Genomic DNA, 72,089 nt, shown 5'->3' with positions numbered 1-72,089 from the left:
ATTTTGCCCCCCCCCCCCCCCCTCTCGGCGGCCCTGATAACAGCAAGAAACAAAAGAAAAAAACAGTGGTTTCTGCTGGAAAGCATGCCAGCGCCACTCAAAATGATGAGGTTTGAAGCGACAGAGAGCTGTGAGGTGATACATATACCACTGGTCCAATTTATGCACAACCTAGTCAAGATCAACCATCTGGGGTTGCTTCCATGCAGTGGCAATACCACTCTAGCTGCTATCATACTCAATCACAATAAAAAGTCTTTCCCCATGTCCATTTGAGGGAGTTGTCTGTTCAGCAAAGCAACTAGGCTGCAGGTCTCTCTATAGCATTTGAGAGAACAAAACAAGAATCTTATGCCAAAATGGTTATAAGACAGGACAGTTCCATCAGATATGACAATAAGTCCCACAACCCTTCCAACATACATCGGTAGAACCAATTTAAATTTTAGAAAGTTGTATGGGGGTAAAATGCCATCTAAAGAATACCTTTTAAGCATTTTCTACAATAAGAGTATAATGAGCCTGCTAATGGGTGGGAAAATGTGGGATACAAATGTTACAAATAAATAAATAAATAAATAATCCCGAGGTTCAGTATGCTGCAAGATGTCCTCCCACTCCATCTCGCTCAACACTCTCCCAAGATCCTCCTCTCACTTAATCATGTAATTTAGCTTCCTGGGCCCTCAACAGTTCAAACACTGATAGATTTGCGAGATAGCCCCCTTATAAACCACAGGCCCCAACAGTTTTTGAAATGGACTCTTGCTCAAGCCTGACCAAGGTAATGCTTAACCTGTAAGTATGGAAATAAATCTCTAGGTAGAAAAATCATATCTTTGTTGTAACGTCCCAAACACCCTCACCTCCCTCTGCTCCAAATAAATAAATAAATAAATAAACTGTCCTATGCACACTAACCCTCTAGCTTCCCATCTATGAAACAAAGCCAGATCTCTCCCAGGGGAATGTTCAATGGTATACTGCAGAAGCATACACCAGGAATAATAGCAATCCTCTTACAAAGTGTCCCACACTTCCTGTAAAGTTTCATAGTGAGAGCTTGAAAAGCCGCCCCCCCCCCCCATCTCTTCCCTATGTGACCCCCTCTAGGCTGCCAAGACAAATGCAGCAAAGGAATACCCTCATTGCCCTCTTGTTCCAGCTCCACCTAATGCTTAATTTGATGAGTTTGCCAGGCCAAAATGGCCCAAAACTTGACTGCATAGTAATATTTCTTAATATTAGACACTGCTAGGCCACCGTCCCTTTTCCCTAACCAAAAAAACCTACCTCGCTACCCATGGAGTCCTGCCTGCCCAAATACAGCAGGTGAAAAGTTGCTGAAGAAAACTAAGCACCTGAATAGGTATCGCTATCAGCAAAGCTGAAAATATAGTAGGCAGGGCAAAATCTTCATTTTAATTGCATCAGCGCAGCCCAGTCAAGAAAGAGTCAATTTGGACCAAACAGCCACCTCCTTAACTATCTGATTCAGCAGGGGACTGTAATTTAAATCATAGGGGCTAGTGCCCTGTCCACACAGAACAATGCCCAAATATCACAGAGATTGACACACCCATTAAAAAGGAAACTGGGACCACAATACAGTCACCCAATCAAAAGAAAGACCTACATCAAGAATTTTGGGCTTCCCCAAGTCCACCTTAAAATAAGAGACCTTCACCATATGCTCCAAGCTTTTCCATTATCCTCGGAAGGGAGATGCTGGGGATGGTCAATGTTTACCTTTTGCCCAGATGCCCTGTATAGCTGCATTCTACTCAGGTGCTAAAAGTTATTTTTTGGTTGAGGGGGCATTTCTGGTAGAGGAGAATGGGCATTTCTGCGCTAAGCATGTACTGATTGGTGCAGGATTACAGTTTAAAACCTTACCACCCACAAAATGGGTGCCAATAAGTGCTCTTGTGGTAACATTTTTTAATAGTTGCACTCGGATATACTCCTCTAGTGGTTATAGGCCTCAGTGTATCCCTTGATTTTCTTACCGTTGAAGAAAAGCCAAACCTTACACTTATTTTTCTGTCCAAGGCCTTGTTCAGCACTCAGGACCTCACTGACTCAACAACCAGCTTTCCTACCAAAACCACTTCTACTGATAACCTCAATGATTTTGTCATCTGCTCCCCTGGCCATTCCCTGTGAGGACAGCCAGTTCCAGAATACGTTCTTACGTTAATAAACAAAGACAAGTGGTAACCATGTTCAGACATACAGAATGGCCTAACCAAGTGGTAACCATGTCAGATATACACCTGTTTTTCTGACATTCTTTGGTTCTATTCATTATTCTGCCTCCATCAGTCAGAACTAACTTTAATGAAATAAGTCAAAGACATTCAATTTCAAATTTCCTCTGTGCTAATAATGTTGGATCACATGCTCAAACTCAGATTGTTTATACCTCAGGCAGAGACCTTGAAGTAGCAATGTGATTCATCTTGTATGGCAAACTACAGACAGAAATCAGTAAATCTAATTAATACTTATTGCAGTTCAAAAATTTGAAAAGAACTATTAATTTCAATGTGGCCACGTGTTTGTCATGGGAACTGCCCAGGTCACAGAGTAGAACAGCAATGAAATGCACTTTATTAAACCCCTAGGTATATTGATCATTCTTTTAGTGTTTGGTTGAGTTATAGTAGCTACTAAGTACAGCAAAAGGGTGTCATCAATACCGGACACTGAGGGGCCCTTTTACTAAGCTGTGGCAAAAAGAGGCCTGCGGTAGTGTGGGTGCATGTATTAAGCATGTGCCAGGCCAGTTTTTACCACATCTGGAAAAAAGGGCTTTTTTAATGGGACAGGAAAATGGCATACAGTAAAACTGAATTCAGTATGTGCCTAAAATAGTCCAGACCCCCTTAACGCCACCCATTTATCTAGAAGTAAGGGCTCACACGCTACACGAGTGGTGACTGGTCAGCACGCACCAACTGCCAGAAACGCAGTGCCTGGGAGGAAATAAATAAATAAATAAATAAATCATCCAGGTGATACGGGCGTGTGGAAAATCTGAAATTACCGCCAGGGGGCGTGGTAGCCTGGCAGTAGTCTCATTTTGGTGCACGCTGCATGTGCATAGAGCTTAACACACCTTTGTAAAAGGGCCTCTGAAGAAGGCAGAAACAGGGACTGCCAGGTACAAAACTGTCTGAATCTCTTGGTTACTTCTCTCTAAATGACAGATTCGGACAGTTCTAAAACTAAATGGTCCCGTTCACAAAAGTGTGTCAATGCAAAAATGTGTGTGGTTCCGACTGAGGTTGAAAGGGGGCAGACTCAGGACTAATGTCAGGAAGTATTTTTTCACAGAGAGGGTGGTGGATATGTGCAATGTCCTCCCGTGGGAGGTGGTGGAGATGAAAATGGTAATGGAATTCAAACATGGGTGGGATAAACACAAAGGAATCCTGTTTAGAAGGAATGGTTCCACGGAATCTTAGCGGAGATTGGGTGGCGATGCCGGTAATTGGGAAACAAAATGGGAGCTGGTCAGACTTCTATGGTCTACGCCCTGATCGTGACTGAATAGATAAGGATGGGCTGGAGTGTAAATTTTAAGGGGCTTTGACGTTAGCTTCAAAACTTAGTACAAGAACAGTGCTGGGCAGACTTCTACTGTCTGTGCCCTGAGAAAGGCAAAGACAAGTCAAACTTGGGTATACATATAAAGTATCACATACCATGTAAATGAGTTTATCTTGTGGTGCAGACTGGATGGACCATACAGGTCTTTATCTGCCGTCATTTACTATGTTACTATGATTCAATGTACATTAAAACCTTTTAGCATGCATTATCAGCCATGACTGATTATCAACACTAAGACAAAGAATATCAAGCCACTAGGTGGCAAAAAAAATAATAATAATGAGCTGCTTTGCATTAAAAGCAACTCATTAATAGTAAAAATGCTTAAAGTGGATCATAACAAACCTCACAATCCATAGATTTACCTAAGGTTTCCCAACTTAATTGCAGGCCTAAAGTGATGTCCCATTCTCTGTAGATTCCAACCCCCCCCCCCCCCCTCCTCAGATTACTCCCTATATAATTCAAATATCCTTCAGCACAAACCCCTCCCCACCCCAAGTGATACTTCCCTTGCTACATCCTCCTCCTCTATTCCCTAGACACAAAGGGGGTAATTTCCATAGAGCAACAGACACTATCCTAAATGAAATTATGTGGGGTAATCCACACGGATCTGTTGTTATGACTCTAAATTAAAGCTTAGGGCTAGTTTGCATGGACTGCCAGTAATAATCCTAACCACCATACTGAAATGATAGATGTATTGACTCAGTTCCTCGGAAGCTCATGCCCCAATAATTTGATTAGTCTATAAGGTGCTTTTGTCATTTTTGTTATATCAGAGTAACACAGCTACCCCCTTTACAGTTTTTAACCACCATACTGGACAGACTGTGTCATTTTGATCTTTATTTATCCTTTGTTCTAATGTTGCTATAAAATCTGATGCCACAACCTAAAAATTGCACCTCACCTGCTAGCCTTCTACATATTAGGCCAGATTCTATATAAGGTGTGATGTATAGCATGCATTAAATTGTGCATGTGGCCAATTTACATGTGCTAGTCAATTCAGTAATGATCTAATTAGTGATGATAATTAGCTGATAACAACCAATTATTAACACTAATTGGCAATAATTGGAATTTATGCGCTCTTCTTTTTAGGTGTTTTCTTGAGGCCCCAATATCTTGGAGTATAACCTTGGCTCACAGTCACACCTGGAGTCTCTATTATTTTATGAAGCCTAATAAATCACAGATAATTTACTCACAGACAGATGTTCAGACGTGCTGCTCCAGGGCATAGAGACTCCTTAATCTGAGAGCTGTTGGAGGTGGAGATCTGAGGAGAGGTAGATTTATTGCAGGGGAGAAAGATAGTTGAACAGGTAGGAATGGTCCAAAGCTGGGTGACTGGAATATGCGATATCTCATTAGGGAGGAGATATTCTAAAAAGGCATGTATAAATTCCAACGCACATAGCTCAAAAGGGGATTCAGCCATGGGAGGACTATAAGCACGTTGGGGCCATCAATCAGATTTACACACGTTGCTATAGAATTCAAGGGAACACACATACATTTAGGCACAAGTATTTACACCAGGTTTTCTTTTTTTAAAATGTCTGTGTTCCCCCAGCCTATGCCCTATTCTATAAACTGTATCTTACTGTAGACGCGGTTTATATAATAGCGCTATATGCATTATTTCGACACACCAACATTTCAGATGCCATTTACTGAATCCGGCCCATTGAGTTTCTGATCTACCTCAGGCAACAGTGATCCCCACTCTCTTCTTCCCTACTGTTCCCATAAGTCAAAATGATACATGTTGGGGGAGGGTAGTTATTACGGTAATTTACTGCCCTAAAGTTTATTATTTGTCCCTTAACGCATGTTAAAGGACACTAACTCAAATTATATTACCATAATGCATGTTAATGTGAGGTACCATTGGTTACATAGTAATGAGATGCTAAGCATGAAAATGCATGCAAAACAGCTCATTACTAAGTAAATGGAATCACATGGTTTGTGAGGCACACCATAAACTGCATTATTCCCAGAAAAATACCACCAGAAAAAAAAAGATGCCAGTATATTTCCATCTGTTACGTCTGTGCCTTCCTTGCCCTCTGGTGGCTATGGACCATCACCCGTTCCAGATTTCTGCTGAGTCCGGTCCGGATCTTCTAGGCTGCCAGGGTTGCTTGTGTTGTTTGAGCCTGCACAGCACCCGTAGCTGCCTGGCGATTGCAGCAGCTGAGTTCCAGGTGCTGCTGGGCTTATTAGCCTTTTGGAATCTCTCTGCAGTTGCCTTTGCATCGTCTTAGGCACTGGTACATGGGTGCTTGTGCACTTCTGCCTGAGAGACTTTGTCTGGACCTGATTCTGTGTTTGCTGGTTTCCTGCCTTTTGAACCTTTGCCTGGACCTGGACTTTGTTTTGCTTGCCGCCTGCCTTTTGAACCTTTGCCTGGACCTGTCTTCTGCTTGCTGGGTGACCGCCAGAGACCTAGCCTGGATTTGCCGGTACGTCTGTTCTGCCTTGCTTCTGGTGTGGGGTGGGTTTGCCTGCCACTGCTGCTCCTTGGCAGTGGCCCAAGGGCTCACAAACCCAGTTCCTGTTTAGTGAACGTGACACCATCATTGGAGCACCAGATCACAAAGCTGCAGCCTGATGCACCCAGGTATTTCTTAAAGTTCTTAAAGAGACAGATGATATTCCCCTGCACTAATATACTCCCCCCCCCCCCCCCCCACACACACACACCATGAATTACATCCCCCACAAACCTCACAAATATATTCTCTAACCTGAAGACTTCCAAATGACATCCTGCTGCCTGGAGGTCCTCCCCTCCAATTACCCAAAGTACCCTTCAAACCTTCCTTAAGCTCCCCGGGCCTACCTTTCTTAATACCTGGTGTCTAGTGGGTTCAGGGCAGGAGTGATCCCCAATCACTCCTGCTCCTTCTGGCACTGGGTTCAAAATGGCAACATTGACCCTTAATAGTATCACAGTGATGCTGCTAGGGGTCAATCTGCCATATAAGGGTATTTTCCCTTATACTGATCTACTGAAGATTCATCACTCCCATGATAAATTAAGGTGAGATAAAAGCCTGACTTTTTCCATACCTTAATAATTACTCTCCCCCCTCCCCGAGACTTAGAGCAACCTTCTTTCCCTCATGCTAAGTGCCCTATATATCTATCATAAGATATGTTTATAAGTTCTTAAAGGAAGCAGTAGTAAAAACCCAACATTAAATTATTCACTTCAATGGCTTTCTAAATTGAAATCACCAAGTTTGCAAATACAAAGTTGTAACTACACAGGAATCTATTTGAAATAATTTCAGGTCTGAGCAGTGCCATGTGGCTCTGTTGATTTCTATGGATAAAATCTACTCATGTGGATAATATTATGTAGATAGGACCAGTGGCTCTTAGATATTTACACAAGGCCTTGTCTCCTCCTGACCACCTCCTCCCCCCAACCCTTCAATCAAAGGCTTATTGATTAAAATCTTCATGGAAAACTAGGAACAAATTTTCAAAGGGATTGAGCTGCCTCAGTTGTCAGATGAGTTAGAGGCAGTTAAACAAATCCCTTTGAAAGTATACTTAACATCAACAATCACATCATGCATATCTATAATTACAATAACAAAATAAATACATAAACACTACTTTCCTGTGGCAAAAATTGGGTTGCCGCTTTATTTCAAATATACTTTAAAACACTTAATTCCAAAATACAGTATCTCAATATAATAAGATTAAACTGTAACCCCAAAACACATATTTTGAAATCCCTCAAAGCTACGTCATGCAGGGTTCCACGTTAGGAGTCACAGACCAAGAAAGGGATCTAGGTGTCGCCGTTGATGATACGTTGAAACCTTCTGCTCAGTGTGCTGCTGCAGCTAAGTAAGCAAATAGAATGTTAGGTATTATTAATAAAGGAATGAAAAACAAAAATGAGGATGTTATAATGCCTTTGTATCGCTCCATGGTGCGACCGCACCTCGAATATTGTGTTCAATTCTGGTCGCCGCATCTCATAAAACATGTGGAGGGGCATAATCGAATGGGGATGACCATCTCTAAGGGCGCCCATCTAAAGATGTCCCGGGAAAGGGGCGGGGAAACCACTATTATCGAAACAAGACGGGCGTCCTGTAGGAGTATTTGCTGTGATCTCACCCACCCTGTGTGCATATGAGAGCACCTTTACAGCCAAAATGGACGCTGCAACCTTTCACCTATATGTCTGACTACCAACTGTGCAGAAGTCAGCCTTTCAGCTTGTAATAGATTTACTGAAGCCTGCACCACCTTCAAGGTCACTCTGTATCGGGGGAGAATGCATGTTCTCGAGGGAGAGAGAGAGAGAGAGCGTACGAGATAAGACGGACAAAGGAAGCTTCATACAGATGCTGGGAGTACATGGTGGGATTATTTCTGATTGGCTCCCAGGAAACTGATTGGTCTGGGAAGCGGGAACAGAAACAAGTTAGTTGCTGAAGAACCGAACAGAAGAACAGAGGAGAAGAACACTTGCATTTCTGCAAGCACCTGATTTACCTGAGAGACTTACTGATAATACCTGGCAAAGCTTTTCCCCAGGTTACAGCTGTCTACAGGATCTATACTGCGTCTGTATCATCTGTGGCTGATCAAGACAAGTGCATCACCTGAGCTTGTGGGACCTCGCTGAGACATTCGGCTGAGGAATCGGAAGGAATCTGATCTGGTGACCGGGACGGTGAGATCATAGTTTACTTCCTTCAGGCTGGGTTAGATAATTAGTCTGTGCTCGGACCCATCAGATGTGTGACGTCAGGATTTATGATCTAGTTGCTGTTAGCCTAGTATAAGATTTGTGTGGTAATCATTAGGATCTTGGTATTGTGTTTATCTGTTATTACAGATTTTAGCCAATAGGATAATCATAGTTATTCTCTATATTTTGGTATCATTGTGCATGCAATCAGGAATTGCTGATGCTATAGGCTGATAAGAGTTTTCTATATTTTTGTATATAACGCTGTATAAATAAACTAATATATTCCATTGGTCTGTCCGTTATTTTCCATGCAGCTAAGGTTGGGCAGAGGCCACGCCCCCTAGACATAAGCGAGTACATAGGTAGGAATTGGCCTCTTACAAAATATATATATAACCACCTACAAATTGGGGCTCTCGTCCGGGACGGTTGGTGCAAGAATAGCAGAAGTTAAAACTTTTTCTGGGTCTTTTCAGAAGGCTGGTTTAAGCTTCTGTCTCTCTTTGCACGAACTGCAGTTCCACCCTAGCTGACGGCAGACCTTTGTTATACAGCTGTGTTTTATTGCTGTAATTGGTTGACAGATTTATTACTCTGAGCTCCAAAAGAGAAAAAACGGTTTCTCTAACTTTCTGTAAGGAAGGAAAACAGGGTGTGTTTAGTCTTTAACATGGCGACCGGCATGGTTGGCACATTGCCTGAAATGCTCCTAAGTGAACAGGAGAAGGGCGTGCTGAAAATACTACTGCCACTCTCTCATAGTAAGACGAAACCAGCACCTCCTACAGTAGAGTCTGTACGTGCTTTATTTGGTAGCAGTTCACCGAATAGCTCAGAAGCATATGCTACGGTTTTAAATACAATTATAAAAGAGAAACAGCATTTGTCACAATGGATGCTTTGTGAACTGGGCGTGTCTCTTTTGGCAGTTAAAGACTCTTTGATGAATGAGATAAGAGAGGTATCTGCACCTCTAACAGATCGCATAGCGGAGTTGCAGTTAGATTTGTCCCTGACTAGGGAAACTGTCCAGGAGCGAGACAGTGAGTTAGCTGCATTACGAGTTGATTTAGAGACTGCCAAATCTGCTTTAGCAGGGACCAATGTAAGCCCCGCCCCACCTCACTCCTCTGAAGAGATTTGTACGGAGTGCCAGACACTGTATGATAAGTGTAAAACTTTGCAGTGTGACCTAACTGATTGTGAAGCACTTAATTACACATTAAAGCAAGAAATTGCCCAGTACCTCGTGTCTTTTGATTCGTTGCAAGAGAAATTTTCTCGTTTGACTGATGCATTACACAACCAGACTAGGGAAACAGATAAGTTGCAGACATTAAATTGGGAGCTAAAACAGGTCTCAGAAGGTGTTCAGAGTGAGTTGCGCAGGGAGCTAGTGACCACCCAAGAAGAATCTGTGTCTGTGTTTCAAGATTGGCACGCCGCCAAGCTAGAGTTGGCGGAGTTAAAAGAGAAGCAGGAGACAGTCTCACTGCAATTACAATGTACAGTGAAGGACAGAGATTCATTGTCTAAAGCATTAGATGAGTGCACTGTAAAGATTTCCACAATGCAGCAAGAGCTTACGCAAATGGCGCAGGAAGAAGTACCGTATACCTTAGAGTTCCCCGACAGTTTTGCTGCGGGTCACCCAAGCCCAGCTCCCGAAATGAACCATTACGTGAGCCGGGAGGGACCCGAGTTAAACACACCCATTGGGGGCATGGCTTCGGCTCTTTCCCGCCCCTCTGTACAATCCAGCCCCATAGTGGCTGGTGACCGAAGCAGCAGACCCGAGACAGTGACACACCCATTGGGGGCACGGGTCCAGGGACGGCCTGCTGAAATCATCAGCTCACTTGGTCAGGTGCCTAGCTCAGGGTTTCAGCCTTCGGCAGATCCACCCAGTTTTAGCAATACACCTGCCCCGAGGTTCTCTACACCTGGTAGTGATCAGCGGCATGGCAAGCCGGAACCCAAGAAAGGAATGTCTATGGAGAGGCAAGCATATATTATAAAGATGCTACGCACCGTAATAGCGCCTTTTAAAGAATCTGCCTCGGTATCCATAGAAACCCATCTTAAGGCAGTGCATGAACTCCTGCAGACCATGCACGTCTCTTCTGAGGATGACATCAGAGCCCTCCTCAAATGGACCTTTAGCACCGAGTGCCATGAAGTTCTAGATTTGATCATGTCCGATAACCCCGATTTACGGTCAGTGGAGCAAGCCTTAGCGAAGCGCTACGGTCTCTTTGCCAACTCTCTTGAAGCTAAGCGTGCAGCGTATACTATTAGTTGTAATCCGGAGGAGAGTCCGCGGGAGTGGGCCCATCACTTGAAGCGTACATTTTACCAGGGGGGGGTGCCGCCTGATTCTAAAGATCTTGAATTTGGTGATTTCAGGGAACTTTTTATACAGGGTCTGCCTGATCCAATAAAGATTCCCTTGGCAGGAAAAAACGCAGAACCCTATTCCAGCCTTCTAAAGCAGGCTGAAGGAATTTTTGAAATCTGCCGCGCCAAGCCAATTGCAGAGACTCCGAAACCGGCATCCAAGAGTCGCAACAGGGTGATACCACCCGCTGTTTGTGCGGTCACTTCCACGCTTTCTCTGGAAAACAAAGCGCCGAGACCAACTACGCCGCCGGGCTCTCAGGCCCTGCCGCGGGATGCAGCGCCTCCTATTGCGCAGGAGGGACAGCAACAACCTAGAAAGAAGCGGTTTAATCAGAAGAAGTGGAATGCAGAGAAGATCCGTGCTATGCAAGCTCAGCTGGACCAATTGATGGCCAGATGTTCAATCGCGGAGTCTAGCAATGTACCTAAGACACCTCCATCTCATAAAAAGGTCAAATTCCAGAAGCAGAAGGACCAGTCTTCTAGACCGCCGACCCCTCCAGGGCTTAGTGTTAAATCTGTTGAGGTGGAACAGCCATCCTCTTCGGAGGAAGAACAAGCATGACTAGACGTGACCACAAAACCTGTTACCGCAAGCGTCCCCACTGTCCACGTGGATGCGTTGTCGCCCATCAGTGAGGAGTCCCCCGTGAACCATGCTGCGTCGCAGTCCTCGAACCCGGAAGGGCCTCTTTCAAAAGACTCATCCCAGGAAGTCAGGTATTTTCTAGGTAAGCTTATATCTAAAGGTTACAGATATACTGTGGAGTTGTTAATTCAACAAGTACTTTCCTGTGAAGGTCTCCTGGATACAGCCTCAGAGGTGACTTTGGTCACCCAGGGCCTGTTTCAGAAACTAGAGGCATCTCTAGGGGGGGGTCGGGATGTGCTGCATGTCACACCGAGCGACTTGTCACTGGTGGCCTATGGCAATCAAAGTATTGGAACTGTGGGACAGGTTTGGCTATCTTTACAGCTTGGACAGATGACCGTCAGGCACCCAGCCATCATCACTACCAGCGAGGGTGAAGAATTTCTGATTGGAGGAAGTGACGTCACGAAACGGCATGGCTGCATGCTAGCTGAGCTCCGTATAATCCGCGGAGATTTATAAGCTAAATAGCCTGTTTCAAGCGGCGAAATAACTGCAAAACACGAGCGGAGGAGAGCGCAACACAGTGGGATTAAATTTCCGATGCAGACGGAGACGGAGAGACTGAATTTCTCCCGCTTTGCATTTACACCGTTGGCGCGTGGCGAAAACAAAATGGCGGCCGCAACATCGAATCGCCCGGAACGGGCGATCGCGGTAGCGGAACTGGTAGAATTAACACCCGCAGGGGAAGCACACACCAATAAAGATCAGGAGGAGCCCGAGGAAGAAATGGGTCCGGAGTGGCAGAAGTGGCTTCAGGAGATTCGGGCAGACCTGAAGGCAATGCGAGGTGAGCTGGTGACTATGGGGGCAGATCTCAAAGGTGAAATAAGAGAGCTAGGTTCTCGATTGGAGGAGGCAGAAAATCGGCTTGATGCCCAGTCAGATGCACTCGAGACCTTAGATCAGCGAACCACGGAAAGCCAGCTGGCCCACCAGCAGGTCCTCGACAAGTTAGAGGATCTGGAGAACCGTAGTCGCAGATGTAATTTGCGGTTTCGTGGCCTGCCGGAGTCCCCTGCCTACATTGACTGTGAGGATACTATACAAAGACTGACGAGTGATCTGCTAACAGCTGGAGGTACAGCAATAGAACCAACCGCGATCCTCATTGAGAGAGCTCACCGGGCATTCAGCTCCCCACGAGCCAATCTGCCTAAGGACATAATAGTGTGCTTTAGAGACTTTAAGATGAAGGAGCAGGTGGCAAAAGCGGCACGACAGACCCCAAATTTTAAGTGGGATACATACACAGTTGAAGTGTATCAAGATCTGGCAGCCACTACATTGAAGCGCAGAGCGGAACTCAAACCAGTCACTAGAAGACTTCAAGAACTGGGGATCCGGTATAGATGGAGACATCCATTTGCGCTAGTATTTTATAAAGAGGGTAAAATGCAGCACATAAGAACACTTGCAGAGGCGAAAGAAGTGCTGCCAGAGGAAGTCGAGATGGAGACATCAACCCCGACGACAGCAGCAAAGAGAGGCCCAACCCGGGTGATACCGCCTAAATGGCAACGAGTAGGCAATGGTCAGCGACGCCTAAAACGCCAACAGTCGGCAGCAAAAGTGACCTGATTGAGAAGCACTTCACTGGGAAGCCTCGGTTAAGGAGCAATTGTTGAATTGGCAAAAAGACAGAAGTTGATTGAACGTGCGCTCAGTGGCAATGCTGCAAAAAAAGAAAAAATTGGACCTTAGGAAGTGATTGGGTGATGTATTTTGTTTTGTTAATACTATGCAAACACCTGTTATGTTGTTCTGTTGTCACTTAAATTTATAGAAAGGTAAAAATTGCAAAGAGATAAGGCTTTACTCAAAGATGTAGGAGCCTCCGCGGAAACACGGACTGAACAGCTTACACTTCCTTCTAGAATGCCCTTAGTGATATACAGGGGCAGCTTTCTAAAGAGGGGAGGGGGGAGGGGGGAGGGAGGGAAACCCTGGGATAGGGACAAGAAAGAGGCCTATCAGGATGTTAAGGGGAGGGCTCATCAGAGGAAACCACTAGGAAATAGGCAAAGAAGCATAATGACTCAGAGATTAGCAGGCAATAGAGCAATTTATTATGACATCTTATGGCAGATATCAACCTACTACTGATTAATGCCAGAGGGTTGAATATCCCGAGAAAGCGACAACTCCTGTTTAGGGAAATGCTCCGTTTGCGAGCAGATGTGGTCCTGGTGCAGGAGACCCACTTGCTGTCCAGACATGAATATTTGTGCTACCATAAGAAATATCCCCATATATATTTTGCGTCCAATAGCGACAACACAAAGAGTAAAGGGGTAATGATGGCATTTGTAGGTGATAAACCTTGGAACATACTTAAAGTGACCAGAGACAAGGGGGGAAGATACCTCCTGGTAGTGTTGTCGCTGTTAGGACAGATCTTTACTATAGTAAACGTGTATGGGCCGAATGCACAGCAGGAGGGTTTTTTTTCAGAGTTGGACCAACTGCTCCAGAAACATGTAGAGGGCTCCCTATTGGTGGGGGGGGATTTTAACCTTACCATGCAGGCTCATCTAGACAACTCCTCGAGTAGCATACAATATGGCCGAAGAGATAGAGCAAAATTGTACGAATTTGTGAATCACTGGCACCTAATAGACCTGTGGCGGCGGGTACACCCAAGAAAGCGTAGCTATACTTACTATTCTGCAGTACATAAGTCATCCTCCAGGATTGACTACTGGCTAGGAGAAGCAGCGATAGCAGGATTGGCAGGGACACAGCAGATTTTACCTAGAACCTGGTCAGACCACTCTCCGGTTCTGATGCAGCTGACATTACCCAATACGCGAGGGAGACAGAAAAGCTGGCGTCTGGATGATGCTCTTCTGCAGGATCCGGCTAATCTAGTTAGCATTGAAACCAATATTAAAGAATATATCCAATTCAATGATAATGGGACAGTTTCACCGATAATAGTCTGGGAGGGATTTAAGGCAGTTATGCGGGGTCACCTCATAGCGCTGAAAGCACACACTAGGAAACAGCGGATGTTAAAAGAGGCGACTCTCCGGAAACAACTAGAACAGGAAGAAGCCAGGCTTCATAGTGGTGGATCGGAACATAAGCAGGCGAGCTTAGATAGAGCTAGCCGGCTGCGGGATCAAATCTGTGATTTGGAGCTGGCGGATATCTCCGAGAGTCTTCAGAAGGCTCAACAGACTCACTATGAATTTGGTAATAAGGCTAGCCGTCTGCTGGCCTATAGGCTAAAACAGCAAGCGAACCGCAACATAATTGCGAGCCTAAGGGATGAGGGAGGGGACACCCACACAGACTCTGATTATATAGAACTAGCATTCAAAGACTTTTATGAGAAGTTATACACCAGAGGTGAGGAGACAGATCACATAGAGATAACAGATTACTTAGAGGGGTTGGAGCTTCCAAGACTGACATCTAGTGCCACTCAGATGTTAGCGCACCCTATTGAAATGGAAGAGGTTATTCACGCTATTAAGGAGCTCCCGGCAGGTAAGGCTCCGGGACCCGATGGCTTCACTGGCAAATTCTATAAAACATTTGGGAAGCTGTTGGCCCCGCTGCTATTGCAAGTGTTTAATTCCCTAGAGGATAGTCCGGGGCTCCCCCCAACCTGGAATTTGGCTAATATTACGGTCATCCACAAGCCAGGGAAGGACCCACAGCTCTGTGGATCTTATAGGCCTATCTCACTGTTAGGGATAGACTATAAGATCTTCACAAAGATTTTGGCAACACGACTGCAAAAACATTTACCCTTTCTAGTTCATGAGGATCAGGCAGGTTTCGTGCATGGGAGACAGACATTCGATAATATACGTAGAGCACTACATTTGGTATACCATGCACAGGACACGCGGTCTCCATTATGCATTCTGTCACTAGATGCCGAAAAGGCGTTTGACAGAGTGAGCTGGTCCTTCTTGTTTGGAGTGCTAGATAAAATGGGATTCACTGGGCGTTTCCTCCGCTGGCTTCGTCTAATATATAAAACCCCTCAGGCCTCCATTAGAGTAAATGGCAGACTGACAGAGCCCTTCAATTTATATAGAGGAACAAGGCAGGGATGTGCAATGTCCCCCCTGCTTTTTGCCATTGTAATGGAGCCGCTGGCGGTTAGGCTTAGGGCACATCCAGAAGTAAAGGGGCCACGATTGGGAAGAATTGAAACGCGGACGCTTCTCTTTGCAGATGACGTCTTGCTGATGCTAAAAGATCCTGAGACCTCCTTTCCGAAAGTATTAGAGATGCTAAATGCATACGGGAAAGTCTCGGGGTTTAAGATTAATCTGGACAAATCTGAAGTGCTTGACATAAATATTCCCATTGAACAAAAATCCCGTCTGCAGCAGGCAACTCCGTTTCGATGGGCATCGCGATACATTCGATACCTAGGGGTTAATATTCCCAGAGACATCAAGGAGCTATACCAGGTTAATTTCCCCGAGATAGCGAAGCGTTTGCTGCAAGACTTGCAAAGATGGGGGGGTCTACAGTTGTCCTGGGTTGGGAGGATAAGTGCAGTAAAAATGGTAGTACTCCCAAGGATACTGTATCTCTTTATGGCATTACCAATCTCCATCCCAGATAGCTTCCTACGAGGCCTCCAGAGGGACATCTTCTCCTTCATCTGGAAAAAAAGACCACCACGAGTTAGAAGAGAAGTTATGTACCAACCAAGGCAGCAGGGAGGGATGGGGGTCCCCTCTATCACCCTATATTACCAGGCGGCACATCTTAGAACAATAGCGGCTTGGTTCACAGACACAGAAAAATTGAGTGTCAGGATGGAGCAGGGCTGGGTGGGCCCCTTCCCGCTTAGGGCTATTCCATGGCTAGCTAAACAGGAGTTGGATGAACTTATCAAGGGATGCCCGCCGCTGATGCAGTGGCCCTTGCACACCTGGAGTGGGGTGCGAGAACAGTTTTTTCCAGGACGTAAGTTTTTTTCGGCACATGTACCTTAGATTTGCTCCACACTTTACACCAGGAAGACATGACACGGCCTACTGTGGCTGGGAAGATATGGGTCTGTGCACGTTGGGCCAAATGTGGGAAGAGAATACGACAATAGCGTTTGAAGAGCTCTGCAGGGAACATGGTTTATCCTCCTTACAGGCTTTCCAATACTACCAAGTACAGGACTTTATAAAGCGAAGGGCAAGAGATGAGCTTAACTTATCAGAAACTAAGATAGAAATGTGTATGATGAGAGGGGGAGGTAAGGGGAGCATATCAAGACTCTATGAAGCATTGCTTCTATACTCCAACCCCGTAGAACATTATTTAGCTATATGGAATGAAGCCTTGAAGGAAACATATACTTTTCAACAATGGAAATTAGCATTTAAATCTTTGCTTAAGGTCTCGATTTCTAGTTCTATGATTGAGAATGGACACAAGATATTATACTGCTGGTACTATACCCCGCATCGCATTGCAAAGATGTTTAGAGGATGCTCAGCTACATGCTGGCGACAGTGCGATGGAATAGGGGACATGTTCCACATCTGGTGGGCCTGTACACACGCTCAGACATACTGGACAATGCTTCTGAAATTTCTGACTGAGGTCACTGGGATAACCTACCCAATGAAGATGGATTATTGTTTGCTACATTTTAAACCCGAAGGAGTTCCAAATCCAATACACCAGTTTGCTGGACAACTGTTTGTGGCAGGCAAGCTGGTATTAGCAGCGGCTTGGAAACAACCATCACTGCCGGGCCTTCATAGAGTCCTGCAGAAATTAGACTACATTTGCCTTATGTCCAAACTCACAGCGCTACGGAATGGACATTTAATACAACATCAAAAGACTTGGAAGCTTTATGAACAGTGGTTGTCCTCCCGGGACACTAAGAGCCAGTAAATGTTAGGCACGCATGAGTAGGTCGAGAGGGGGGGGGGGAGGGGGAGGAGAGGAAGGGAAAGGGTGAGAGGGGTTCTGAGAAATTGAATGAGTGGAATTAGAAATGGGGAACAGCCCAGAAAAGGTGTTAAGCAATATGGTTGTATTAAAGTTGTTCTCTGTTTTGATATGTTTATATCTGAAAATAATAAAATAAATGGTAAAAAAAAAAAAAAGAATTTCTGATTGGAAATGACCTTTTGAAGAGATTTCGGCCTGTTTTGGATTATGACGAGGAAACGATCTGGTCTAAAGTCACTCGACCCCTTAAATATGTGCGAGGGAGATACTGGCGTACAGTCGGTGATGCCAACTCTGTGGAGCTACAGGACACTCCCCTGTGGACTGATCTCCGGTGTTCCGCGGATCCGCCCATGCGGGGGCCTCCGTTGACAGAGGCACCAAAAGGGGGTCAGAAGCATGAAGAGCTGGTGCAACAAGCGGACCATCTAGAGATTGTTTCACAGGACTCAGCATCACTTGAAATCTCATCTCCTATCTCTGGTCCTGATTTTGCTCATCCTTGCAAGGTGACTGTCATCACCCAGAAAGGTGATGAATTCACCATACCAGTTCAAGTGGCTAACACCCAATTGCTTCAAGCTACTTTACTGTTCACTAGTGATCTCTCCTACATCAGTGACTCTTTGTACAGCCAAATTCGTAAGTCTGTACAACTTCCCTTCAGCAGATGTTCCTCTACTTCGGTACAGGTACCGGGACAAGGCTCCAAGCCGCTTGACGGAATATGTGGCCTTCCCTTGACTGTGGGAAAGAAGACATTCACCCACCACTTCTCTATTGTCCGGGGCTTGAGGGAACCCTTATGTTTGGGGTCAGATTGCCTTGCACGACTGGGAGTTTATGTGGACCTGGTGAATCTTGTCCTGTGGAGTAGAATGCAGAACAACCCAGTGGAACTTGAACCTACGGCTGTTTGTTTGAAGTCTGGACAGACCATTCCCCAGGTCTGTGAGGTAGTCTGTGACAAGGATGTAACCATTCCAGGAAGAGTTCGGGATTTTTCCCTCAAGCTTCGCCTCGCTCAAGGACAACGTCTGCTGGATGATGTAGTGTTCTTTAACCCACATGCCCACTTTCGAGACCTTGGATTGGCAATTGGTGTTCTGCCATGTTTGGAGGTCACCGGTACCACCTTATACCTGTTGGTCACAAATCCACAGTCTGCTGAAGTGGAGCTATCTGCTGGAGATTCTGTTGGCTTTCTGGTTGGCCAGTCCTTCCATGATGTCGAGGTAAGTTTGCCTATCCTTGGCAGGCTGCCTTCTTCTTGGGACACCTGCCAGGGGGGGAGACGACTGACAGTTGGTTTACCTCTCCCAGGGGCCTCATATCTCTCGAGTTTGTTTGGCCCTATGATGCGACGTGTGCCCAGGTACAGGTGGAAGATGACTTCTTGTTTCTGTCCAGGGAAATGTCTGTACCTCAGAAGCCTCGAAGGGTGAATGCTGTGGAAACCTCAACCTTGCAGGAGGACATTGAAGAACAGGTGGAAATTTCATCCAACCAACCTTTCTCAGAGTTTGATGCTATGGTGAAAGAGCAAGTGGAACAGGCTGATGCTTGTACTACTCACACAGAGAAGAGGAAGTTGACTCAGTTGTTGTACAATTACAAGGACCTTTTTGCTGTAGATTCGTATGACTGTGGACTTACGAACCTACATGTCACCAGAGTGCCTACGGAACCTGGTAGCAAGCCTGTCTTTGTGCGTCAGTATAAGATTCCATTGGCTTCCTATGAGTCTGTACAAGAGATTCTCAACACTTTGGAGACCAGGGGTATCATCAGACAATGCAACAGCACGTACAACTCCCCTCTGTGGCCCATCTTGAAAAAGAATAACAGCTGGAGAATCGCTCTGGATTACCGTCAGTTGAATAAGCGAGTACCCTTGTCCCGGTGGCCTATGGCTCCACTGGATCAGAACCTTGCAACCATCAGGGGGGCTAAGTATTTCACCAGCCTGGATTTGGCATCAGGGTTTTGGACAGTACCAGTCCATCCCCACGATCAGCATAAACTGGCTTTTACGTTTGGGAAGAAGCAGTATACGTGGAACAGGACACCCTTTGGGTTTCTCAATTCACCTGCTGAATTCAACATTTTCCTACACAAAGCCCTACCAGATGCTGAAGCTCGAGGAACAGTGGTCTATGTGGATGACATTCTGATCAAGAGTCCTACCTTTCAGGAACACCTGGAGGAGATGGAGCATGTCTTCACACAGTTGGCAGATGCTGGAGCTAAACTGACTCTTGCCAAAGGACAATGGTGCAGGAAATCACTGAATTACTTAGGGTACAAAATTTCTGCTGAGGGTCTGCGACCCCAGAAGAAGCGAGTGCAGTCTTTACAACAGTTGAAACAGCCCACCAATATCACTGAACTTCGTTCCTTTCTAGGAATTTGCAACTACTCCAGACAGTTCATAGATGAGTATGCGGAGATCACCCGACCGTTGGTCAAGTTGTTGAAGAAAGATACACCTTGGGTCTGGGGGCCAGAACAGAAATCTGCTATGCAGGAGCTGAAAGACAAGCTTAGCTGCTTCCCATGCCTCGCATACCCCGAGGGAGGTCGTGAGTTCTACGTGGACTTGGGATATTCCCAACACTCTATGAGTGCTGTCCTATATCAGAAGTATGACACGGATAAGAGGGTAGTGGCGTATGCCAGTAAAGGACTAACGGATGTGGAGAGGAAGTATTCCGACTGTGAGAAAGCGCTCCTGTCTACCGTTTGGGCTTTGCAACACTTCAGAAGTTACATCCAAGGTGAGAAGCTAATTGTGGAGACTTGCCACCAGCCCATCAGTTTCTTGGGTAGTGACCGAATTAAGACCGGTCGAGTGTCAAACAGCAAAATAGTCTCCTGGACATTGGCTCTTCAAGGCTGGCCTCTGGAGGTAAGGTATGCTCAGAAACATCGTAACGCAGTAGCCCAAGGTATGGCTGACCTACATGATTGTGCAGAACAGGATTCCATTGCAGGTATTCCCGAAGCAGATGTTCCCCCGCTAGAGAAAGAACCTCATCGACACCATCTGTATGATGAACAGACTTGTGCTACCATGCCTAAGGTCTATGTAGATGGTTGTGCTTACCGTCGTGATACAGTCAAGGAATTGGTTGCAGGAGTCGGAGTGGTATGGGATCCAACCAATCTTGAAGAGACCCTGAAACACAGCTTGGGCTCGCGAACTAATCAGTACGCTGAGATTGTGGCAGCTCTGGTGGCGGTACAGTCTGCAATTCAGAAAGGAGTCCGACAGTTGGTCATATGTACGGATTCGGACTATGTGAGACAGAATTTTGTGTCCCATTTGCCCATCTGGAAGCAGAAAAATATGTTAAATTCCAAAGGAAAACCAGTACATCATGGAAACTTGATCCAGATTTTAGATCAACTGGTAAGGGACCATGACATGACCATCTATTGGAAGAAGGTCAAGGGTCATGCAAAAGTTGACAGTCCCGACAAGCTGGGAAACGACTTGGCCGATCACCTGGCCAAGGAGGGTGCGCTTACAGGAGAATTATGGCGACCCCCAGATGTGGAGACTGCGGCTGTCCATGCGGTCACCCGACGACAGGCGAAGAAGTCCAACGACACGCCGGTGGTCCAGTGGTGCAGGGAAGTCCCATCCTTTGATCTTGTCATGGCACAGAAATCCGACCCGGTGATCGGTAGATTTTATGAGTACATATGGAATCCGCAAGACTGTTCCCTGACGGACGAACACAAGCAAAATGAGGAAATGAGGATACTCTACGCCTCCCGAGAGAAGTTCAAACTTCACAAGGACCTGCTTATTCGGACGAGTAAGCATGGCATTGAGCAATGGGTGGTGCCTAAAGAATATCGAGGCATTATGTTGCAGCATGCCCATGACGAACCATGTGCTGGACATCGAGGGGAGAATATCACCTATGAGACCCTAAAGCAAGTAGCTTATTGGCCTCACATGCGACAGGATGTACAGTTGTACACGCGAGGGTGTTTGACCTGTTGTCGTTTCCAGCCATCTTCACCATCTCACCGAGCACCACTTAGGAAGAAGGGTATCGCCATGCCCTGGTCGGATATCCAGATTGATTGGGTTGGTCCTGTAGTTCGATCCACTCGTGGTAACAAGTACTTGCTCACAGTCACCTGCTTGTTCACCAAGTGGTTGGAGTGTCTGCCTGCACCCAACTGCACGGCAGAAACCACGGCTACCTTACTACTGAATCATGTGTTCAGCCGGTGGGGTTTGCCTATGCGAGTGGATTCAGACCAAGGTTCTCAGTTCACGGCAGAGGTGATTCAACAGATGTGGAAGATGCTTGGAGTAAAGAGTAAGTTGCACATAGCTTACCGACCTCAATCTTCGGGACAGGTGGAAAGAGCTAATCGCACCATCGTGACCATTCTGAAGAAGTATGTGTCATCCTCAGGTAAGAATTGGGACCTTGTCTTACCATTGGTCCTTATGGCGATTCGTTCCACACCCCACCGTTCCACCGGAGTGTCTCCTTTTGAGATGATGACAGGTAGGGAAATGACATTACCAATTCATTTGTTGTACAGGACTAATGATGTGAACTTGTCCAGTGCTACCTCCACTCATGAATATGTCACCCATTTGCGTAAGCATTTGCAAAGTGCCTTTGCCTTTGCTCAGAAAAATTTGGAAAGTAGCGCTAGAGGTAGAAAAGCCTATTATGATCAAGGGACTACCTCTAAAGAATACCAAATTGGCGACAAGGTATTCTACTTCAATTTTACCAGAAACAAGGTTAAAGAAAGGAAGTTTCTGCCTAGTTGGCGTGGTCCATTCCCAATAGTGGAAAAAGCTTCACCTGTGGCTTACCAAATTTGCCTCAAGAAAAATACTAACGGTGAAGACACCCTTAAATGGGTCCACATCAATCAGTTGAGACCACGTCATCCCAGTCATTTGATTCCAGACGTATGTGTTGATGACACGAACTGTACTAACACCCCAACAGCATAGTCTGTTTTCTTTGTACCGTGCAGATGCAGAAAAGAACCCTGATGATCGTGTTCTTGATCTCCGTGCTGCTGGGATCGTGGTCCAAGATGATCGAACCTGGTCCCATGTCGGGAGTTGTTCTGCAAGATACCTCTGGCTTCCTGATTACCCAGTCCCAGATTGTTCCACAGAAAGTAGTTGTGTCCCTTGACCCAATGCATGTGCTACTGAAACATTTCAATATGAGTAACTTATCTCTGTCTGCTGTTACCCATTCCTGGTTTTTCAATTATATGCAAAATGCCCGTGCACAAGTGAAGAACATTTTGCATCAACTGGACAAAGTCATGGTACAACCTATGCAACCTTATAATTCCAGGTCCAGATCTAAGCGTTTTCTTGGTCTGGCCGGTGGTTTGATTTTTTCGGCCATTGGTTCACTTTTTGGTATTTCCATGTCTGTTGCCAACGTAGTTTCTGTCCAAAAGCTGCAGGCCAATATACAAGCCATCCAAGCAGACTTGAAAGCCATCGAGACCAAATTGGTAGTCCAACAGAGCCAACTTGTGGCCCAGGGTAAAACTATTGCTGATACGGTCACTCTTGTGAATTTACATACACATAAAATTAGTGCTAACACAGCTGATTTGTTGACAATTAAAGGTACCATGAATGAAGACCGTGTGTTTATACAACCTGTTAAGGACCTTATCCAGGATTTATTTAGGGAAGTAGATACTAGTGTTAGTAAGCTAATGCAGGGACAGATACCAACGTACCTGATACCATCTGATGTTGTTAAAGATGCCTTTGCCAAAGTTACCCGTTTGTCTATTGAACCTTTTCAAATTCAAATCGCATTTCATTTAGGTACTGCCTTTCCCCTTTATTTGGATATGGAGCGTATGGAAATTGCCTTCATCCTTAATTTGCCATTTATTATGCCTGAGAATGTATACCAGCTTAAACAAGTTGTAAATGTAGGTACGTGGCATGAGAATTTGTACCTTAATGTTGATACACCTAAGTATGTTGCTTACCAACAGGATGCTCCGCAACATTATTTGGTCCCTAACTTAGACCTTTGCCACAAAACTAAAGATGTTAATTGGCTATGCCCTGGTAAACCTTTCCTGAAAGACACAACAGAAGCTCTTTGTGGCTTGTCCACAGAGAATGTCCAAGAGAAGTGTAAGGTTACCGTGTCAAAATATGACGATTTTTCTGATACCACTGTAGCTGTACTGGATACGGTATGGTTAGTTAGCACACCTAGTACGGAACTTACTGTCACCTTCCAGAAGCATGATGTAATCAACCGTTACACTCTTCCTTGCAATGTTTGTGTGATCGCTGTACCCAAGTATGCTGTTGCCCATGTAGGAGGAGTTTCCCTGTTTTATCTTGACACAGACCCGGTTGTTTCTGAGTTGGAAGTGCTTGATGTATTTCGTGGACATCCTATTGACTTTGCTATGGACCTTATACCATTTTTACAGTCCAAAGACTCTCACACTGTTGAATTATCTGTTGACCATGAGACTCTCGAGGTTGCAGATTACAAACGTCGTTCATCTGATGTCACCCAGTTCCACATGTCCACTCACGTTGTCATCCCACTTTTGACCATCTCGTGGGTCATCATGCTCCTGTGTGCTGTAGTGTTTTGGAGAGACCTTCGTCATTTACGCTATCGCGTAAACACTTTGTCACCTACGGCGATGAGATTGCAAGACTTTATGTAGTTACATCTGACCAGAGTTTTGCCAACAATTTATTCCGTTTTCACTTTTCTGTACTAATATGCTTTGCTTTGCATGATGTGATTTTCATGATCTATGTGATTATGGTTCATGATTTGTTTGATTAATTTTCATGTGTTAAGACTTTTAACTAACTGCACATGCGGGTTCTATTATTCAGTATTTTGCTGTATTAGCATTTGTGATTTCCTTGTGAACATTATTTTGCTTAATTGAACTGTTTGAAGAGTTTTAGTTTGCATTAGTTGAGATTTACTTTGAAACTTTTTGTAGTTTTGACCATGAAGTTTGTACCTGAATCCTGACTGAACTGTCTGGCTTATTTTTGTAGTTAGGTTGGAGAAGGCCTTTACTCCTTTGCAGTAATTTCCATCTCCAAGGGGGGGAATCTGTAGGAGTATTTGCTGTGATCTCACCCACCCTGTGTGCATATGAGAGCACCTTTACAGCCAAAATGGACGCTGCAACCTTTCACCTATATGTCTGACTACCAACTGTGCAGAAGTCAGCCTTTCAGCTTGTAATAGATTTACTGAAGCCTGCACCACCTTCAAGGTCACTCTGTATCGGGGGAGAATGCATGTTCTCGAGGGAGAGAGAGAGAGAGAGCGTACGAGATAAGACGGACAAAGGAAGCTTCATACAGATGCTGGGAGTACATGGTGGGATTATTTCTGATTGGCTCCCAGGAAACTGATTGGTCTGGGAAGCGGGAACAGAAACAAGTTAGTTGCTGAAGAACCGAACAGAAGAACAGAGGAGAAGAACACTTGCATTTCTGCAAGCACCTGATTTACCTGAGAGACTTACTGATAATACCTGGCAAAGCTTTTCCCCAGGTTACAGCTGTCTACAGGATCTATACTGCGTCTGTATCATCTGTGGCTGATCAAGACAAGTGCATCACCTGAGCTTGTGGGACCTCGCTGAGACATTCGGCTGAGGAATCGGAAGGAATCTGATCTGGTGACCGGGACGGTGAGATCATAGTTTACTTCCTTCAGGCTGGGTTAGATAATTAGTCTGTGCTCGGACCCATCAGATGTGTGACGTCAGGATTTATGATCTAGTTGCTGTTAGCCTAGTATAAGATTTGTGTGGTAATCATTAGGATATTGGTATTGTGTTTATCTGTTATTACAGATTTTAGCCAATAGGATAATCATAGTTATTCTCTATATTTTGGTATCATTGTGCATGCAATCAGGAATTGCTGATGCTATAGGCTGATAAGAGTTTTCTATATTTTTGTATATAACGCTGTATAAATAAACTAATATATTCCATTGGTCTGTCCGTTATTTTCCATGCAGCTAAGGTTGGGCAGAGGCCACGCCCCCTAGACATAAGCGAGTACATAGGTAGGAATTGGCCTCTTACAAAATATATATATAACCACCTACAGTCCCCACGACAGACTGCAGTTGAGGACTCCCAAAATCGGCTTTCGATTATGCTGAGTTGGGTGACCCTGAGAGAAGGACGCCCATCTCCCGATTTGTGTCAGAAGATGGGTGCCCTTCTTTTTCGAAAATGCCCCTGATAGTGGAATTAGAAAAGGTGCAGAGAAGGGTGACGAAAATGATAAAGGGGATGGGACGACTTCCCTATGAGGAAAGGTTAAAGTGGCTAGGGCTCTTCAGTTTGGAGAAAAGGTAGCTGAGGGGAGATATGATAGAGGTCTATAAAATAATGAGTGGAATTGAATGGGTAGATGTGAAGCGTCTGTTTACACTTTCCAAAAATAATAGGACTGGGAGGCATGTGATGAAGCTACAATGTAGTAAATTTAAAATGAATTGGAGAAAATATTTCTTCACTGAACGTGTAATTAAACTCTTGAATTCTTTGCCAGAGAATGTGGTAAAGGTGGTTAGCTTAGCAGAATTTAAAAAAGGTTTGGATGGCTTCCTAAAGGAAAAGTCCATAGACCATTATTAAATGGACTTGGGGAAAAACCACTATTTCTGGGATAAGCAGTATAAAATGTTTTGTACCTTTTTGGGATCTTGTCAGGTACTTGTGACCTAGATTGGCCACTGTTGGAAACAGGACGCTGGGCTTGATGGACCTTTGGTCTTTCCCAGTATGGCAATACTTATGTACTTATGTACTAGTCGATGCCAAACTAGCCTCATCAACCCACTTACAATATATTATATTCCCACCCTCCCACTAGATTTCCACGGTGATGAAAACCACCAATATATTTGTGGTGGTGACACACATAACTACAACATTTTATTTACAACTTTGAATACCCTTCATGAAATTTACTTCAAAATAATTTTTCTAAAATTCTGCTACAAGTGGTGACTGCCAATAGCATTTCACTGCTCCCCCACCACCTCCAAAAAAAAAAAAGAAAGCTGCGGACCACCTGCCACCCAAAGTTGCCTCCAATAAATCTTGAATAGTACTTAAAAAGATATCATATCCCACCTCAGACAAGTGTACACCATCTGGCCAATACACACCTGGACCATCAATAGTTAACAAATCATGAGAAAGGACCATATCTCTCAATGCAACTATTGTAGGTGTCTCTGGTTCTTCATAAAATAGTCAAGTGCCTTCCTGCTGTCTTCTGTTAATTGTTCTTATATACCACTTCTTCCCTAACAAAGGTCCCAAAGTGGTTAATATAACCATTAAAAATTACTTATCAAAAGACTGATTAAAAATTCAAGAAAAAAAACTGTAGGCTAAAAGGAACAAAAATGAAAACCTAAGCACCCCTCACAAGCTTTTCAAAATAGAAAGTCCTCAAACTTCTACGAAACACAAAATAAGATGCCATCTGGAAGAACGTTCCAAATCGATGCAACCATGTTAGAAAAATGGATTGCTTTAAAAGAGGGAATCAGCATGGAATTCCGAGTCTGCCTTTGAGCCAACTTATCAGAAAAAATAAAGCATACTAATGATAGAAACTCTTCTGGTATGTCTCCTTGGAATATTTTTAACGCAAAACAAAAAAAAATTAAAATTATTTTCCCGTGAAGTGTAAGCCTCTAAAAAGCACTGAAACATGCTCAAATCTATAGATTTCTTAAAAATTATACATGTAGTCATATTTTGGACCAGTAATAATATCCTCACTAAACCTGCTGTAATTGCAACATGTGGAGGGTCATAATCGAACGTAGCTCCTAAGTTTTCCAAGGGCCATCCTCGCAGGACAGCTCTGTGAAGGGCCAGGGAAACCTGTATTATCGATGGGCGTCCATCTTTCATTTCGATAATACAGTCGGGGACGCCCAAATCTCAACATTTAGGTCAACCTTAGAAATGGTTGTCCTTAGGTCATCTTTAGAGATGGTCGTCCCCGGTTTTCAGCGTAGTTGGTATATCACTGCCTAAAACTATGCGCCTCCATTTACACCAATGAACATGTGGCATAAATCCTGGTGTGTAGATTTAGGTGCACTGGGCCATATTTTATAAATTTGCATGTAAATTTCAGAATACCCACGAAACGCTCATTTCCCCACCCATAACCATGCCCCTTTTTACCTGTGTACATTAGAAATTAGGCACACTGCATTACAGAATGTGCTTAGTGAGTTGTGTACATAAATTCTAATTATTGCCAATTAGTGCTGATTATTGCTTATTAAGAGCTATTATCAATGCCAAACAGATTGTTAAGCCAGATAAGCTACGCGCATTGTTATAGAATACACTTTGATTTTGTCACAGATCTCTAGACGCACTATATAGAATCTGGGGGATATTGGGCATCTTATCATTTAGTGCATGCTAATAATTAGTGTGCACTAAATCCATTAGTGCACCTTCGTAAAATGACTCCTTAATCTGCTCTTTTATAGAAAAGTCCAGTGTTAGAACGTAGTAAGCCCAGATTTACTGCACTTTATTAAAAGGGCCCGTTAATAATAGGCACATTTAAATAATGAATGCATTTTGATTGGAAAGGAGATGGGATTTGATAAACTGTCTTTCTGTGATTACAATCAAAGTGGTTTACACATTATGTACAGGTATTTATTTTGTACCTGGGGGAATGGTGGGTTGAGTGACTTGCCCAGAGTCACAAGGAACTGCAGTAGGAACTTAAACCCAGCTCCCCAGATTGGCAGGCAATTGCACTAAATGCTAAGCTACTCCTCCACTCCAATACAAGCCTTTGAGTTTGAACATATATGAAGTTGTTTTTAAATTCTATTCATAAATCGTTTATTAATTTTGCAAGCTGATTTGGGTGACCTTTTTCAAGGACTGCAAACCAGTGAGTTTTAGGGGTATTCCTAATGAATATGGTCAGTGGAGGCAGTGGGCATGCAAATCTATTTCATACGTGCTCATTTGAATATTCTGAAAACTCAGCTAGTTTGAGGCCTTTGAGGAATCCCTGATATATTCTATATCAACTGGACAGTGTGACTCGCTCTCTAATGCTGAATTTCCTTCCCAACTGGGTAGCAATATGATGGAGAAGGAAATGATTGATTTCCCCCACACTTTCCCTTTAAAAATTTGCTGGCTGACCAGCGTAAAGGGAGCTTTTATGCCACATACCTTGCAATTACAAAGTACACAGGGTGAAGACTGTACTGGGATTTCAAAATGAAATCTCAACCTGCACTTTTTTTTTTGTTACATTTGTACCCTGCGCTTTCCCACTCATGGCAGGCAGGCTCAATGTGGCTTACATAACAGGTACTTATTTGGACCTGGGGCAATGGAGGGTTAAGTGACTTGCCCAGAGTCACAAGGAGCTGCCTGTGCCTGAAGTGGGAATTGAACACAGTTCTACAGTTCCCCAGGTCCAGAGTCCACTACTCTAACCAGTAAGCCACTCCTCCACATTCCAACCCAACATCTAGTCCTGCCTATTTTGCCTTTGGTAAAAAGTGTGCATGCTTCCCTGAAGAGGACTTAGGGCAGACTTTAATAAAGGTATTTTTCTGCACCATTTTAAGTTAGCATTGGTAGGGTAAGAACAACTGGGGTCAGTCCTAACTCCAGTGGGAATTACTGATAATAGGAATATGCTCTAAGGCAGTGATTCCCCCAAGTTCAGTCCTGGAGTACCCTTTTCTAGTCAGGTTTTTAAGATGTTCACAATGAATATGCATGCACTTGATTTGCATACACTGCCTCCATTATATGCAAATCTCTTTCATGCATATTCATTGTACGTATCCTGAAAACCTGACTGGCAAGGGGTACTCCAGTACTTGACTTGGGAAACACTCCTCTAAGGTATGTGGTAGAGGGAACTGCATCCAGGGATTTGGGTTGCTTTTTCCATTTATCAGGCACAGAGCTTAAGTGGGCTGGGAACTCATAAAGGGTCCTTTTACTAATCTGTAGTCAAAAGTGGCCTTAGCATACCCTTGCATAGGTTTTTCCCACGTGCTTTGGTCATTTTTACCGCAGCCATAAAAATGGCTTTTTCCCCCCCTATTTTTTGTATTAATGGCCACGTGATAATGTTGTTGTTGTTTTGTACCCTGTGCTTTCCCACTCATGGCAGGCTCAATGCAGCTTACATGGGGCAATGGAGGGTTAAGTGACTTGCCCACAGTCACAAGGAGCTGCCTGTGCCTGAAGTGGGAATCAAACTCAGTTCCTCAGGACCAAAGTCCACCACCTTAACCACTAGGCCACTCCTCCACTGATTTGTATGTGTGCACTTACGTCACCATTTTGTAGGTGGTAAGGGTTCACACGCTATTGCTGTGCTGATCAGATAGCACACGGTAATGTAGCAGCACTAATTGATTAGTGCAGGAATGCCTGCTCTTTACCCCAAGGCATGCCGTCCCCCTAACCCCCCCCCCCCCCCCCCGCATATATTTTTAGTGTGCACACTTTGGCATTTGCCACAGGACACCTGAGCACGCCCCACCGTATGCCATTTTAAGCTGCCTAAAGTGAGCGTAAGCACCTAATGCAGCTTACTAAAAGGACCCCAAAGTTTCCATCTCTAGCAAAGTGGAAAAAGAATCTCACTTGAAGTTTTGCTTTGGATGTAGATAGACCAGAAACTTATCTGTATCCAGAACAAAATTTCACAAAAAAAGCATCCACTAACCCATAAAGAGATAGATTCTATATATGGCGCCTGAAAAATCCGCACAGAAAAAAAAATTACACCTAGGCGTATTCTTTAAAGTATGCCTAAATATTCCCTATATCTGACTGCTTCAACCACTCTGACACTAACGAATGTTAACGCACTACCACCATATTTCTCACGCCAGAAATGAACTGACTTTCTAATTTACTCTATAACTTACTCTGCCATTTATGACCTTAATGCAATACCACTTTATATTTCTCAAATCCGGAAATGGCGATCGCCACTACGGCATACTGCAAGCCACAATGAGCCTGCAAAAAGGTGGGAAAATGTGGGATACAAATGCAACAAATAAATAAATAATTTTATAGGATAGACTTAAATTTCATGTGGTATATAGAATACACTGAGTGGCTTGCCACATGACTAAATTTGGTCTCGTCCGTTTAGGCCATGTTTTACTTGTTGTAAATGTCAATGCCTAAATTAGGCAAAGATCGGATGTATTCTATAATAATGCGCATAGGGGTCTTTATCTAAGAAGTGGCCTGCGGTAGTATGGGTACGTGTTTTGGGTGGGCGCTGGGCCATTTTTTAATCATGGCTGTGAAAATGGGCTTTTTTTAATGGGCCGAGAAATGGGTGTGCGCTGAAATTAAAACTAGCGTGCGCCTATTTATGGCCTGAGCCCTGACCTAGCAGTAAAGGCTTACATGCTACCTGTGCAGTAACCATGCAGTGTGTGCCAACTGCTGATTGCCGCTGAGAAAAACCCCCACGGTGAAAATAGGATTTGGCGTGTGACAAACTCAGAATTACTGGCAATAGTGCCAATTTGGCGCATGCTATCCATGCGTTAGACCTCCCACACCTTAGTGAAAGGGTCCTATAGATTTTAGAAGCCTTAGTGAAAGGGTCCTATAGATTTTAGAAATGCCCATGCCCCACCCCCTTTTCATCTATGCAACTTAGAATTTAGGCTCACCATATTATATAATACACCTAGGGCTGTTTACTAAGCTGTGTGTAGGCGAACCTTAGTAAACAGGGCCCTTAGCGCGTTGTGCACGTAAATCTCAATTAATGCCAATTAGTGATGATAATTGCTTGCTAATGTCTAATTAACAGTACTGATTAGCTAGTTAACTAATTAAGTTGCACGCATTGTTATAGAATATGTTTTGATTTTCGTGCAGATTTTCAGGTGCTATATATAAAATCCAGGGGGAAATGTTTACAGGTTAATAAATCAGCCTTACTGAGAGAAAGCTTTCAGACTTCCCAGGAATAGAAAGTACTTGAAATGAAAATGGACAACTACTTTGAAACAAACTTGCAGGTGCTCTAGATAGGCATGGCTTTCATTTCTTAATACCTGCCCTGTTCTTTTTATAGCTGCACTCTCTTCAACCTTCCCCACAACTCTTGATAGCTTCAGCGTGCAATGTACTTGTTCATGCAGACCGCAATACCTTGAAGTCATTTTGTATTGATCTAATGAAGAGGGCATAGCTCTTAAACACTAGTCATGAATGTATTAACTTAGTCCAATAAAAGGGTATTCACCTACAGCTTATCCGGTGACCTTTCTTTCTATGAAGGCAAGAATAGGAATGCTTGTAGGCTGCTTAACAATGCTGGTTCTCCTAATCTGTCTCTGTGACAAAGATTGAATTAAAATGCAGAAGAATGTCTAAATAGGATGCCTATGCCACTGTGAAAACGAACACCAACAGTACAGAATTCTACTACCCATATTGTTTCAGAAGACAGAAGTCTTTTACATGAGCAAATACAACTTATGAAAACATGAATTTGTGAAACCAAATTCTAGCAGTAAAATTCCCAAGCTTAAAAAAAATGGTTCAATGTGTGTTAAATTTATGCACTTGTAGAGCTCTGAAGGAGTAGCAGGAAACATCTTACATTTCTGACTTGTGTAAAAGGTTGATGAGTTGTAAACATCCTTTTCTGTCTAATTTGTTGCATAATTGTTTAGCCAGAACCACATTGTATTGTTAATTAATTGCTAGCCTGCTGGGAGCTTTGCATTGTTGCCTGCTGATCTTTGGCATTTCTTTCCAAAACAAGTCTACAAATATTCAAAGCCCACTTGCCCTAAATACAATAATACAAGGTTTAACTGATATTAGAACTTCTTAATTCATTACAGTGATATAGGATAATTATCTAAGGGACTCTTTTGCTAAAACCTGTTAAAGATCTGGGCTTAATGCATTCAACATGGTGCAAGGTGCTATGTTTTTACTCATATGCTTTTACGTATGTGTATTTATTTATGTATGTACTTTATAACTTATGGATATTCATTTCATTTTCACAAGGTTTTGATGACCCCCTCAGGACTCACATGCCGAAACACAGCATTGTTGGGTCCGATATGTGTTGACTTTGTGACTGCAATAAAGATTCTTGAATTTTGGAAATTCTCACTGTTTTTTCCTCCAAAGTTATGAGGTCTTGGATTTTCCCCTCTTTCTTTTGCCTAACATTAGTGCTTGTTCAGAAATAAAACTAGGACAAAGGCATTTTTACAGCTGGAGTAAAAATGGGCTTAGTGCATGAGAAAGACATAAGGACGCGCTAAGGCCACTTTTTACAGTAGCCTAGTAAAAGGACCCCTTAGTATATAGTAACGAATGTTTCAATGCTGAACACACCCCTAACAGTAGCACAAAGACTTTGCATATACCTCCAGGTAGTTTTTGCATGTAACATGCAGTAACTACAAAAAAATGACAGCACTTTAATAAACAGACCTCTGTTTCTATGCCAAATGACACAGTAGCAACTCTACTTGACTCTTTCTTCCCTACCACTTCATAACACAACACTTAGAAACACACTGGCCGATATTCAAAACTATTTAACTAAACAGGAATGATGGTTAAATAGTGTATTTAGCCTGCTCCGTTGATAATGCCCAGAACAGGTTACAAGTTAACATACATAATCAGATTAATACACCCTTCATAATATCATAACATAGCAACATAATATACAATCAGTGGGAGATAACTGGATATTAAGCGGGAGATAACTGGTTATCTCCTCTGAATATTCATAGTTAGTGGCTAGCTGCTAACTGGTTATATCACGTGACATAGCCAGTTAGGCACAGATATTTAGCGCTAACCCAGTTATGTTTAGTGGTTAAAATAGGCCGCATAAATAGAAGGCCTATCTTTAACAGATAGCCTGGGGATTCTATATAGTGTGCCTAGTGATCTGCACTGAAATCCATGCAGATTCTATAACAATCCACGTAACTTAATAAGTTTAACAAGCTAATGAGCACTGATAACAGCACTTAACAAGCAATAATGAGCACTATTTGACATTGTTGAGAATTTAGGAGCACATCTTGCTAAGCGTATTCTGTAACAAAGTGTGTTGAACTTCTAACGTAGGCAGGCAAGAAGGGGTGTGTTATAGGGAGGGAAATGGGCATTGTATGAGCATTCTGAAATTTGCACACGCAGTTATGGAATATGGCCCCGGTGCACATAAATCTATGCACAGAGATTTACGCCATGTTTTTGTTGGTGTAAATGGATGCGCTTCGTTTTCGGCACCGAAATATCAACTAAGCATATTCTATAATCGGCGCATAAAATTTAAGCACCGATTATAGAGTATACTTAGTCAGCACTGATTTCAGAACAGATTTCTTAGGCGCCATATATATAGAATCTCCCCCTAAGCGCTTAACTGGTCAGTGCTGAATATTGGCTTAACTGGTTAAGTTGTTGTGGTCAAAAATGAAAACTGGATATTCAATGCCGGTCGCTGGATTTGGCCTGGCATTGAATATTCACTCTGACTTCTGGTGCAAGGTAGTCACCGCGCATTCCAATGCTGGCTGAATATCGAGGGGACAGAACCCTAGTTGATGGGGATATATGCTCATTCCTCCTGCCATGGCCAAATATTTTCACAATAACTCTCTCACTTCTTTTGGAAGTGAGGAAATGCTGGTATACTATGGAATAGACGTGAAGGTGCTTCAAATGACAGCACAGCTCCTTAACCCAGAACCTTCACTTCAGGACTTATTAGACTTCCCATAACCAGCAAGTAAATGGCAGTGTTCATTTTAGAGAATGGGCTACTAATTTTATTATCATTGAATCATTCATTGAGACTAGAAATCTGTAGGAAATGAAGCAGACTGGAAAGTTTAGAGGTTAGAGTTTAGCAGAGTAGTTTAAATTACTAACACTTTCCCAGATAAACAACATCTAGCAATTTCACTGTGAGGCACTAAAGAGGATTTTGCTCCCATATGACACATTTCTGCCAATTATGCCAATTAATCAGAGGCAAGGGAAGGCAAGTAGATACCTTCCTTTTCCTGGGAACAAAATGCAGACAATGAAAGCCAATTATAGATTAAGTAGTTGCCAGAAGACTTTCACTAATAGCTCTGTTACAGTGCATGTGACTTTTTTTAATCACCGTTATCTGTTCAATATACATTGACGATAGCTTGCCACATAGCCCTATTATGTTTGATTCTGAAGCATTAAAAGACTCATTTTAAACAGAATGTAGAGATTAGAATTGAGATGTTCAGGTTGGAATGAGCTTAATTCAAGTAGTATTTTAGACAAGGGGCTGCTGATGCAAAATCTTTTCTAAAATGCTTGCAGGAGTGCACACATATTTGGCTGAATGCACAGCAGAAGAAGGAATTTTACCAATATGGTGGGTCTTTTTACTAAGCACCAATGTGTGGTCTTTTTAGTAAGCACTAATGTGTGGTTACCGCAGGCAGTAGCATTGCCAGGAATTTTCAACAGGGAGTGTATCTGCTTTTCGCTCCCTTCTCCCTCCCGCCGCATATCTCCCTTCCTTTCCTAGCCTGGCCCAGCCCTGCAAACATCTGGCAATTCCCTCCCTCTCCCTGCTCCTCTCCACAAGGCCTCCAGTCTTCACCCAGGCAGCAGCGGCACTCATAGGCTGCCTGTAGCCTGCACCAGGGCTTTCTTTCTGAACTGGCCACCCTTTAGAAAATAGGAAGAAGCTGTGTCAGAAGGGGGCGAGACAGTTCAGAGAGAAAGCACCATGCAGGCAGTTTTTGATTACTGCTGCCGCTGGCGCAGCCTGGGCGAAAGCTAGAAGTGATTTTAAGGCACAAGGCGAGCAGGGCGAAGAAGGGAATTGCTGGTCTTTGTGGGTTAGGTTTAGGAAGTGAGAGATGCGGTAGGAGGGAGAAGGGAGGGACTGATAAGGGGTGTGTATGCAACACACACACACACACCTTGATTGGATACATCGCTGACTGCAGGTTAAAATACACTACTGCGGCGGGGCACCCTCAGGAGTACCACAGTAGTTTTTGCATGTGCTAAAAAATCTAATTACATTTGTAGCGCTGGGGGCATGTTTTGGGGGTGGAGAGTGGGCACAACTATGCTAATCAGTGCGTGGGCATTGCCGCGCAGTAACTGATTAGCGCAGGATTAGTGCATGAGCTTTTACCGCTTACAAAATAGGTGGCAGTAAGGACTCACGTACTAATGGACATGCGCTAATGGGGAAATTAGCATGTGATAAACTAAAGTGATATAAGGGAGCTAGTTTCCATATACAGGAAAATCATTTTAGTATAACACTTGGAAACAAGTAATATAGTAAGCAAATGTGTGAGTATATCAGGAGGGAAAACCTCAAGAAGCACCTTTATCCCACTAAAAAGGCGAGTAAAGGGCTAGGGCTTCTTCATCATCGCCCTTCATGCGTCCCTCGGCAGACTGAATGGAGTAATACTTGACCAGTGGTTTTGATGCAGCAGTGGCGAAACGGAGGCCAACGTTGACCACGGTCTAAATAATGGAGGAGTTTCAGAGAAGATTAGCGTTTCTCAAGTTAAGTACCTCCTCAAGAAATACAGTATGAATCTTTGGCAGGCAGATAAACATGTGAACCTTCAACTGTTTTAATTTTCATACATGTTGCCAAATCCAGCCTTACAATGAAGCAACATTTATGCCTGTCTATCCCAATTAAATCTAATTTTGCCAATAATTGCTTGTTAAAAAGCCAATTATTGGTGCTAATTAGCTTGCTATTCAATTAAATTGCATGCACAAATTGGGCACATTCAGAAATTTGTGCTCGCAATTTTTAGCAACTTTTATAGAATTAGGGAGATTATCGTATAGTGAATACCAGCAGTTTAAATGCAGCACATTGCTAGATAGACAAGTGGAAATAGTGTAGCGTGTAAGCCGAATGATGTGAGACAAATGAGGCTCCTGAAATAACAGATGAATAACAGCAATCTAATGCAGTTGAAACCATGAATAATTGAATTAGAGTCCAGTAAGGAGTCTTTGACAGTAGATTATGCACAGTGAAAATTTAGCAAGAAAGAAAAGATGACAGGTGTCAGAAAGGAGTTGATTTTTTCAGATGATGTGACCCTATTGGTAAACAGAGATAGATGATGAAGCGATGTATAAATAAAAAAAGAGGGATCAAGCGTAAATGACCTCACTATATTTTGTGGAATCATAAAATGGGAGGGTGAAACAATAGAAATGAAGTCAGAAAGGGAATGATGAAATTGTAACTTATCTAGAAACAGATTTATTTTGTTATTTTTATTATGTTATTTTATTATTAGGATATGCATTTTATTTTGGTATTATTCCTGGCCTTGTACTGAATTATATTCTGAGATAGAGGGTTACAAATTAAGGGCCTCTTTTATCAAGCCACAATAGTGGATCCCGCGCAACAATACTGTCAGAGTCCATTCAAGGAGCTTTATCAGCATTACCAAACCATGAGCCGCTAGCACGGCTTGAAAAAAGAGGCCCTAAACAAAACAATTATAAATGAGTATAAGTTGTAAACTGAGAAAAGGGAAAAGAAGACTTATAGGACTTAAGTATTAGGTACAGGAATTAAGTACAAACAGGTATGAGTGCATAAAATATAAAGAAGCAAAAGGTTAGAATGAAAATTGAACCAACATACAGTAGATGGAAGTTAGCAAGAGAAGAACATGAAATGAGATTGAAGGGGGGTAGACTCAAGAAAAATGTCAGGAAGTATTTTTTCATGGAGAGAGTGGTGGATACTTGGAATGCCCTCCCAAGGGAGGTGGTGGAGATGAAAATGGTAACGGAATTCAAAAATGTGTGGGATAAACATAAAAGAATCCTGTTCAGAAGGAATGGATTCTCAGAAGCTTAGCGGAGATTGGGTGGCAGAGCCGGTGGTGGGAGGCAGGACTAGTGGTTGGGAGGTGGGGCTAGTGCTAGGCAGACTTCTACAGTTTGTGCCCTGAAAATGGCAGATGCAAATCAAGGTCAGGTATACAGAAAAAGTAGCACATATGAGTTTATCTTTTTGGGCAGACTGGATAGACAGTGCAGGTCTTTCTCTGTCGTCATCTACTATGTTACTACGTTAGAAGAAAAAAAAGTCGAGTTCATCGGTATAAATGTTATAATAGACATAACCTAAAAATATAACCAGAGAATAGTAAAAATGTTCATTTTGTAGTTTCCCATGCCATTATGGGATTTTTTAGTTTGTTCAGATATTACATTATTATTTATTTTTGTTTTGTTTTGCTTTGTTTTTGCTTTGGGGCAATATCATCAATAGTGTGTGCTATCACTCAATAATATATCTGTTGATGACAGAAAAAAACAACATTCCGAGTATTTTCCTACCTTTTAGGTTAAAAATGACATGAAGTGACATAGGAGATAATGTTCCCAATGAATGTGCATCCCTATCAACAGCAGCAAAAGATTAAAGAATGAGGAGAAGGATGGAAAAAGGGCACAAGTAAAAAGAGAAGAAGTATAGATTAAATCAGACTGAAAGGAATCAATAGCAATTCAATAGCAGAAATGGGAAAATTCAGAGTGTGAGGGTCAACAACTTAAAAATCTAGAGAGAAATGGAAGTAGGAATATACTGGGTAAGGCCAATGGTCCATCTAGCCCAGTATCCTGTTTCCAACAGTGGCCAATCCAGGTCACAAGTACCTGGCAGAAACCCATTTAGTAGCAACATTCCATGCTACTGCTCTCAGGACAAGCAATGGCTTCCCCATTTCTGCCTCAATAGGAGATTATGGACTTTTCCTTCAGGAACTTGTCCAAACCTTTATAAAACACTACTGTAGCAAGAAACCACTTTATATATGCATATCAATGTAAGTATAGTGCTCAGACCAAGTGCATTATGTGCTGTAGAATCCATCTCCTCTATAATACACTTCTCCAACTATCGTTGCACCAAGTCCCGCCCTGCCTGTCTAATCAATAAAGTCAGTTCTAAAGTCATCACAGATTTCAACATTGCAAATAGTCAAATTCTTGACTTATCTGCAGAACAGGTGCTTCCAAACTGATGTCACTCAGTGTTTGAGAGAGAAGGATCCAAACTCTAATGCTTGTAGTCCAATATACTCAATCTTTCTTCATTCAACTTATGACTCCACTTTGTTTTCATTCAACTTGTAGCTTCACTTCGTTCCCATTCCTTGAGCTACAAGTTGAATGAGAACAAAGTGGGTATAAGTTGAAATATATATATATATATATATATATATATATATATATATATATATATATATATATATATATCGTGCACTATATCTTTTACAAGTATCTTGTAAAAGATATAGTACACGATATACATATCTTATATACAGTATATAAGTATCTTATACATTATTTCATTAAAAAATCAAGTGCTGATGTAGGGTTTCTTATTAAATTCTTCACAAATTAGTGAATTAGTGCAACTTTAAGAAAAGAAACACTTAGCTTAAATCTCTTGCCCAATGGGCTCTCTGCTTCACTCTTTAATCAAGCTTCATCAGGGGACTAAGTGCTCCAATCATCTAAAAATGCATATATATAACATTCTGTAAGTGCCTTCGGTATACATTTCCAACAGTAATCACAAGAGAATATAAACTTACTTTACTCTACTTTACGCCGGACTTTCAACATGGCGCTTACTGGCTGCAGGACGCCGACCTTTTCCTTAAACCGGAAGTAGAACTAGATCTTTTAAATAGCTAAATTTGAGTCATTTCAATGCTTTACTATTGACCATGTTCCGTTTAATGTTGGGAGAGGTGACCGCAATAAAGTTTTGACAAAATGAGAACAACGTTGGATATACACCTTGAAATCTATGGAGCCATGGGGACTGAATTCACAAATTAAATGGACAGCTTTTTTTCTGATTTTTTTAATATTGCTTGGATTTGTATGTTACCTTTGTGGTTGATGCCTATCAAGCAACACATTTGAATATATTGAAATATTTTCTAATATGACAAGATAGCGAGTTGATAGCTATTTAAAGGATCGAGTTCCACTTCTGGTTTAAGGAAAAGGTAGGCGTCCTGCAGCCAGTAAGCACCATATTGAAAGTCTGGCGTGAACTAGAGTAAAGTAAGTTTATATTCTCTTGTGATTACTGTTGGAAATGTATACCAAAGGCACTTACAGAATGTTATATGTATGTATTTTTAGATGATTGGAGCACTTAGTTCCCTGATGAAGCTTGATTGAAGAGTGAAACGGAGAGCCGTTGGGCACGAGAGTTAAACTAAGTATCTCTCTACTTAAAGTTGCAATAATTCATGAAGAATCGAATAAGAAGCACTACATCAACACTTGTTTCTTTATAAAAAAAAGTTTAAGATACCTCAAAAAGATATAGTGCATGATATAGTGCCTGAATTGAAATGAATAATAAGAGATTTAAGAATACAGTTGTATTTTCAGCTCATTGATTTGTTATTCGGTAATAAAACAGGTCTAGACCAAAAGTCCAACTCATAGTCCTGGATGTTGTTGTTTTGTTCCATTATGGCAGAAAAACATCCAAGTGTGAGGAACACACAGTTCCCACCCTTAACATATCCCTGGCATGCCCACTTGTTATTTGAACACACTTCTGACAGACTTAATAGAAAAATATCTAACAATTGGACATTTTTGTGAGAAACGTTCAAATGCAGATTTATGCCACTTTTTGGATGTTTTTCTATTTTGAAAATGATCCCCCATAGTAACCTGTAGAACTTTGTATGTCTAAGTGCTTTGAAAATGAGTCCCAAAGTTTACTGTATGAACACAAGAAATGTGCATGTTTTTGGCACACACCAAATTCAGAATTACCACCTGGGGCATGTGGTAGATGGGCGGTAATGTTGATTTGGTGCATGCTGGATGCACATAGGCCTTTACGCGCCTTTGTAAAAGGACCCCTTCATGAAACATAAGTTTAGTAGCAGTATTCTGAACAATTTGGAGCTTAGAACATAACCCTGTAAGCGATAAATGAAGACTGTTGCAGTAATCCAAATGAGGTAGAATAAAAGCCTGCACCAATCTAGAAAAATGTTTTCCATCAAAAAGGTGACAGATATTATAAAGTTTGAAAAGTACTGTTTGAACGATATGATTGATGAGCTTCAAAAGGACATGTAGTATCTAAAATGAAACCCAGGACTTTTGAAGTTCATTCATTTTTCAAAGACAAGTCATCTGGAATTGAGCTGGTAGGGTGATACAACCAAAGCAATTGAGATTTTTTCTTGTTAACCCTGAAACCATGAATTGATCTATAATTTTCTAACATAGAAATACAAGTTAGAATTTTGACTGAAGTAATTGTCTGATTTTAATTCACAGGAATTAAAAGAAACAAATCATCAGTGTAAGAGTACAATTTTACACCTGAAGTAGAAAAACCTATAAAACAAAACATAAACATTGAATAATATAGCCAAGAGTGGAGACCCATGCAGAAGGCCCACAGGAGGGTACCCAGTTCTCCAAAAAGCCATTGTTAATTTAAACAGTGTAGTGCCTATTGAGAATTCACTAAACCAAGATAAAACATTACCTGAAATGCCAAGAAAACTTAGCTTAACCCTTTAGTATCCAATGTTCTCATCAATCTGTTCCCATATGACTTATTACGGGAAAATTGGACACTAATTAAACAGAGGTATATTGTGGTCTACCATGTCAAAAGTAGTGGTACATTCATACTGAAGCAGAGTAAGAGTCTTTCCTCTTGATAGTGAAATCTTGGCATCAGAAACCAATGCAATTAATGCTGTTTCAGTACTAAGTTATAATCTAAAACCAAACTGTAATGTACTTAGGCAATTGTAATGGTCCAAAAATTCAATTAACAGATCAGCCCCTATAGCTTCTGACATTTTTCGAGAGTAATGGAATGCTTGCTACTGGTCTGAAGTTAGAGTGCAAACTAGGGTCCAGTGTGGATTTGTTTCAGAATGGGAATAAGAATAATTACACATAAACCTAAAGGAAATTGACCATGTTTCAAAAGACTATTTAAGGCCAATCTAAGGTAAGAAGGACAGCTATCTTGCAGACAAGATGAGGAGGAAAACTTAGACAATAGAGATTTAATCATTGTTTCTAATAACTGAGAAGGGGTTCCAAATTCTATCAGCAGAAGTTTGCAATAGAGGACAAGGACAAAAATAAGAGTGTCTTTGCATATGAATAGAGTTCATGAGGAAGAGTGTAGTGAAAGAGGATAAATAATGTGGTGATGTAGCATGAATGTACTTGTAGGTGAACAATAGATGCTTGACTTATGTGGAAGTCAGTGGAAGTCAATGTAATGATCTGAGGAGAAGGGCCATAGTAATGCTGAAAGAAGATAAGCCATGCAGTTGCATTTTAATTAGACTGCAGTGGGAAAAGATGGTTCTGCAGGAGTCATGCAAGGAGTAGCATGGAATAATCTAAGCAAGATATGATGAGAAAGTGGACACGCATTCTGGTCAGAAAGAAAATGACAGATTTTAGCAAGGTAGAAAAAGAAGAAATAATCTGGATGATCAGCTGGTGGTGGTCAGCGTTTTTTTTAAACTCTTACTTTTGCCAGCTAGATTAGCCCTAGATATTCAGTGCCGGGCCTTGTCTGGGAACTGGCACTGAATATTGGGGACTAATTTCAGTGGGGTTAGCTGCCAGAGTTTATGCAGGTCCTGGCTGATATTCAGCTGGGCCCACATAAAACAGTAATGCTGGCCCCAGCTGAATATCTGGTCAGCACCTGCATAACATAAAAATCCCCCACTGGACCTTCTGATACCCCTCCCAATGAGCAGGCTTTTGAATTATCCTATATTTACCCAGGTAGCTAATATTGCTGGCACTCGCATGCCTGTCAGCTCCTCCCTAACACCGCCCCAGTACTGCCCTTGACCTGACCACTTTATTTGTTAAGTGCTACTGAATATCAGCAGTTAGACAGCCTCAGGCAATTTAAGAAGGCAGGAGCCTCTTCTGCCCAATTAAACCACGTTGAATCTTGTATTAGCAATATTTTGGATGCGAAGAAAGAATGAGAGAGTCATAGATTCATCAAAAATCACCCCAGTTTATGAGTCAAAGGAGCCAAAAAGAGAGTTCCATTCACAAAGACAGAAAAAGAGGGAAGAAACACAATGAGTTTTATTTTTTTTGGGGGGGGGGGGGGGTGCAGGGGGAAGATAAGGAGCTCTATCTTGGTCATATTAAGTTTGATTTGATGATGGGACATCTAGGTGGAAATGTCAGACAAGTAGTCTTTTGAAATTGTAGGTACAGAGAGGTACATCTATGAGACATCAGCATAAAAATGGTACTGAAAGTCATGAAAGGAGATAGGAGAACCAGGGGGAAAGAAAAGAATAGATGGCTTAGGAAAGAGCCTTGAATATATCTGCTATCCTGTAATGACAATATTTATATACTATCCTGCTTATAATCGAAATAGAAAAACGCCTATATTGTGACCCAAATCGGGAGATAGACGTTTATCTCACAAAAACGAATAAAGCGGTATAATCGAAAGCCGAATTTGGACGTTTTCAACTGCACTCCGTCGCGGATGCGGACAAAGTTGATGGGGGCGTGTCGAAGGCGTGGAGAAGGCGGAACTGGGACATGGTTATCGGCCGATCAGAGATGGGCGCCTTTCGCCGATAATGGGAAAAAAATATGCGTTTTTAGCGAGAATTTAGGGCACTTTTCCTGGACCCTGTTTTTCCACGAATAAGGCCCCAAAAAGTGCCCTAAATGACCAGATGACCACTGGAGGGAATCGGGGATGACCTCCCCCGACTCCCCCAGTGGTCACAAACCCCCTCCCACCACAAAATATGCCGTTTCACAACTTTTTATTTTCACCCTCAAATGTCATACCAACCTCCCTGGCAGCAGTATGCAGGTCATTGGAGCAGTTATTAGGGGGTGCAGTGGACTTCAGGCAGGTGGACCCAGGCCCATCCCCCCCCCACCTGTTACACTTGTGCTGGTAAATGGGAGCCCTCCAAACCGCCCCCCAAACCCACTGTACCCACATGTAGGTGCCCCCCTTCACCCCTTAGGGCTATAGTAATGGTGTAGACTTGTGGGCAGTGGGTTTTGAGGGGGATTTGGGGGGCTCAACACCCAAGGGAAGGGTGCTATGCACTTGGGAGCTGTTTTCCTTTTTTTTTTTTTTTTTTGTAAAAGTGCCCCCTAGGGTGCCCGGTTGGTGTCCTGGCATGTGAGGGGAACCAGTGCACTACGAATCCTGGTCCCTCCCACGAATAAATGTCTTGGAGTTATTCATTTTTGAGCTGGGCACTTTCGGTGTCCATTATCGCTGAAAAACAAAAACGCCCAGCTCAAAAAAAGATAAACGTCCATGTTTTTCGAAAATACGGTTCGGTCCGCCCCTTCACGGACCCGTTCTCGGAGATAAACGCCCATGGAGATAGACGTTTCCGTTCGATTATGCCCCTCCATGTAAGCCACATTGAGCTTGCAAATAGGTGGGATAATGTGGGATACAAATGCAATAAATAATAATAACAGTGGAGGAAGAAACACCATAGGATACAAATGAAAGAGGCAAAAATAAATCTAATTGAGTACAGCATGTTAAAAAATAGATGATGGTCAATAAAATCAAAAGCAGAGGTTAGTCAAGGAGAGTGAGGATATAATAAATTCCATTAGCTTAGGCCATATGACGGTCATTGGAGATCAGCAAGATTAGTTTCTGTGAAATGTAAAAAGTAAGACTGGAAAAGATCTGGAACAATATGAGATAAAAGAAGATTGAGATGGTGAATATGAACAGTGGCAGTTTGGATATAAAAGATAATAGTTAAGCTAGTAGAGTTCAGTGAAGGTTTTGAGGAATAATGTGCTCACAATATGTTCAAAGAAAGCTTAAGAATAGATTTCCTGACTAAGGCACAGACTTCTGGATCAAATATGAGGTGACTTTTAAGTAGAACTGCAAGCGTACTAATAATTTCATTGAGTGAAATTGTAGTGGCTTCAATTGGTGGCATGAAAGATGGAATGATTTTTTGTTCAAGAACCAGATAACCTCTGATTTTTGAGAACTCAGTTTTGTGTAGAAGCAACCAATGAACAACTGAATCTAGGAAACAAAATAGATTCTGAGTCACAGGTATCTCTTGTACTCATAAAAGTAGCAGGAATTAAAGTCTAACAGAATTAAAGCCTAACACTTGCTTTTGTTTACTTCCTAATTTAAAAGTGTATTGCCAGTATAATGGTTTCTTTTACTTTTAGTCACTATTCCCACCACCTTTGATCTTGCTCTTGTGAAGGGTAACTCTATAAAGGGGTGCCTAATTATCTCATTGCTTTGTATTAAAGTAGGACACGGAGAAAGAAAAAGTTTAAGCAAAGTGGGGGCAAGATAGATCTTTTGGGAACACCACAGTTCAAATAATAAGGAGTGGAAGACCCATATCCTAAGTCACACAAGAGATACATTGAATAAGAAAGAAGTGAAACCACTTCACGGTTGTCCTAGAGATATTGACCTCTGTAAGTCTAGCTAGCAGAAAGGAGAGAGACATTAACCAAAAGACCACATGTTACAAGTATACTAGCAGATAAAAAGTAGGTAAACATGAATTTGAAATGTATAAAGTCAGCATGAAAGGGAGTGTACAAAGCAGAAGAGAGTATAGTCATATAATAAAAAGTGTATCCTCAACAGACTCTGCTAAAATTGAAGAGGATGCTATTGTCATTAGCTTGGATATTCTTAAAGGTACTGTTAGTGACTAGAAGAGACTGTGGGGGAGAATGTTTAAGGGTGAATGTTATCAGATAATGGTCAGAGAGATGGAGAAGACAGACTGAGAAGTCAGAACAAAGACTATTTCGAAGCAATGACTAAGATTTTGAGCAGGAGCAATAGAGCATAGCTGCAGATCAAATAAAGTTAAGCACTGTCGAGCTCACATTAATAAACTATCATGGGAGACAAGCAAGACCTGGCTCTCTGTAGAACCACTAGTACTGCGACTTGTGCTGCAGGGCCACAGTGGATGGGAGAAAAGAGAGAGAGAGAGAGAGAGAGAGAGAGAGAGAGAGAGAGAGAGAGAGAGAGAGAGAGAGAGAGAGAGAGAGAGATGGTGCTATACAGGATAAAAGAGGGAGAAACAGAGACTATGGGCTGCTGGAGAGAGAATTAGGCAAGACTGGATAGGTGGGGAGGGAGAGAGAATTGAGGCAAGTGGATGAGAGGGGAGGGAGAGAGAGATGGAGCAATACTGGATAAAGGGGGTGCAGAGGCTATGGGCTGAGGAACGTAAGAAAAATTGGTCAAGACTGGATAGGTGGGGACACAGGAGTCAACTTTTCAAAATGATTGAGGTTGAAAAATACTCCTCTCTGGACACAATCAAAGAGTTTGCTCAATATTGGGGGTGCTGAAGCACCCACAGAGCTGCAATAGATCAGTGGAGTTGGTTATAGTGAAAGAGGTAATGGAAGAAGAGAAAAGAATGACACATGGACAGGATACCCTTGGAAAGAGAGTTAAAAGAAGACAGGGATGCAGTAACCAGAGACTGGGACCAACACAATTAGAAAAATTAAATGGCCAGACAACAAAGGTAGAAAAAAAAATATTTCTAGTTTAGGATGAAGTTGAGGAGTTAGTCCACTGTAAAAGTTAATAAATATAAATTTAAAAAAATAATAATGTGGTGACACCTTTCTATTGGACTATATATATATTTTCCTCTGGGTTCTATATATGGTGACTAAAGTTTTGTGTGTAAATCGACACGTGTAGCCAATGCTTGTGTGGAACTTAATTGGGCAACAAGCAATTATTGGTACTAACTGACATTAATTTGGATTTACGCGCATATCTTGCTTGTCTGTATTTATTCTATAAAGCACTGTAGTAAATCGGATCGTGTCGATCTCAAAAGGGGAAGTAGCCGTGGGAGGAGCATGGGTGGGTTGTGGGCATTCCTAATATTTGTGCGCAGTGTTATAGAATATGTCCGATCTGTGTCTAAATTACTCATATGCTTTTACACCAGGTTTTATTTTGTGTAAATGGCCACAACTAAGTTTAGTCGCAGGAACAGGTGCTACATGTATTCTATAAACTGCATCTAACATTAGACAAAGTTTATAGAATAGTGCTAAATATGGGGGGGGGGGGGGGGTGCATTGATTTTTTAGGTGCCATATATAGAATTTTGTCCTTTTAGGTTAACCTTTAGAGACCAAAACCTATTTCATCAGGTCAGGACAGTATACTGCTATAATAGTATGCTTGTCCTGACTTAAGAAAGGAGGTTTTTGCCTCCAAAAGGGGAGAGACTAACCTCCAACTCTTTAGGCTTACCTATAGTAGGGTCTTTATTTGGGTCCCGCTTTTGAATTATGGTAAATCCGGGACCTCCCGCAATCAATCACCTTCTGCCCCTTTAAAGTCCTAGGGTAAACAGATATCCATTCTCCCTGTCCCTTGTGGAGCCTAACAAGGTCATTTTATCCCTTCCTGGGTTTTATCGACCAGCAATGTCCACTGTCTATCTTACTACCCAGTTCAGTTGCTGGGTATTCTTATCTCACTCCCAGTGTTCAGGGAATTGTAACACTAGAATCCAGAAGGGTTAGTTCCCCCCCCCCCCCCAACCTCCCATGTAGCCTTCTCTAAGAGAGTCTACAACCTCCCATGCAAGGTCCCAGTGCATTCGCCTGAACTGTACAACTGGGACTAACTTCAAACCCAGGTTGTCAAATACCTTGTCATATATATATATATATATATATATATATATATATATATATATATATATATATATATATATATATATATATATATATATATATATATATAAGAAGGCCGGCGAGGAGCATGCCGAGTAGCCACAGGTAACATGGCAGCTGCCACACGGCAGCTCCCCAGCATGAGCCCCCTCCCCCTTTTGGTTTCCCCCTGACGTGGCGGGACCCTGCCCGCCGCTGGTTGGGGGAGCCGGGGGGGGGGGGGAGCTTCAGTGTCCTTTCACACCTATTTGCAGGCTCAATATGTATGTATGTATGTATGTGTGTGTGTATATATATATATATATATATATATATATATATATATATATATATATATATATATATATATATATATAAACAGCCTGCATCCATGAAAATGGGGGCAGAATACCATCCCTTTCTGAAGTTTTTGTTGTTCTTTAAAGAGTAATTTTCAAATTGCTTTCACGTACAGTCTATAGACAACTTTTATCTGATGGCTGCACACCAATTTTAACCATTCCTTGAAATTTGCCTCCATGAATAATAGTATACACATTAGCTTTTTTTTCTGTGTTTCCTTTTCTTTAGGAAATAATGCATGTAGGTTTGAAAATGCACTACATCCACTTTATTTTCTTTGTGGGGATATCTCCTGTCTATGCAGGTAACAAGCGCATATTTTTAAGTATGTAGAAGGAAGGTGGTTTTCAGACAGTCCTTTTACTCAAGCTTCTGAAAATTGTCTCCCACATTTTGAAATGTCTCATATGATTGCTTTCTTTTTGGTGGGGTGGTGGTGGTGGTGGGTGGGGTGCTCGGAATGTAACAGCTTGGTCATGATACTGTAAAAATGTAAATCAGAAGATGTGGTAAGGGTTAAAACAGTAATACATTTTTTAACAAATAGACAAAGGCATAGAGGGATTTAGTTGTGGAATAAGGGAAGGAGAGACCAGAAACTGGGTACAGTAGCAGTACAGTAGATAGGCTTGAATGGGCAAAGTGGGTGGACCAAATGATCCTTATCTGCCGATGTCACATGCTTCTTTATGATCAGTTATTTCCTATTGGCCAATTCCATCCTTTGCAGTATGCAAAGCTCTCTACTTCAGGAAAGAACACTGAACAGTTTGAATTATTAGCTCATATTATAAAGTTGCCTTGCTATTTTGCATAACGTATATGGATTCCAAAAACATGAAACATTTTATGATTTAAGGTAAGGCTTCTGGCTTAATTAGAATTCCAAAAAATGCACTATAATTAACATTTGTTATCAAAATGCAATTTAGAAGAGAATGTGTCAACTACTAAATGCTGTTCTGAAAAAAAAATGAGAACCCAATAATAAAACTAGCAAAAGAAGAAATAATGTTTTTTTTTCAATGCAAGCTATGAATTATGTGATCTGAAAATGGAACGGCAACCTCCTATGAAATGACTATAACCTTATCAGCATTCATCGGGTGCTATCTAACAAAACTCAGATCCAATTACAAACAGCAATTACTATGACTGATGAAATCTATTGTGGCAACAGGTTGCTGTTAAGGGCCTCCTGCATGTTTAATTATTTAACTTCTATTGAACTGCAGCATGAAGTTACATATGCTCAATAGGTATCAGTCAATAGCATGTTCTATTTAGCAATGGATATACAGACTCTGAAAAGGGTCCGGGACCACAACGATAATTATGTTCTTGAAAAGAATGGCATAGGATTTGGCATTTATTGGCATCTGTTTCCTTTTAGTCAATCACTTTAGATGTAATCCCCCAGAGTCTATGTAGCATGCCTAGAGATCTGCACCAAAATCCAAGTGGATTCTATAACACACATAATTTAACAAGCTAAAAAATTAAAATTAATACAGTTTATGGAAAAAAAGCATAACAAGTTAATCAGCGCTGATAACAGCACTTAACAAGCAATAATCCTATATAATAATTCTCACCACCAACGTTCTAAAGTAGCTGCCTGTGTCCGTGGCTCCTGGAGTTGCTGAGCTAGGCTCCGTAGCCAGGCTGACGTCACTCACAGCTAATTCCCAGGTAGGGGGAGGAGTAGGGAAACACATGTGTTTCCCTACTCCTCCCCCTGCCTGGGAATCAGCTGTCAGTGCTCCGCTCCCTGCCACTTCGGAGCAAGTGGCAGGGAGCAGCGCATCAAAAAACTACAAGCGCGGCACCACAGAACCCCCCCCCCTCGGCATATCACCCAACCCCCCCCCCCCCCGAAGCACATCAAATACCCCCCCTCCCCCCCCGGGCACATCAACCCCCTCGCCACCCGCAGCTCCCAGTGGTAACACTGTCCAGCCACTGCTGCTTCTTCTGTTCAGCAGCAGCGGCCACTACAAAAAGAAAAAAAGCGATAAATGTTTTTAAACCCAGACCAAATCATTCGCAAATGCCCGAGTCTTACAACGCAGTCTCTGCAGCCGCTCCTCCTCTCGCCTCCACGTCACTGCCCCTGGAGTAAGACCCCGGAGGAGCGCTGCGATGTGACAGGTGAGAGGAGGAGCGGCTGCAGAGACTGCGTTGTACGACTCGGGCATTTGCGAATGATTTCGGCTGGTTTTAAAAACATTTATCACTTTTTTTCTTTTTGTAGCGGCCGCTGCTGCTCAATAGGAGAAGCAGCAGCGGCTGGACAGCGTTACCACTGGCAACTGCAGGTGGCGAGGGGTTTTGATGCGCCAGGGGGAGGGCAGGGTCGCTGGACATGGGTGGCTGCAGGGGGGCAGGGGAGAGGGAGGTGGGGAGGGGGTCCTGAGACCAGAAAGGTGGGGATGGGGAGGGGGGCCCTGCGAGAGGAGGATGGTGGCTCACACTCCCTCAATCACTCACTGCCTCTCACATACACTCTCTATGACACACTCCCTGTCTATCACACTCTATCTCTCTGTCACACACACACACAGTCTCACACACACAGATACTCTCCTGCTTATTTTCAAAAGGAGAAAAACGCCCATGTTCAGGAGATGGGCGTCCGTTTCCCGTGGGCGGCCAAATCGGTATAATCGAAAGCCGATTTTGGTCGTCTTCAACTGCACTCCGTCGCAGGAACGAATAAAGTTGACAGGGCATGTCGGAGGCGTGGTGAAGGCGGGACTGGGGCGTGGTTATTGGCAAAGCAGAGATGGGCGCGCTCGGCCGATAATGGAAAAAAGAAAGGCGTTTTTAGCGAGTATTTAGAACACTTTTTTGGACCCTTTTTTCTCACGAGCAGGTCCCAAAAAAGTGCCCTAAATGACCAGATGATCACCGGAGGGAATCGGGGATGACCTCCCCTGACTCCAGTGATCACTAACCCCCTCCCACCAAAAAAAACCCACTTGCAAAAACCTTATTTCCCAGCCTCTATGCTACCCTCAAATTCTGTACCCACCTCCATGACAGCAGAATGTGTTTGATCCTCTCACAGCCTTTCCCTGGGTCGCATGTGGCTCTCGGGTGCACTGCAGGGTCACATCAGCATTGCATTGTGGTGGGTGTAGGGTATTGGGCTCCGTGATTTCACTAGCTTGTGTTACAGTCTCATGATGTGGGTAGTTGGTAGGCTCTTCTCTCATAGTGCTTTTCCCTCTGCTTACTGGGTCAGAGTGTGCCCTGTTTTGTTTCCGGTAGTCCACGAGGTAGTGGCCATTTTTGTAAGTCCATTTTAGATCCCTTTCGTGTGTTAGCCACGTTACAGAACTTAGTTCTTACCTTGAATGTTGCTGAACGAGGGCATTGTACACCATTCTGCCAGCTCTGAGCTACTGCTAATCTTAGTACCAGGGAGACTCGTTGCCAGTGGGGCACAACCTCTGATCTGCAGTTAACTGTGAGTAAACGCGGTTATTGAAATAAAGGACGTTTTCAGCGAGATTAGTCTTATGGTGTGAACTGCTGTGCCAAGGTTATACAGCAGAAACAAGTCCTGTCCCTGGAGCAGTTTTAGTGGGTAATGCAGTGCACTTCAGGCAGGCAGACCCAGGCCCATCCCCCCCTCTAACCCCCCCCCCAAGCCCACTGTACCCACACATAGGTGCCCCCCTTCACCATAAGTGCTATGGTAAATGGTGTTGAGTTATGGGGAGTGGGTTTGGGGGGGGGATTTAGGGGTCTCAGCACCCAAGGTAAATGAGCTATGCACCTGGGAGGTAATTTAATGTTTTTTTCCTATTTTTTTAAAGTGCCCCCTAGGGTGCCCGTTGGTGTCCTGGCATGTGAGGGGGACCAGTGCACTACGAATCCTGGCCCCTCCCATGACCCAAAGCCTTGGATTTGGTCGTTTTTGAGCTGGGATGCTTCGGTTTCGATTATCGCTGAAAAACGAAAACGTCCAGCTCAAACAAACGCCCACATCTCAAAAACGCCCACATCCAATGCATTTTCCTGGAACAAACTGTATGTTCGAAACTAAAGATAAACGTCCATCTTTTTCGAAAATACGATTCGGCCCACCCCTTCATGGACCTGTTCTCGGAGATGGACGTTCTTGCACATGGGCGTTTGCGTTCGATTATGCCCCTCTCTGTCTCTCACACATGCTCTCTCTCACACAAACACACACACACACACACACACACACACACACACACTCTATCAAACATACACACTCCGAGGAAAACCTTGCTTGCGCCCATTTCATTTGTGTCAGAAACGGGCCTTTTTTACTAGTGAGCACTAATTTGCACTAATTAGAATTTACAAGCACAACTCACTAAGGGGGTCTTTTACTAAAGCTTAGCTTGAGTTATCTGCATCAGGGCCCATTTTATTCCTATAGGCCCTGCTTCAGATAACTCAAGCTAAGCTTTTGTAAAAGACCCCCCGAGGACCCTGCTTACTAAGCTGCATTATAGGCACTTTTGCATCTTTAATGCGCGTTAACCATGTACGAGTGTTAACTGTGTATACGTCTACAATATCCCTATAGGTGCCTACATGGTTAGCACGCACGTTAATTGTAGGAACGTTAAAAATGCTAAAGCACCTTAGCAAACAGGGCCCTATGCATATTCTATAACAAAATGCACCAAACGTCTAACCCGCACAGGCAAAAAGGGGCATGGTTATAGGTGGGGAAATGGGCATTTTGTGGGTGTTCCAAAATTTATGTGCATAATTATAGAATGTGTGTGCCTAAATCTACTTGCTGGACTTTACGCTACATTTTCATTGGTATAAATGGATGTGCATAGTTTTAGGCACTGAGATATCAACTAAGCATATTCTATACACCGTGCCTAAATCTAGGTGCCACTTCTAGAACACGCTTAGTCGCCACCGATTTCCACGTCAACTTTTTAGGTGCCATATATAGAATCTCCCCCAATGTGCCTTTCTAGTTCCAATATTTTAAATCATATAGTGCTATAATACTCAACAAGTTCTCACAGTCTGTGAGGATTTTTTTAAAGTGATTATGTTTCATAATTTAGTCACATTTTAAAATATGCACGTTTAAGTCCCTCCATAATTACTGGAAAGCTGCAGGATGATTTTTGATCTGTTGTTGGCTTAGTGTGTGATATTTTAAGTTTTTTCCTCCTAAGATTAAAAAGCAAGCAAACAATTCCCTAGGGAAGCATAGCTAAAAACACAGTAGAATGTTATAAACATTTTATATAAAATCTATGTAAAACAAACTGCAACATAAAAGTAATTTGCAGCAAGTCTCTGACTGCAATCCTTCTCCTCAAATACTGACCCTAGGAGATGATGTTATAAAATCGGTCCCCTTGATATTCAGCACTGTTAATGCCCACCGCCATCGTTGAACCTAGATATTCAATGCCAGACCGTATCCATTCGCCTTGAATATCAGGTTTTTTTTTTTAAGCTGGCTAGTGTATGCCTGGTTAACTTGATATTCAGAGATAACTGGCCATTCGTTAGCGCAAAAAAGATAGGACTGCTGTTTGTGTAGGCTTATTTATGTGGTTTTATTTATGCGCTAACACTGGCCGGTTAGCTCTGAATATCACCAGCTAACTGGACACCACCCCTGAAATGCTCCCACAACACCTCCAACATAGCCAGCTTGCACTTTGGTGCTGACCAGTAATCTTCAGTGAAGATAACCAGTTAAGTGCTGCTGAAAATGACAGGTTAACCACCAACAAGTGAGTTAACCAGTCAGTGGCCATTCTTGGCTGGTTAACTTGCGCTGAATATCAGTTAGGGTGTGTCTAACTGGAGATGCCCAGTTGTATTACTGCCCTCCAAACCTTTAAATTAAGCTTCTAGAATAGATCCACGAGACAAAGGGTTCAGGAACAGTTTTCCAATATAAACAGGCAAACTTTGGTGTACTCACTGCAAGCAGGCTGATCCAAAGTTAAGTGCCTGGAACAACCAGCTATTCAGAGGTAAGCAGAAAAGAGAAAGAAACCACCAGCCAATGTGAACACCTGGGTTTGTTTTCCTCTGAAGCCAGAGCTTCCAAGTAACCCAGTTCATCCCGGTCCATCATGTGATCAGCATCACTGATTTCAACGGGTAGAATCAGAAAGGGACTAAGAGGGGCATTTTCAAAAAAAATGTCTAAGTCAGAATTGAACGTCCTGCTCATAAACATACCTAAATCTTCACTACCCAAGCAGCAAAGGACTCAAATACAAATCAACGTAAGTATCCAGCTTTTCCTATTTAAGCACACAACTATGGAACGCTCTGCCAAAAATAGTAAAAACAACGTATGACCACCTAAACTTCCGAAAAGAACTAAAAACAAACCTGTTCAGGAAGGCATATCCCACTGAGCCAACATAAAAGCCTGAATACCTGCAACACAACAAAACCAAAGATCGTAATGGACACACCCCAACTTCCCTCTTCCTCCCTAAGTTCCCCAATGTATCTACCATACATGATCCTTATTCTACCACAATAACACCTTGTATTTGTTCATACTGGAACTGGTGAATGCCATTACGGTATGAATTGAGCCTGCAAATAGGTGGGGAAATGTGTGATACAAATGTAACAAATAAAGTTGAAAAAAAAAGTCTCCCAGCCATTTTCAAACAGGAAAAAACATCCAGATTTTCTGTTCGAAAATGGCTGTGAGATGGATGCTTTTGTGTTGAGAAGGTCCACAATGAATAGCCATTTTCCAAAATGAAACATCCAAATTATGAATAGCTTAAAAAAAAAAAAAACAGGGTTAAGGACATCTGTCTGGCATCATTATGAGAAAAATGGCCACACAGGTAGTGCAAAAAGGGTAGTCCAGTGGTTAATGCAATGGACATTAAATGAAGAGACCCTGGATTAGTTCCACTGGAAACTGGAAAGGAGATTGCATAAATCTCAATTGGATGTGGACAGGCTAAACTGTAGGAATCACATGACAAAATACCGCTAAGCTTTAAGAGCAGTCAAAAAACAATATTTCTCTCAACGCATTGAACAAGCTGTCAATTCAACCAAGCACCTGTTCAGCATAGTAAACAGTAGGCTGCCCAGTCAAATAGAACCAGCCTGCCCAGTCAAAACTGAACTGCAGTGATTTTGCTGCATACTTTGCTATCAAAATAAAAAGTATCTGCCAGGATTTGCAGGCAGTCCCACCCAGTCTCCAATCAGCTAATCAGGAGTGCACAAACTCGCCCCCTCCTGATATAGACATATGGGACTCTTTTAACCCAATAACAGAAAAGGGCCTTGACCAAATCCTTAGAGGCCTTCGACCAACTATCTGCTCCCTCCACCCCTGCCCATCAAAGTTAGTGCAACTTATAACATCAGTTCTCTCTTGATGATTAAGAAATCATCAACAGTAGAAAACATGCATCAGTCAAGCAGGGGCCTCATAGGAGGTGCCACAACAATCTTGAACTCTTCTCATTCTAATAGGCATCTTACCAACAAGGGCAGTGGTTCATCTTTTGCTAAAGTAGAACAACCTTAACCAGGACAAATTTGAAAGCTACCAGCCAGTATCTAACATTCCATTCCTTTTTTTTCCCAGTGTGGTTATCTTTTGATTTATTTTGTCAAACAATCTGATTTAAATATTTTTATAATATTACTAAAACTATAGTCTAAAGGAGAGTTTTCATTTTTATTTTAGAATTAAACCACAGGGAGGTTTCTGAAAGAGAGGGAGATGTGAGTTTAAGAGCAGAGCAAAACGATCTGAGAGTTAATGTTGTTGCTTTGATGACTTGAAATTGGTCTTGGAAATTGTATTTGTCCATAGACAAATGAGAGTTAGGGGACATGGATGAGCCAGTTGTGTCTCAAAAAGGGATCCATGGAGTTGGTACTTTGATACCAATAAATAGCTTGAGACATACAGAATGCTAAGTGATATGATTTAGAGCCAGGGAGGTTAATAACACAATCATATTTAGAAATTTTTAATTTTTGGAGCACTATATGTGCTGGTTTATCTCTCCAAAGAAATTTGGACATTCAGCTATCAATTTTTTAAATATAAAGTGCTGAAGATATAATTCAACTGCCTCTGCCCTACCCCACCAGGACAAGTATAAGGGGGGCCATTTATCTATGTTCAAGGTGATATTGAGCAAAGAACTGGAGTTAAGCTGGATAGTTTTGTCTATTGAATTAATGTACCATATACCTAAATATGTAATCTTTTATGATTCCCAAGTGAAGGAAAATTGCGAGACATAGGACTGGTAAGTATGTAGATTGAGGGGCATAATTGCAGATTTGTTCTAATTTATTTTATACCCAGAGATTCATGAGAAAGATTCTATACAATTCAAGACTGAAGGGATTGAATCTATGGTAGTGTAGAGTAGGATTGGGAAGTTTAAAGGTGTCATTATGTAATTATACCCCTTGTATTATGGTGACTAGCCATGGCAAATGATTCTAAGGCTAAATTAAAAAGTAGAGGGTATAATGGACATCCCTGTTTCATCCCCCTTAGGAGTAGAAAGGAAGGTGAAATGGTTTCATTAACTGAGAGGCCGGGGGGGGGGGGGGTATATAGTATTTTTATCATATGAAGACAATTATCCCCAGAACCAACCCATTTCAGTGTGTGAAACAGATAATCCCATTCTATTCTATTCTAACAAATTCTTTTTCAACATCTAGTGAAATAGTACTACTACTACTACTACTTATCATTTCTAAAGCGCTACTAGATCTACGCAGCGTTGTACACTTGAACATGAAGAGACAGTCCCTGCTCAACAGAGCTTACAATCTAATTAGGACAGACAAACAGGACAAACAAGAGATAAGGGAATATTAAAGTGAGAATATTAAAGTGAGAAAACTCCCTGAGCCCATACGCCGGGCCCCCTCCCTACCCATCTTCAAATCATTGCTCAAAGCCCACCTCTTCAATGTCGCCTTCGGCACCTAATCACTACACCTTTTCTCAGGAAATCTAAACTACCCCAACTTGACATTTCATCCTTTAGATTGTAAGCTCTTCTGAGCAGGGACTGTCCTTATTTGTTAATTTGTACAGCGCTGCGTAACCCTAGTAGCGCTCTAGAAATGTTAAGTAGTAGTAGTAGTAGTAGTAGTAGAATATAATAAGGGTTCTGAACAAGTGAATAAGGGTTAGGAGTTAAAAGCAGCATCAAAAAGGTGGGCTTTTAGCTTAGATTTGAAGGCGGCCAGAGATGGAGCTTGACGTACCGGCTCAGGAAGTCTATTCCAGGCATATGGTGCAGCAAGATAAAAGGAATGGAGTCTGGAGTTAGCAGTGGAGGAGAAGGGTGCAGATAAGAGAGATTTACCCAGTGAACGGAGTTCCCGGGGAGGAATGTAGGGAGAGATGAGAGTGGAGAGATACTGAGGAGCTGCAGAGTGAATGCACTTATAGGTCAATAAAAGGAGTTTGAACTGTATGTGGAAACGGATAGGAAACCAGTGAAGTGACTTGAGGAGAGGGCTAATATGAGCATAACAACACTGCCAGAATATTAGTCGTGTAGCAGAATTTTGAACAATTGAAGAGGAGAGAGATGGCTAAGTGGGAGACCTGTGAGAAATAAGTTGCAATAGTCTAAGCGAGAGGTGATAAGAGTGTGGATGAGGGTTCTGGTAGTGTGCTCAGAAAGGAAAGGGCAAATTTTGGTGATATTATAGAGAAAGAAACTACAGGTTTTAGCTGTCCGCTGAATATGTGCAGAGAAGGAGAGGGAGGAGTCGAAGATGACCCCAAGGTTACAAGCTGATGAGACAGGAAGGATGACAGTGTTATCCACAGAAATAGAGAATGGGGGAAGAGGAGAGGTTGGTTTAGGGGGAAAGATAAGAAGCTCAGTCTTGGTCATGTTTAGTTTCAGATGGCGCTGAGACATCCAGGCAGCAATGTCATACAGGCAGGCTAATACTTTGGCCTGGATTTCAGCTGAGATTTCTGGTGAGCCAGATCTGGGAGTCATCAGCGTAAAGATGATACTGAAAACTATGGGATGAGATCAGAGGGAAGAAGTATAGATGGAGAAAAGAAGAGGTCCCAGGACAGATCCCTGAGGTACACCAACTGACAGTGGGATAGAAGTAGAGGAGGATCCATTAGAGAATACACTAAAGGTATGCTGGGAGAGATAAGAAGAAAACCAGGAAAGAACAGAGCCCTGAAATCCAAGTGAGGATAGTGTATCAAGGAGTAGGCTGTGATCAACAGTGTCAAAAGCAGCAGATAGATTGAGAAGGATGAGGATAGAATAGAGACCTTTGGATCTGGCTAGGAACAGATCATTGGAGACTTTAGCAAGCGCTGTTTCAGTTGAATGAAGGGGGTGAAAGCCAGATTGAAGTGGATCAAGAATAGCTTGAGATGAAAGAAAGTCAAGGCAATGGTGGTGAACAGCATGTTCAAGTAGCTTGGATAGGAAAGGGAGGAGGGAGATGGGATGATAGTTGGAAGGACAGGTAGGGTCCAATGAAGGTTTTTTAAGGAATGGTGTGACTATGGCATGTTTGAAGACATCATGAACAGTCACAGTAGACAGTGAAAGATTGAGGATATGACATATAAAAGGGATGACAGTAGTGTTAAGTAGATGGGTGGGAATAGCATCAGAGGAACAGGTAGTTAGTTTCGAGGAGGAAATAAGATGTGTAGTTTCCTCTTCAGTGATTTCAGAAAAGGAAGAAAAGGAGGCAGGGGTTGGAGGGTTGAGAGAATGGACTAAGGGAAGGAGAGGTGGAGGTGACCTGGTTGAGAATTCAAGTTTAATCTTGTGAACCTTATCAGAGTCTGGGGTGAAAGTGAAGGGGGGGTTAGAGGTGAAGGCACTTTGAGGAGAGAGTTCAGTGTGGCAAAGAGACGTCGAGGCTTTGAGCCAAGGGAATTTGTAAACTGGATGTAATAGTCTTGTTTGGCAAGTAAAAGAGCAGACTGGAAGGAGGTCAGCAAGAATTTGAAATGTATGAAGTCAGCATGGGCATGGGATTTCAGCCAAAGGCATTCGGCAGAGCGGGCACAGGAACATAGGTAGTGGATTCTAGAGGTCAGCCAAGGTTGGGGTTCGGTACATTTTACAGAACGAGGAATGGAAGGAGTGAGAGTATCCAGAGCAGAGGAAAGAATAGTATTATAGGAAGAGACAGCCTCATTGACAGACTTGGATAACATAGTAGTAGAGAAGAGATTTGAAACACTGGAGGACAGAGTAGAAGGGTAGTAACATATTGCTCTGACACCGAATTAGCATATAATAGGATATTCCAAAATAGTCTGGAGTTATCATTAGGGAGACAATTGGGTGTAAATCTGTTCTGATCTCTATGGATTAGTTGAGGCATGAGTATTTGCAGACAAGAGGCAAATATTTTTGCATATATTTTGTTATCTATATTAGTAAGGAAACTTGGTCTATAATTTTCAACTTTGATATGATCTTTATCTGGTTTAGGGATAACCACAACATTGGATTCCAAGAAGGAGTCTTTGTAAGAGGGATCCAGAAGTATTTGATTATAAAATTGAAGTAATTTGGGAACTAAAATTTCTGAAAAGGCTTTATAAAATTCAGCATTAAAGCCATCATTACCTGGTGCTTTTCCAACAGGAAGAGATTTAATGGCAGAAAAGATTTCTTGTTCAGTAATCCCCATATCTAACTGTTCAAATAGAGAAAAAAAATTAGGAGGAGGTATTAATGAGGTGAATTCTTGAAAAGCTTTTGGCTGAAATTGAATTTCAGGACTATAGAGTTTTGTGTAAAAATGTTTAAGTTGTTGAGCAATTGCAAGGTCAGAGGTATGAGGTATTCTAGAGGAGTCTATTATTTGTGGGACTCTTGACTTATTAATTTTGGATTTTAGATATTGAGCCAAGAGATGGCTAGATCTATTATTCTCAGCATAAAATCTAGATTTTTGAGAATGAATATAGCAAATAGCTTCTTGTGAAATTAATGACTTACATTTTGTTTTATAAGTTTGTAATGCAGTATAGACTGATGAGTCATGGTTAAGGAGAAATTGTTTTTCAAGAGATTTAATTTGCGTTTGCAAAATTTCCAAGGATTTTCTACGAGCTTTGTTTTTGCCAGCAGTGAAATTAATTATGGCTCCTCTTACAGCGGCTTTGAATGTGTCCCATCAGCTACTGACAGAGATATCATGGAGTTGATTATGATTGAAGTAGTCAGTTATTACCTGTTTCATTTGTTCAAGGAAATTAGTATCTTGTAATAAGGAGGATTGGAATCTCTATGGGGGTGTTATTGTTGTAGAAGGATCTGTGAGGAGATTAAAAACAATCACTGAGTTATCCGAGATAGTGGAAGTCAGTATTCAAATGGGAAAGAGGTGAAGCAGAAGAGATGCAGAAATGAAAAAGAAATCAATATGAATGTACCTAGCATGTGGAGGAGAAAAAAAAGGTATATTCTCTTGCATCATGGTGCAGGATTCTCCAGGGATCCAGCAAGCCAAGGTTAGATTTCAGGTTATCAATGATGGTAGTAGATTTTGAAAGTCTCAAAGGGGTCTTGGATTGTCTAATGTGCAATTCTGAATTAAATTAAAATCACCTCCTATAGTAAAGTTTGAAAAACCAAACCATAGGAGTTCAGATGTGAGAGTTTGGAAAAATTCTGAATGGTCTGAATTAGGACCATATAAATTTAAGAATGTATATATAGTATTAGAGATGTTTAGTTGAACTAGGATCCATCTTTATTCAGCACCTGAGAGTTGTTTATTAACAATGATAGGGAGATGCTTGTTAACCATTATTGCTACTCCATTACGTTTATGGATTGTAGCGGAGTGGGGTAGTGATGATCATTTAATCTAAAATTATCTGAATCTTTGAAATGGGTTTCTTGAATTAAAGCAATGTCAATTTTAAGATTTTTAAGGTAGATTGAGAGTTTTCTTTATGTTTAATTTATGTTTATGGTTGTTTAACACATATACATTAATTGAAAATATGTGCGTGAAAAATAGGGTAACCTATTGAAAAAACCTAGATTAACTAGATAAATATCTTAGGAGGTGAACAGTGTGAATATGCAGCAAAATGTAAAAAGCATTGCAGCAAAATAGTTAATAATTAACAGAGAGAAAACAGACCAAAGTAAAACTAACCTTGGTATGTATAACTACAACTAACATCCCATTTGTAGGAAAATGTATAGAACAGTCTGTGCTTGGCTGGAAGGGAGAAACTGGCTAGAATCATGTCAATCTGAATTCAGACCTGGTTATTGAACAGAACTAGTCCTTACTAGATGATCTTCACAGAAGCCGAGGCAGGAGATTTGCCTTTATGGTAGCACTACTAGATTTCTCAGCAGCTTTTGACACTGTATCGGGGCATAGCCAGACTTCGGCGGGAGGGCGGTCCAGAGCTGAGGTGAGGGGGCACATTTTAGCCCCCCCCCCTGGTGCCGCCGCCACTGCTGACACCCGCCCCACCATTGCCGACACCAACAACTTTGACCCCCCCTGTCGACGACCCTCTCAACCCCCCCTCCCGCCACCTACCCGCTGTCGCCATCTGCTACCTTTGCTGGTGGGGGAACCCAACCCCTGCCAGCCTTCATTTGGTGAGTCTGCAGGACGTCAGACTCAGAAACAAAATGAAGAAAGAAGACTTCGGCTGGCGGGGGTTGGGGTCCCCCACCAGCAAAGGTAGCAGATGGCAGGTTGGCGGCGGGAGGGGGGTTGAGAGGGTCATCGGCAGGGGGTCCAGGGCCAAATCTACGGGGGCCCAGGCCCCCATGGCCCCATAGCAGCTACGCCCCTGCTGTGGATCATGATATTATGCTAGCACAACTGGCAGAAATAGGTATCAGTGGAACACTATTTGCCTGGTTCTGATCCTATCTATCAGACAGGCAACAGTCTAGCTTCTATCATTTGCGACAACTACTCTGCCTGTCTCCTTACATTGAGAAGGCAAGTCTTTTCTCAGTTGTGCATACCATGATAGCATCAAGACTGGATTACTGTAATGCACTCTACATTAGTCTGATTACAAAGGGTCTGTACCAGCACTAATTGATTCAGAATGCTGCAGCAAGACTGATAGAAGTGACGTGACCACATTACACCATTTTTGCAAAACCTTTATTGGCTACCAGTACAACAAAGAGCCAAATTTATATTTGATCTTCAAGGTCCTTAATGGAAATGGCCCAGAATCTTAGAAGAACAGGACCTCCTTCTGCACAACTCTGAAGTCACTAAGGTCCTCCCAAGGAATATCCCTAAGCACACCCTCTCCAAAAGACATCACACAATGTGATACCCACAAATGAACCTTCTTCAGAGCAGCTCCAACACTCTTGAATGCATTCCCTGAAAGGCATCGCATAACACAGGACTATATCTATATCAGAAAGCAGGTGAAAGCTTGGCTCTAACCAGACCTTTACTAGAAAATGAAGTCACACACACATAAGAAATGACACTAGCTGCACATACTATAGCAGGACATGTTGATCCACTCCTACCCCAGCCAAGATAATATTCAAGCACCTTCCTGACCTCATTTGCAACTTTCTTTAAATTAATACTGTGTTATCTTACTCCTGTTACTCTATCTTATCTACCTATATATTCTATCTTTGCTTACACCCTATGCTATCTATTAAAATGTTTTATTGAATATTGTGTTGGCATTATAATGTAGCATACAATACATTGTTTGAATATTTTGACTTCTGTAATTGTCTATTGCTTGTGTCTGACTTATTCTTGCTGTAAACCACCTTGTGAGTGAATTCCTTCAAAAAGGCAGTAAGTAAATCCTAATAAAATAAAATATATAAATACACTCTTTTATTTTGTAATTATTACTTTTCAACGTTCTGTGCCTCTTTAAAGAGTAAAAATAAACACAGTGTTGGAGTACTACTTGAGACCTTTCAGTTGAAACCACAAAGTGAAATTAGGGCATTCTTTAAGAACAGTGACTGAAACTTGGCTCCAGCTACACAAACAGATTAAAAATACTACTTTTAAGAAGCATTTTCTCTGACATTAGCTCACAGTTCTATGACCTATTTATCTACTTAAAAACTCTCAACTGTAAAAGTATGCCCTTGTAATCTCAGCGCCTCTTTGTAATGACCACATAACTCCAGTATTCCTTTCATGGTGATTCTGATACTCAAACAATGACACAGTCTCCATAGTTCAGTCTTTTCGGTAGAAGATGCTAAAAATATAAGAACTGCCAGACTAAGTCAAACCATAGGTCCATCAAGCTAAGTATCCTCCTTCCAGCAGTGACAAATCCAGAACACCAATGCCAGGAAAATTCCAATGAGAACATAGATTCCATAATTAGACTTTATACGAACTAGACAAAACCGAACTCTTGCCGCTTGACTGTTTAACCTCATTGCTATTAAAGAAAGCTATACAATACGCACTACCAATCTATTTCCTAAGTTGAACATGATATCTCTATAGTCGATGACCTAACTTATGCTAAAACTCACTTGATCACTTAGAAACCTCTATGCAATGCCATAATGCATTCCTCTGTACCATGTATGTATGCACCTTAATGCAAAACCATTTGTATGCAATCCCACAATGTACTCTTCTTTACCAAGTACGTATGCATCTAAATGTAATACCATTTGAAATCCTGTACCCGGAAATGGCGATCGCCATCACGGCATAATGTAAGCCACATTGAGCCTGCAAATAGGTGGGACAATGTGGGATACAAATGCTACAAATAAATAAATAAATAAATACAGCTTGCACCCAGGGATAAGCAGTGGTTTATCCCAGGTCAACCTTAATAACAGTTTATGGACATTTTCTTCAGGAACTTTTGCAATGTTTTTTTTAACCTAGCTATGCTAATTGCTTTAACAACATCCTATGTCAATGAGTTCCAGAGGTTAATTGTCCATTCAGTTAACAACAGAAACAATTATCTATCATTTGCTTTAATTTTCCTACTTAGCAACTTCATGTAGTGCTCCCTAGTCTTTTCAAAGATTAAACAACCAATTCAAGCTTACCTTTTCCAGTCCACTCATGATTTTATAGACCTCTGTCATATGCATCCTCAGCCATCAATTCTTGAAGCTGCGTATCCTGAAGCTGTTTGTTCTTTCCTGAAGGGGAACCCTTTCCACCCCTTTAATTTTTTGATTGCCCTTCTCTGTACCATTTTTTCAGCTCTTTTTTGATGCAGTGACCAGAATTGCACACTTGTCTAAACTTTTTTTAAACCCAGATATACTACCTGCTGATACCACAGCCTCTGGCAATAAGTTGCAGAGCTTAACTATTCATTGAGTGAAAAAAAATATTTCCTCCTGTTTGTTTTAAAAGTAGCACCATGTACCTTCCTTGAGCATTCCCTAGACTTTGTACTTTTTGATAGAGTACAAGATTTACGTTTATCCATTCTATACCACTCAGTGTTTTGTAGACCTCTATCATGCCCCCATCAGCCATCTCTTTTCCAAACTAAAGAGTCCTAACCTCTGAATTTATTTAGGGCTATTTGCCCCCAGAATCTACAGTTCTACCTGGTATAGCAGAGAGAACTCAGAGAACGCTTTTACCAATTCCATCTGACTCCAATCATTCCAACTTCTAAATTCCGTTCAGTACTCAGTAGACACGGATCAGCCTTGTCACTGAGTAGTGCAGAAACCTCTAAAGCTGCTTGCTATGATCTTTTAACTCTGGCAGAGACGTGCACTTCTCTTGCCAGACCAAAAGACAGTCAAATGATAATATGTTCTAGTTATCCTTTTGTCATGCCTAAACCAAATCTCATGCCTTGTTGGAGAATCCCTATAAGTAGAAATAAAGGGAGTGAGAAACTGGTTCTTTTAAAAGGTTTATTACTTACCAAAGCCAGGTTACATATGAAGCATGGATTATAAGAATATGGATATATATTCTTAGGGAAGATCTTTCCAACAGAGTGGCACGCAGGTCAAACTCATGTCTCCGACTCTTCCGAACATATCAGCTGTCAGTCTTATTTATATTCTCTTGATTAACATTAAACTCTATGAGCCCCCCTAAAAAAAACTTGTTTTTGCACAGATGTCAGTTATTACAACACCAACCGCAAATTTTGATATTTTTACTCTGGAAAAATCCCCCTCCTCTTTCCGGCAGATGGTCCACTATCTCTGACCACAAATGTTTTTACCCACTTCTGTTTTCCCATGCAGCACCTGGTGCAAAGTTCTGTTTCACAATTCAACTGACAAACTGTGCCAGTTAGAAACTTCTGTTACAAGTTGGCTCTTGATCTTAATTAGATTCTTACTTGACCTATCTTTCCCAGCAGCCCTTTAGGCTGGGCCAAGCTTTTCCAGCAGGCCCCAAGCTGGGTAGTAGGCCTCAGGTTGTACAATATTTACACCTCTTAAGCCATTCCTTATATAAGAGGACTTCAAACCCCGTAATCATTTTGGTAGCCCTTCTTTGAACCTTTTCTAATTCTACTATATATATTTTTTAAGATACAGCAACCAGAACTGCACACAATATTCAAGTTATGGTCACACCATGGAACGATACAGAGGCATTATAATATTATTTGTCCTATTTTCTATCCCTCTCTAAATAATTCCTAGCATTCTGTTTGTTTTTTTGACTGCCATTACACACCAGGCAGAAGATTTCAGTATATTGTCCACAATGACACCTAGATCTTTTTCTTGAGTGCTGACTCCTAGGATGGAACCTAGCATCAAATAACTATGATTTGGAGTTTTCTTCCCAATGTGAATCTCTCTGCACTTGTTTACATTAAATCTCACCTGCCATTTGGATGTCCAGTCTTCCAACTTCCTAAGGTCTTCCTGCAATTTTTTTACAATCTGCATGAATAGTTTTGTGTTGTCTGCAAATTTAATCACCTCACTCATTTTTTTCATTTCCAGACCATTTATAAATATGTTAAAAAGCACTGGTCCTAGTACAGATCCCTGGGGCACTCCACTATTTACCCTCCTCCACTGAGAGAATTGGCCATTTAACCCTATCCTCTGTTTTCTATCCATCAACCAATTCCTAATCCACAACAGAACATTGACTCCTATCCCATGGGTTTTTAATTTTCTCAGGAGTTTCTCATGAGGGACTTTGTCAAATGTTTTCTGAAAATCTAGATACACTACATCAACAAGCTAATCTTTATCAACATGTTGAATCCAGTATTCAAAGAAATGATAAGGTAAGACTTATCTTGGTTGAAACCATGTTGACTGTGTCACATTAAGCCATATTTGACTATGTGTTCAGTGATTTTATTCTTTATAATAGTTATCATTATTTTGCCCATCACTAAAGTCAGGCTTACTGGATCGTAATTTCCCAGATCACCCCTGGACCTTTTTAAAAATCAATGTTACATTGGCAACTCTCCAATCTTCAGTGGACCCAACACCATTACCTCTTGTACTAAGTCCTGCAATACAATAAAGACTAGATCTAAAATAGCTCCCCCCCGTGCTAGTTCCTGGACCAGTTGCTCCATGAAGCAGTCATTTATTACTTCTAGGAATTTTACCTCCCTAGCACTACCTAATGTGGCCTTTAAGCAGTCAATATTATTATACTGTTGCCAAATTTGCTAGCTTTTCTAATTTCTGTTAACATATTTTCATCTGTCTGATCATTCTGGCTTGGCGGAAGGTAATATAGCCCTATGTGTATATTATTCCCTTCCATATGTGGAATTTCTATCTATAAGGATTCCATGTTGCTGTCTGTTCATGTAAAATTGGTATTTTGTTTGACTCATTTCTCTCTTTACCATATAATGCAACCTCCCACCATTTTGATGCACCCTATCATTGTAATATAATTTGTACCCAGGCAACACAATATCCCATTGACTGCCCTCCTTCCAACAGGTCTCTGAGATACCATATATCTACCTCTTCATTTAGTTTTATATACTCTAGCTCTCCTAGCTTAATTTTTAGGCTTCTAGCATTTGTGTAAAGACACTTCAACCTATGTTTTTTCCCTTCCATCTACAACCTGCTTAGAAGCTGACAGGGTAATTTGAAACCTTTGCTCAGTTCTATCCTTAAACACTCATAGATTTCTTTCACCTTTGTTGAAATCTCTCTGTTGGGATTCCCTAAATGCCCTGTTATAATGGTATCCTTCAAGGATACCTTACTCCGAACCAAGTGGTACTGAGCGACTGTCAGCTTCCCCCTCCCATTTTAACTTAAAAGCTGCTTTATTTCTTTTTTAAATCAATTTGCAGTTGTCCACATTAAGAAATTATTTTACTGAAGTATATTAAGCAATTACCACCGTATTCTATATAAGGCGCACAAAATTGTGTGAGCATGGATTCCAGTTCTAGGCAATATTCTATAAATGACACCCAACTTGGAGCATCATTTATAGAATAGCCCTTAGTGCTAATTTTTTTGGGCACAGATGTTTTGGCACGATATATAGAATTTTGTCCTTAATGTGGAAATTAGCACACACTGTTAGCACAAGCCTATGCTAAAAGTTAATGCAGGGACTTGACAGTACACATTAATTTCCATATTAAATGACAAATATGGAATGGGGTAGGGAATGGTTGAAGATTGTGTCTTACAGTTAATACAGGATACGGTATTGTATGTTAAGGGTATACATGCTATCTGCTATTCGGTTAATGAGACGTAAGTGTATTGTTTCTGAATTAACTCTATGGGAAGGTGCTGGGAACTTTCTCAGCAGTTAACACAGAGAGTATATGCAAGTGCCATACGGTAATTTTGGCACACATAATTTTGTAACAGAAGGCCTAAATTCCAACTGCTATTTGGATGCCTAGTATACCAGTCTTGCAAGGTCTTCCTGAAATCTGCTTGTGATTTAACAACTTAGAATAATTTTGGGTCATCTGCAAATTTATCACAACTTAAATTTAAAGAAAATCTCATGGGCTGCAGTAAAAATAAAGGCATTTTTAATGAATTACCTGTTAATACAGCAGTTGAAATGAACCGTCACCCTATGCCTAACTAAATAGAAACATATAAACATGCTGGCAGATAAAGGCCATATGGCCTACTCAGTCTGCCCATCGGTACCTTCTACTCTCTCTTTCTCTCCCTAAGCGATCCCATGTGCCTATCTCATGCTTTCTTGAATTCAAATACAGTTCTCGTCTCCACCACATCCATCAGGATGCCATTCCACGCATCTACCACCATTTCCATTAAAAAGTATTTCCTTAGATGGCTCCTTCTACTTTCCTTCTATACCCTCTCATACCTAAGTTTTATTTCATTTGAAAGAGACTTGCCTTATATGCATTTATGGACATTGAGAAGTTGGAAAGGCTTGAGAAAGACCAGGGACAGGATGATAGTAAAAACACTTGATTGTTGTTGTACACAAGGCCCGACATGGCACCGTATTTCGGCATTAAGTGCCTGCCTCAGGTTGTGAGAGGTTGTATCAAAAACAATGTTTGCATCAAACACATTAGGATTTGCCTATTGTAAATGTTGCATCTGGTCTTCAAAAAGACCTGTGTATTGCCAAGGTGCTTCTGACAAGATGCTCACACGTTTCCAAGTTTTATTTCCATTTGATATACCACCAATCAGCAATTATCATCTTAAGCATTTTATAGTAAAATATATTTTAAAACTTAAGAAATAAAATTACAATTTACAAACAATCGGAAGAGCAAGGAAAGATAGATAGATAGACCAATGCTCATACTGGGACTTTACAAAATCTGACGATGACCACACCTAGAGAAAATCTAGCTGTAGTCTAGTAGGTCAGGGAGGGAGCAGTCCCCTTCTGCTCTGGCCAAACACTGCTCTGACCCATATAGTAGTCTGTATGTTTTGAAAGATGATTTCCTGCAAATGTTGTCTGCTAGGGGTCAATGTGCCATATAAGGAGCTATTGCGTCTTTTTGCCAGGCCATGTAATGTGGGATCCATGCCACGTCTGCTCCTTTTCGTAAATGCAGAGCAGATTCTTGCCATATCCCTTGCACTTACCATACAGGCTGAGCAGTTACCACACCTTAAATTTTGCAGTTAAGGCACAGTAAGTGCAAAAGTGTGCCACACTTGAGTAAAAGGCCTCTTAAGTGTTTATGGGACCCTTTTACTAAGTGGCTGTAAGCATAAAGAGTCTCAGCGTGTGGCAAAAATGGCCACTGCTGCTACAGCTGGACCTTTTTTTACCACAGCTTGGTAATGGGGCCCAAATTTAGGCTGCACCTGGTATTAGACAAAAATTGATCCACTTTGAGCTTGGCATTTTTTTTTTTTATTTATTTCAAATACTTGATAAACTGCACCATGCACATAATGCCACTAAGCAGTTTACAATACCAAATATAAAGTATGTAAAGGAGGAAAGGAAGTTACATTATTCATAGGAAAGAGAGGGGAGATTGGTGAAAGAAAAAAGAAAAGCGAGATATTGGGTAGCGAAGTGTGTGGTTATTGAGGGAACTAACTGAAACAATGCTTAAAATACTAGGTTTTGAGCGGTGTCTTGGATGTTTTGAAAGATGGTTCCCTGCAAATGTTGTCTGGTATGGAGGTCCATAACCAGGGTCCTAAGTAGCTGAAGGTGGTTGTGCCAGTGATATCAAGCCAAATAAGCAAGAGTATGGGTAATATAAGTAGGGAAATTTGGGAAGAGCATAAAGAGTTGGTAGTTTGAGTCACAAAACCAAGGCACAATAAAGCCCACAGGCATGTGGACTCAGTCTTGCTGTGGAGAGGTAAGATTCAGGCAAGCGGGTCTAGTCCAAATTCAGAACACAAAACCATGCAAGAAGCTGGGCAGCCTGCAGGTTGCTAGGAATTTGTGAAGGCTTATGTTAGAATTGCATCCTTTGTTATTCACAGGAATCTGAACATTAACAGAAATTTGTTTTTGCTATCTAGTAAATGTTATAAATGTAACCCAGGTCCAACTCAGTTAGTTCACAGGAACCGGCTAAGGTCCTCGGGTCAAGTACCCAGGACCAGAATATACAAACAGAGTTAAGATGTTGAGCGAGGTGTAGGCTGGGGCTGGGCTAAAATTCCGACAGGTTGTGGAGTTATCTCCCTTTGGATTCAAGTCCATTCTCATTCAAAAAAAAAAAAAAATAACCAGCAGCATTGGATTAAAGTTCAAACTGTTTTTTACTTAAAAACTTGAAAACAGTCCAAACTCACAAATTCATATGTACAGTCAGGGCACATTACAGTTCCAGTTCAGCTTCAGACACAGTCTCCTTTCATTGCCAAAAATAACATAAATAGCATATTTTCTCTTTTACTTGTGTCCCATCCTGGTTCAGGATTCCCCTCCAAACACCCATTGAAGGAGGTTCCCCCACTCCCACTTCTACCTGGGGTGTCTTTTCCCACTGCCACTCCTTCTTGTTCCGAAGTCAGGAACTCCCTGCAGGCACCTTATGCTCTGTGGCATGGGTTTCATTCCCTAAATATTGTAGAAGTCCTCCCTTTAGTGTCCAGGACTTCCCCCTAGTGGTTGGGTCTCGGCAGGGGTGGGCAACCAAAGACCTCCTCAAAACCATTCCTTTTATTAATTTCTGGCCCTGCTGAATAGAGCTGGCCCTGCCCCAAATCACCTACTAGGCTGGCAATCCCAGCCCCCATTTCCTTAGTGACCTCCCTGAAAATCCTCCCTCCCACTGCCCTAGAGCAGGAGCACTTTTCAAGGAGGTCACATTAATAAATTGATCAATTTTCAGTAGTCAAAGTGACTGGATTAAGCTAAAGACGAACATTTAGCGTAAACTGTATATTCAGCACTACTCTCCATGTAGGTAGTTGAAATGAATATGCATAATTTGTACAGTTGAATATCTCCAATATTTTGATAATTTTTCCACATGCTCTTGCCCTGCTTCCTTCTATATGGATGATATCAGGCCATTTAGCAATTTTAAATAGAATGGTATATGAGCCTCAATGGATGCCTGCATAAATTTTACATTACAATATGTTTTGCTTTGTAAATGAAGAATGGGTGTGTAATCTAACAACAACACAATTTCATCTTCCAACAGGGGTCACTGCTGTTGTGGTGGATAACATGCATTGTTTGGCTCTCATGCTGCAGAAATGAATTATTATATATAGGCTGCCGCATCTTTTTTACATCTCAGGGGCACCATGACTTGCATCCCAGCTGCTCACCAACCAAAACCCTTATTACACTATCTCTGTAAAAAGCTTACACAAAAAGCTGTGGAGTGTTAAGCTGCTGATGCATACTAATGAGGGCCTCAGCCACAGAGAGACAGGGAAGTATTTTATAACTGGATCATGAATCAATTCATGCAATAATAAAAGAATAGTAAAAACTGGCAGGAACAGAAGCAGCGGCAACAGTCCACCTGAAGCACACTGAAAGATAGAACAGATTTCTATTTATTTATTTTTGACAAGTGATATTAGTTTGTAAGAACATTTGTACAAGAAATTAATCAAAAGTGGATTCCACAGGTAAATATGTAGAACTAACCGACTTCAATTACAAGCCTTCTTTAGGTACACAGAGAGAGTACTTCCTCCACTATGATACCATATCAAGGAAGGATCATGTTTAAAAATAAACAGGTCCATATTCACTAGTGACAGTCAGTGTTTTTTAAAAAAATGCTGACCATCACTGGCTAAATTAACCCCTGGATATTTAATTCCAGGCTATGTCCAGGCACCATCATTGAATATTCGTCTCTCATCAGACATCTGCTGGCCATGGTGCCCCAGCTGAATATCAGCCATGACCTACAAAAGAGGAGTCCACATGTTCTCCCTTCTGCCTTCCCCAACATCATCCCAATCCCCCCTTTTGCCCACACCAACTTGCAGCAGCAGCTCCCACCCCTCCATCCCAGGACTACCTAAAGAGGCTTAGTGGTTTAGTGTTCATTGGGGCAGGAGCAAACCCAACTTGTTCTTGCCCTTTCTGGCTCCTGATAGAAAAGGGCTTCTATGACCTCTAGCAGTAGTCTCACAGTGGCCATTTTCTATCTCAAAGATAAGGTCACAATTAACATCAAATAATAATATTGATGTGTTAGAAATGAGAGGAAACTGGAGATTCTGAGAAATCGTGTGTGGAATATTTTTACTCCTATGGAAATTACTTTCTAAGTGAGTAAGATCTCACTGTAATTTAGATATTTGTCCAACTTTTGTTATGAAGAATGTATCTTTATTTTCTCTTGATAAGCTTACTGAATGGTTCAATGATTTCTTAGCTTGTGGGCTTTTTCCATCTTCTTGGGGGGAAATAGTTCTGACCCCTATTCTGAAAAATCCTTGGGGTGGTTTACTTTATGTTAATAACTATCGGCCTTGTTGCCCTCCATTCTATTGTTCTAAGGTTGCTAGAGAG

General features: G+C 41.9%; 1 long non-coding RNA gene across 1 annotated transcript; it reads left to right on the top strand.

Annotated features, from left to right (window-relative positions):
• Positions 1 to 20,981: 20,981 nt before the first annotated feature.
• Positions 20,982 to 33,673, top strand: LOC115461915. Its single transcript, XR_003940783.1, has 3 exons — positions 20,982 to 20,991; positions 27,926 to 27,929; positions 33,585 to 33,673. It is a non-coding gene; the product is annotated as an uncharacterized LOC115461915 (long non-coding RNA).
• The last annotated feature ends 38,416 nt before the right edge of the window (positions 33,674 to 72,089 follow it).

The sequence above is a fragment of the Microcaecilia unicolor genome, chromosome 2 (genome assembly GCF_901765095.1).
Source record: "Microcaecilia unicolor chromosome 2, aMicUni1.1, whole genome shotgun sequence".
In the NCBI taxonomy this organism is placed as follows: domain Eukaryota; kingdom Metazoa; phylum Chordata; class Amphibia; order Gymnophiona; family Siphonopidae; genus Microcaecilia; species Microcaecilia unicolor.
The sequence above is the reverse complement of the archived record's forward strand: the minus strand, read 5'-3'. Positions and strand labels throughout refer to the sequence as shown.